Genomic DNA, 72,089 nt, shown 5'->3' on the forward strand with positions numbered 1-72,089 from the left:
GCTATTCAATTTACGCCTAGAGGCGCTGTTGGATGAAATAGAGGAGAAAACCAGTGGTACATATGTAAATGATATAATGAAAGTCCCAATCCTGGCATTCCCTGATCACATCGTTTTGCTTGGTGAAGACGAGAGAGAGGCACAATGACAGGTGGATACGCTGCATAAATACCTGAAGAGCCTGGATATGACTATCTCCGGGGAGAAGAGTCAGACGTTCCAGGTAGTCGCCAAGAGGGACACCTGACTCTTATTTCTTTATTAGTGTGACTACTTATTTCTTTATATTTATTTATTTATTGACTTGTCTTATTATTTATTTATTTATTTATTTATTGTCTTATTTATTTATTTTATTATTGACATAATATCAATTTTAAAATAAATTTTAATTATAAGCCCCTACGTGGGGGTACCTCGGAAGAATGGGGCTTCCTTAATCGGATGTCTCACAGGTTTTTAGCCAAATGCCTCATCATCTAATTAGTGACGCGCATGAATGGATTAACGATATTCCCTCTGTCCCTAACTAATATTATAAAATATTTGTCAAGATCCCAGGAGATTTTTAAATATGATTTTTAAATAAGATCTTTAAATAATGTTCTTGGGCTGTTGTAACAAATTTTGTATGCCTTCAAGTGGATACAGAACATAAGCTTAATTCAACGATAACAATGCGGAGTTATATTTCCTGAGTCAACGGGAAACAAATAAAATGAATGAAAATTCATTGCGACTGAAAAAAATATCAAATAGGATGTACAGATTAAGAAGCGTAGGTAATTGTGTTGTAAAGTATCACGATAGAATTATTTTCTACAATTTTCTAAAAGATACATAAGAGCTATATTTTACAAGAAAATAATATTAACATTTTTATACGATTTATGAAACGGAGAGCGGCTGCTGTAGCGTGAGAGGAGAAGAAAATAATATTCAATATTCTTTTCATACTTCCATACATGGTCTTTATATGGCTTCAATTGCGCTTGAAATTATAATCAAAAATTATGTGTGAGAAGCTGTGACGCCAGGAAAATGTTTGATCACATCTCTGTCATCCCGTCTCTATAAAACTACGTAGTTAGTTAATTAAAAAAAATTAAAGATTCCTCTTACAAACATTCGACAAAATCGGAAGATTCTTACGATAATACGTTTTTAGACTGATTTGTGCAAAGCTATAGTGATTGCAAATGTTCCATGGCGGTGTTTAGATATCGTAATATTAGTAAGTTTTTTGAAGAAAATATACGAATCAAAATATTCCCAACGAATCAATTCTGAGAAAAGATTACTTAGAAGATTCTTATAAAACAATTATTTAAAGTATACGAAATGATATTGGTGAAAAAAATGTGCACTTCGATTCATGAAACGAGAGATAAATTTGGCCGTTATACAGCAAACATGCCACATTATATGTGAGAACCGTCAATGCTTCAGTTACTTGCCTGTAAAGAATAGGGAAAAAATAGATCGCGCTATTGTTGCATGACTAGTGAATATTGTTCTGTCGCGCAACACATCTGCACGCCATCCCGCGCGGCTTGCCAACCAACGGTCTACCTGCCGTCCTTCGAACACTCCATAGGCCCAAGGACCCACCATAAAGTTGCAATTCTAGCTGCATTGTTCGCACACATGGTCTAAGCACATCTGTTTGCCAAAAAGACTTTCTAATTCTAGAAGTGTTTTCAGCTGGTTTTTTAGAAAGGTCCTTGGGTTTATCACGTGCTCTTAAGCATTACGGAGAAAGCGAACAGCTAGCCAATAAAACAATCAGGTTTTCCCATGAACAAGGTCATCTATCAACCACGATGGTAGGAGACCTTCTCCCCATCCCTTCAAGCATCCGCGTAGGGCAAAACCAATCGACATCGCGGATTGTTACTCTCACTTTCTTAACGAAAAGTATAAACAACGAATCCGCGTTCGTCATGCAAAAGGGCACACCCACATTGAACTTTCTTCCGTCTCAACGCTAGAGCGCCCAGTTAGTAAAAGATCTAACGCCTAACTTCTAACATTAAGTCTCATACCGTTCTAAGTTATTAAGTGTTTATATCTATTCAATTGTGTATACTAAGTGTTGGAAATATAAATTTTAACTCTGTGAGCCACAGTGTTATCATACCTGAATCACCCCTATTATCTTAATCGAAATACGGGGATCGAACTATTCGTGGTGTCGATCATTCTAATCGTAACGGGAATTTACGACTCCCGTTGGCGCGTATTCTAACGACCGCGTCTCCCCGCGATAGCTCGAAAATACAAATATATTATCGAAAACAATATTGCAGCGCAATCGCGACTCTGTGTCATTGCTCAGATAAATGTTTTAAAATAAATATTTCTGCCTCCGTTTCATAGTATTGAACAAGTGCAGGTGGAAGATGTTCTCCATTCATGACAGCTTGCTTAGTCTAAAAGCACCGTGAATCAAGACCAGAGTTGCTTTGAGTCTACGCAGCAAATAGTGATCGAAAATATTGAAACTTAAACGCACGATTAATCTTATTTAATTTTTCGCCATAGGTAATGACACTTGCATACAAAATATGTAAATTTTCGTCAATATTGTACCTCAATCCTTGAATATTGATCACATACGATCGATAGTATTACGTGGTGTTTAGCATCACGGTCAGTGAGGATGAAAAATGAAATAAGTATATCGGGTACATAATCAAGAATCTGTATCCGAATTATTTGTTTCTCATAGTCCGATGTAACGATGCCTGTCATCTATTGTGCATGGATAATCTTACAGATGAAAGATATATCAAATAATACACATACATACATCTATGTTTAAAAGGTATATCAGGTAGGGTGGGACAGCTGAGTAGGGGATGATTCTATAAGTAAATATAACTTAGTTCTATGAAGTGTTTTCGTATAACAATAACGAAGAAGTTTCGGTGATCCCACTTAGTTGTATTCATTGTCAGTATGTAAGAATTGACAAGAAATATTATCTAGGAACAAATTATGCGATAAAATTGTTCAGAAATGAACAAAATATAGAAATAATTGTTGAAAATGTCAACGTGGTGTTCGTGCTCGCCCTCCACATGCGGATGCGTGAGTTACAAAAGGCAGTAACTAGAAGATTGTTCTAGATGCAATCGATCATGTAAATTCGACCAATCGCGGGGAGACGCAATCGCGAGGAAACACGTCAACGGGAGTCGTGAATTCCCGTTACGATTATAGTAATCGACGCCGCGAGTAGATCGATCCCCTGATTTCCGTTAAGACAATAGGGGTGGTTGAAATAATATAACTCCGTTATTCAGGGTTATAATTGCATATTTTCTCCAACAACTTCCTTTAATCACACACAATAGTAACGTCGCTGAGTATGAGGATTGCCTTGATTTTGCTCAGATTCTGACTGCCAATCTGATAGAGGAAGGCTCTTGTGTCGTAGTAGATGTGGCGATTGATCAGATCCGACCTTGACTGAATCGAATCAACAGAATCAACCGAATAACCGAATGAATAGACGTCGACTGCTTGACTTCGACTGTGTAACTTGAGTGACTTGAATTGACTGACTGACTGACTCGAACGACTGAGTCGTACTGACTCGAACGACTGACTGTGAGAGCTATGGGAACTCTAGGCACCGTGAGAGCCGTAGGAACTGTCCGTCGGGGCTAGAGAAACTCTTCGTCGGAACCATAGAAAACTCTGATGTTCGTTCTGATGTGATTACGGAGAAAAGCTCGGTATGGGCGTCCCATTAGAACGAAGGAAGCTGATTCGTTGTTCATACTTTTCGTTAGGAACAGTGAGGACAAGGATCCGCGCTATCCATTGGCTAAGACGTTAACGGTTGAAGTTGGGATATGGACGCATCCTACCGGCATGACTCGTGGGAAAATCCAGACATTTCTAGTCTATAAATGCCTGGTTTTCCCTATCATATAATTAACAGTTTTTCCCGTTATAACTACCAGATTTCTCCGTAATCTTTAAGAGCGTTCAATAGACCTAAGGGCATTTTTAAGTACCAGCTATAAACCCACAATACCTGCAGGATTCAAGGTTCCTGCAAGCTAATGAGACTCGGTTTATGGTGGGCCTTAGGTTTATTGAGGGTTTCTCTAACGACGCTTGGGTCTTGACGGTCAGACATTAAGGTACGTCGCGCGAATCTTTTCACGCGACGTAACAGATAGACTCGATCGATATTTTTAGATGCTCTTTTTTTTCCCGAGTCTATGTAAGCTTGTGCAATAACGGTTTTTTCGGCTCAGAACGGTGTGATAGATTTATCCGTGCAATATTGTAATAACTAATGTGATCCTACCTTTGAACATAAAAATAACAACAGTAATTTTGTAAGATTGTTTGCATTTTGGAAATTTGTACGCATCACGAAAACAGTAATAAAGAGAAGTCGCAAATATACACCTCCGTTTCCCTTATATTAATTATTTTCCTTGTATGTCAGTTTGTTCTTTAGTGAACAAAAGCTTTTTGTTCCGCCGCGCAAGACATCTGCACTCCATCCCGCGCGGCTTGACAGCCAACGGTCTACGTGCCGTCCTTCGAACCCTCCATAGGCCCAAAGACCCACCATACATTTGAAATCATAACTGCATTGTTCGCACATATGATTTAAGTCAATGTGTTTGCCCGAAAAGACTTTCTAATTCTAGAAGTGTTTTCGGCCGGTTTTTAGAAAGGTCCTTGGGTTTATTACGCACTCTTAAGAATTACGGAGAAAGCGGGTAGTGGCCTAACGCAAAAAGCGGAGATCTACCTAACGGAAAATCCGAGTTTTCCCATAAACAATGTCGACCCACGTTAGGACCCACGTTGGTAGGGGGCTTCTTCCTCCCATTTTCCTTCCCAACATCGGTCATAACTAATCGGCATCGCGGATCGTTGCCCTCACTTTCCTAACTAAAAACGAATCCGCGTCCTTCGTTCAAAGGACACACCTATACCGAGATTTCCTCCGTAATCACATCAGGCCGAACTTCAGAGTTCCTTCGGCTCTCAAAGTGACTACAGTTCCGAGAGTACCTACAGCACTCACAGGACCTACAGGTCTGAGAGTTCCGACGACTCTCAAAGTACCCTGCTAATCGATCAAAGTCAACATAAACGAATTCTCTCATCTACGAATAATCCTTTTCTTCGTTACCTATATCTTAATCAACGGTGTTACCAATTTGTGTGATTGTATATATTGTTGGAAATATATATTTTTATAACTCTATAAATCCCAGCGTTATACCACAACAACCACCCCTATTATCCTAACCGAAATAAGGGGATCGAACTATTCGTGGTGTCGATTATAATCGTATTATAATCGTAACGGGAATTTACGACTCCCGTTGACCCGTATTCTCGTGACCGCATCTCCCCGCGATAGCTCGAAAATACACTTTTTTTACAATGAATATTTGCATTCACCATCATGTATTTTCGTAATTAGACATTTCCATGTCCTACATATTGCTGAACAATGCAATCAGGATATCTCCTAAGTCAAATCTTCCACGAAGTCATCTATTATCGTCTATATATGTTACTAAATATTAAATTGTTCGTCATTAAAATATCTTAAATGATAAACATAAATTTATTACACATTTGAATTCGGCAAACAAAAATACAACTAAAATCACATATCGAAACGTACATTACAAAGAATTCTTTTTCCAATTTTTTGTAAATCCTTTTCTTTTACTAACGTATTCCCTAAAAACATTTCAAAGATACGCGTAACGAAATTTCACTTTTGATATTCCATTTATTATCACTTCTTCACAAACAACATTTTTGAAAACTTCCATATCCCATACCTTAACATCAAAATCACTAAATTCTTTAGAATAAATAAATATCTTATCACTGGCATTATGTCACAACCAATTTCTATCGTTTTGAACTAATACTTCTAAAACACATTTATAGATAAAGATTTCAAAATATATATGTAGTAACTTAATGGGTCTTAGAGGAAGAACAAATAAAGATGCTTTATTCGTTAACAAGTTGGTATAGTTTGTGTATTTAATAACGATGAATATAATAATAAAGAGTGACAGATTATTCAGCGATAAGCAATGTTAACGTGTTCGTTCGGCTTAGCGGCTTTATACATTCGAACTCTCGACGTGTGCTCTTAGAATCTTCAACGAGAACTACCTATCTTAGATCATTTCTTGGTCTTCTCGGGGAGCCTCGAGTCTTCTCGACCCCCACTACGCACGGATCACGCCACCGTTCGCGCCTATGATCACATATGCCGCATTCCTTTGAAACAAGCGGCCGAAATCGACGTTTCTGGAAGTCGCTGCTTGGATGTGCTCGTCGATACATTGTATGTGCCTCGTCTTACGGACAAGGCGATCCGTCTGCGACATTGCAAGACAGCGAGCGACGGCCAGAAACGCGACCAATACTAAAACCTCGCAGCGTAACAAACCGTACACCTCCCACTTTTTTTTATTACATGTATAAGTCGGGTTCACATTATGATTAGGGTAGGGTCGTGTAACGAATCTTCATTTGGATTAGACATTGTCGTTATGCAATAGAGAAGATATTTACTAGTACAAATATGATTATTAGTACAAGTATGGATGTTGCAGAATTGTCAGATAACCGCGGTGATTAGACACAAATGACAATGGTCTTAGGTTCGATAACGAATCCGTGGTCAACGGGACGGCGATTGTATTATTTTCGCCAAAACCTAAGTTGGACTATATCTTAAAGCGTGAAATATTCACAGATCGTAGAGACGTTACTTAACTCGCTGATGCGATCGTACGCGAGAGAGTGTCTCTCTGTCACGGTGATGCTGCGGAGGAAAACTATGATTGGGCGTGTCTAAGGGCACAAAGTCATCGGATTCATGGAGAAAAGTCTTCGTTCGGAAAGTGAGGGAAATAGACGTTGCTGTTAATTGGTTAATTTCTATATTGGTGGTTGAAGAAGGATGCTAACCGCTCTTGAAGGAAAGTTGCTAGCGGGAAGCATCGTTCGTGAGAAAAATAGATTTCTCCTATTTTTGCGTCCCAGATGCGTCGACATCTGGTAATCATCTTTCTCGAAGAATAAGGTCTGCGTGTGGCGAGCCACGGGACAGAAACCATTGGAATGTTTACTGTCGAGTGCCGCAACAACTCTTTCTTTTTAAGGAGAGCTATACTATTACCCCATACCTTTGTTAGACAAAGCGTTCATCCCTTGACCGTGGCTACGTTCGGCGACTGGTTGTCGCCTCGAGTCTAAGCCCATTATCACAAATCTCAAATAAATACAATCGGATTGAATGACGGCAATTGCTTAAATACGGCTATGATTAGAATCTAGATTACAATGTTAAGGGATTTTCCCAAGGTTCCAAAGGGAAGGCTTCGGTGTCCTTTCATCTCCGACATATATATTATTTGTGGACTTGAATGCCACACTACGCGTAAAAATTGTGTATTTGGTTTCGCCATCTACTTTAATTATTTAATCCTGTGGTGGCACTCGACAACAAATACCGCTACACGACACTAACTAAGCAACGGACACGGTAGCGAAGTGGTTAGCGCTCTAGATTTCGAACGTTCGGGACCCGGGTTCGATTCCCGGCGCCCGTGATCCTATTTTTATACCACGCATCAAAAATAAAGAATAATCGGCAGCGTCCCAGCAGCGACATCTACAGCCGGCAACTACTACCATCACCGACGACAACATAACGCCATACTCGCCTCAATCCTATTTGGAAAATTCTTCTTCAAGGCTTATCTTTCCGACAAATGGCAAAACAAAATCAGAGAGAACGTTCACGTCAATGGAAGAAAGGAGTGTTATAAACCAAAGACTAGCTAAAGTATATAAATATATGTCTGATACTCATTATGATTAGAGTTAGGGGCGTGTAACGAATCTTCATTTGAATTAGACGTTTTTGTTATGCAATAGAGAAGATATTTACTAATACAAATATGATTACTATAGAATTTGGCAAGTAACCGTGTTAATTAGATATTTGAGATGCTACTGGCAATGATCTAGGTTCGATAAGGAATCCGCAGTCAACGGGATAGCAAATGTACTTTCCTCCAAATTCTGAAAAATATTTTTTCTCTCCATTTTTTGATCATTTGTTTATTGATATTTTGATATTACATGAAAAATTAATCGAAAGAACGAAACTCAAAATTCACAACGTTATGAGCTGGCAAAGTGGGGGATCCAAAAAAGCAGGGTGTCCTGGCGTGCATGATTTGAACCCTTCTGGTCATCTGCAGCAAAAAAGCTGGACGGATTCTTAATTAGTATAGATGCCGCTATAGCATGTACCTTGGAAAAGTAAAAAGAAATTTTTTTTTCACAAAATGGCGGCCGTTTGAAAAAAAATTTTTTTGGATAGTAAAAATATTTTTTGTTTCGTTTGTACACAGCTTAAAAAACCGCCCGAAATTCATGCCTCTAGACTAGAATAGCCCCTTAATGGTGATACGGAGAATAACCTTTAACGGCATGGTGTGGAGAAAATCGATTCTTAATGCTGTAATATTTATAGAAATCAGGCGATCGATTCGTGAAAACTCAAGAATCGACTTTTTAAGTCTTCTTCCGTAACTCCTAAAAATTCTCCGCTTCCAATCCCTCTTCTCTTTCTTTTTCTTTGTTCTCCATCTTCGCTTCTCGAAGTCCTGTTTTATTCTCCCCCCCAAGTACCCACCCTTCTCTATTTATATCGTTCGACCGACTCGTAGTAAACACAGGGAAAGTCAAACCGTCGGTTGGTGTTCTAACTTCTATAGAATTTGCATGTATAACATATTTATTTTTTATAGGAAATATCAAAACGAATCAACTAGCGCATTAAAAATTATATGATTCTATTTAAGAAAGCGCACGTTACCTTCATATGACCCCTATACGTCTATTTACAGAAAGACTAATTACACCTGCGAAACCATTAAATTCCTGCCTCAACATATTTCCTGCACGGCGGGCAGTTTACGTGCAATTCGCATTTATGGGTTAAATTCAGATGCTCTGTACATCAGGATCCTAAAATCGGTAGTCTGTTGAATAAGGAATAACGAATAAAATTTGCTTATTATATAGAAAACTGTTGGCAGCGTAGGTTTCGGTGATTTTTCATTATATCGTAGAAATTGACGTTTTAATCATGTTACCACTACTCGGCCTTTGCGAGATCTTTGCAAAGATCTGTCGGTATCATCGCTACGGTGAATGATACATATAACTGTGTGCCTGTGGCACCGTATATGTCCGTATTGTTTATCAACTACTTTGCGGTAGCCGTATATAGAAAACTAACGTAAACCTAACTCTCATCTTCCGTTTACATGCAATATATAAACGAAGACTGGGCGAACTTGGATATTTCAGGGATCCTTCGAATTATAGCCGCTTGCAGAACTTCGTAATAAAAATTATTATTATTAATAGTATGAGTTAGGTTAGAATAATCTAAATCTTTTAAGTTACAGTTTATATCGAGCTTTATAATTTGTTGTTATTATTTGAAGGTAAATACATTTTAGCCAACATCAGCAATGATTCTTAGTCTCGAATACGCAGTTGTAGATAATTAATTATTGTTATGTTCGAAAAGTAAAGTTCAAAGACAAAAACATCACTTTCTGGTAGATGTAAATAAACAAATCGCCAAGCAACACGACGAACAAAGCGGCGAACGTATCAGCTATGCTCGCGACTCAGTTAGAGATATACATGTAGTGTTACCGACAGTTTTTTGCGAATATCTCGGAAACTAATACCGAGATGCGGTAAAATGCCAACGAAGGAGTGGTTGAATATGTTGATTTCTACAGCATATCATGGAAAGTCAAGCTGCTGGCAACTTCTTAAATAATTTATTATTTAAAATTTTATTCTCGTTCTTATTCATTATTCATTAATTTTTTCTTTAAAAGGAACATTTATTCGTCCATTTTTTTCCTAAATAATTATGTTCGATACATTATAGAGAAACTTTTTATTCGTCATTATGCAATAAAAAATTTTTCTCACTTATGAATTGATTTCAATGTATCGTTCTACAACTGGTAAAAACGAATAATAGCAAAATAAACCATAAATAACTCGAAAATATGATCACATCGCGTATATGTATATTTATATAAACTTCTTTTCTTATTTGCTAAATTTATCCCTGCTATATTCGTTACGTACAACAAAAGATCCTGTAGAATTCTGTATTACCTCCTCTATCTGAAGTATCGAGATACAAAAATTGCTTTTAAAATATTATTGTGGAGATACGTAAAAGTACCTTTCTTGTATATTGTTGACAGTGAGCAAAATATGAACATATACATCGGACATGTATAATACGACTTTGTATACACTGTTCCCCAGGGCGATGGTTTGGTCATGTGGAGGTTAGAGAATTGTTACGTATAGAGTATCGTCTTCGATATAGCTATAAGCGCTGTAGCGGATTACGTCATGTATTATATTTACGTATGTGTGTAGCAGTACACATTTTTCATTGACAATTGCAGATATAGCCTCCAGTTTTTGCCAAATATCTCTAGCATTACTTATGCTTCACAGGAGAACAATCATTAAATTAACTATTTTCTGTGAAATATTGGACAATTATTACATTGTTTGAATATATTTTGCATTTACATATTTTATCCATTTTGATAGATAATATCTATATAAAAATCAGCAGCGTAATAGTGACAATTATCAAGATGTAAAGTCGTTATTACATCGTAGTAAAATTGAAATATTAGGTGGTCCGAAAAATTTGTTTCGTTTTATAAGGAAATAATGGATGCACAACATCTCTCGTTTTATATTATTTTATCAAATTACGTACGATCCATTTTGTTTTATCATGATAAAAATCACAACATTTGAGACATTAGGTTTCATGTTTGTATAAAGATGTGTTGTTGTAAAAGACGCGTCTGTGAAGGGAAGACACTTTTCGGACAACCCTATATAATCGGCGCAGAGCATTTGCGCAGCGTATAGGATTCGCTTATAGTCCAGGAGCGTAGACAATGAACAAGCAGTACGAATCTGCCTTTATGAGGGACAGTATCGTTCAACAGTTTTTCATATTCGAAACGCGATAGTGCGGACGTGCTACGGAATAGTTACCTATTTAAACGTTACAATTTTTGCGTTTAGCAAGAGTTTGTGCAATTGGTAAGAAGTGCTACTTGCTAGATAAAATATAAAATCTAGTTCTTCGAAAGTTGACTTGCAATTTTCTATAAAAAGAATTTATTCAGGACAAATACTTTATAGTTGTAAATTTTATGAATTAAAAACTTTCTGTGGATTATTTTAATCTAATAATTTTGTTCTGTCTCTAGGATGGGTTATGCGGCAACCAGATGGACTATTCCACATGTGGAAGTAAGTCGTAGTTTTAATTCGTTTTCTTATTTACTAATAAATAAGTTTTCTTATTTATTTTTCTTTTTTCTTATTTTTATTATATCCTTCGTCTCTAATGTACGCTACTTACATTTATACATTTATATTAACGTAAGAGTGACGATATAAATATTTATGTTTTAGTCTTAATTAAACATATTGATTATATTTTTTTTATATAAAACTTAGGTCGTTCTTCCTATTTCATTTTTTCCGGCTAAAATATGTTTTCATGAAAGATAATGCTTATTCAGAACCAAAAATGAAGTCGGTCATCGATGATGGTTACCAATAACAGAACTTGACGCATAATTATTTCTATAATTGAATATTATGTTCTTATAAAATAATTATGTTTTTGTTAATATTAATTATTCTTCGAATCTCGAATTGTATTTATCTGATAAATAGTAATTTTTTTTTAAATTTGTTTAAGAATTCTTCCCTGACGTACATCGTGATACACAAGGAAGTTTATTCCAGTGATACAGTTCTTCATAAATTCTTTTCCATGCTGTTACGGTAAGTTTTTTTTCCCTACTTCTTTTTGATTTTCTACTATTGCTGTATTATTTGCTATAATGTCTGCATTGTAATCGTAAAATGCATTGTTTCATTTAAGAAAAGTGGTACAGTATATTCATTCGTTATCTTTCCTATTTACTAACCAAAAATTAGGAATGAAAAAAACAAATCTCAGTTCTCAGATTCTGTTGCAAGTTATTACAATTAGATGTGGACACGATTTAAATAATGTACCGAGTCTGATATCTACAAAATCGTCTAAAACTTTCAACTTTTCTATGTATTTTATATGTAGATATTTTATTACACATAGAAATTTATTATACATAGAAACGTAATCTGAATATTTAACTAATGGCGAAACAATAAGCGGTAGAATATCTCACGTGATATTGATTTCATCAAAAAAAGTTTTAACAAAAATCGTTTAATTCGGAAGAAGACATCGCATATGGTGCAAATTACTTTTTTGAAGATCCAGCAGTAGGGTCCCGTTTCAATTTCATTTTTGCAATTTTTCATTTTTTAATACATTCATCGATCTATCTTCGTATTCCATTCGAAAAAATTAAAAGGAACTGTTAATATCTTAACTTGAATTTGTCGTGTGAAAACCAGGTAAGGACGCGAAATGGTACTCTTGTGTTTACGTTGTCCTTGTCTTTCGTTTGTTACAACATAAACACAATACCACTTCGTGTCCTATCTTATCTTTCATACGGCAAATTAAACGTACGATATAATCTAAACAAACAGTTTTTCGACATAAATAGGTTAATACCATTTTATATGATGTGAAATGTTAGCATATCGGCTACATCACTGTTGTTTACAAAGCACGAGTTTCGGCTGATTAGTAGGTTAGAAGAAAAGAACAATAACAAGAAAGAACCGATTCGGAAGGACGAACCTTCCGTTTATATCCGAATCTTTCATCAAACAGGTCATATTGTAGGATGTCAGCATACTTTCCGCGGTGAACATATGTATATATTGTTTATATATATTGTTTTGATATAGTTATTAACTATGTTTATCGTTATGTATATTTATATTGTAGTATAAGAATGTATCCGAAAAATCCGCCTGTTTAAAACCCCTTGCTTTCATGTATATAATTGGCTTTTATAGATATGAACGCACAAAAGATATATGGATGGTAACATTATTTCGTTTAACAGAATCAACGAGCAACACAAACAATTCTTTTTCACATTATTATTATTTCACATTATAAAATATGTTAATTATTTTTCGATATAATTGCCGTTTGCATCAATCCATATTTGGCAACGCGTGACAAGTTCCTTCATTCCGTCAGCGAAGAATTCTGCTGGATACTTCTAGTAAACTTGTGATAAACAACTTCACTGCTCTCTTAACTTCATTTTCACACTTGAAATGAGTTGCCCATCTCGTTATTTTCCATTTATAATTCGTATAAAATGAAACTAAATCGTCACAGCGATCTCTGTATTATCGTTTGCTTATACTCTAACTCACACCTCTTGCGGCCACATCTGCACGCTGCTTGAACGGAGACACATCAAAATCAGATACGCGTTTAATGTTTTAAATGTAAGTTTAACGGTTTATCACCGTTATCGATATGATTCACGTGTTTCGCTGAATTTTTTTGAAAACAAAAACATTTCAGTCACGACGTCTACCCTCAATTTTCCTGCATTTTTTTCTCGTGGTTGACAGAACATTCATAAGCATCTGTTTCCTTCCACTTTTCACGTTCTGAAGTTTCTTCCCTTTCTTTCCAATAATAAAGTGAGCGCTAGACAGCAGATTTTACTTTGTGAGGGGATGCCTTTTTCAGAGCAATATGTTATATTATAGAACTTATACTGGTCTTGTTCAGTTACAAAAATTACTTTATTAATTTGTGATACAGATGTCCACAGCTCATAATACTATCTGAAACACAGGGTGCGCCTAACTCACTTTCCTTTCTCCACGTCATTTCAAAGCTTACTGTCATACATAAAACAGCTCACAGGTTTGATAACTTCACTCGACGACTATGTCGGATTTCTTTTTGATAAACACGTTCCTGATTTCGTTCCTGCGTATCTTTGCCGGGGGATGATATAAGGCAAGAAACCGTTTCCTGTGCGTGAGAGTTGAGGAAGTAAGAGAGAAGGATTGCGAGTTTTGAATATGAAAATAGAAACAATGTGCATCAAAACTAATCTTCCCCAAAACTGAATTTTAGAATAATATACTTTAGTTGAATTACGATCTCAAATATTAGGAAATAACGTAGTATACTACTGGCGAAAAAATAAAGCGCTACTGAAACCTCTCGAAACGAATTTCTTTGTGTATGCTGTTACTTTTCTAGCGATATTTGTATTTCAAATTCCGATTGCCGCTCATAGGTTGGCGCACTTAATAACAGGAGTATAAGCCCCCTTGATACCATTCAATTTCTATATGAAACTTGTTTCCCTATTTTTTATATGTATAGAAATAATAGCGCGTATACACTTGAAATGGACATACTATATACTTTATGGCTTATGGCCTATCGCTGTTTAGTGTACTAATAACGGTATCTACGTGTAGACACTATCTTAGAAAACATAACACATCAAAAAGGATATTAAATTGAAGTTCTGTTTCGATTGCGACGAACCAAGAATCTAAGCCTTCTGGCTATATGTCTCACCGAGAGTCAAAAGGTAATGTGAAATAATGTTTAATAGCAACAGCAATTCGATGTACCGCATAGTTACTAAAAACGGTGATGCGTGTGATTTCGATACCCAATTTTGCAGAGATTTCTTGTAGCAAATCTGTTGACCAACTGAACCCGTCTGACCTTTCTTACTACCCACTTCACACCTCAGAAGTTGGGGAAAAGTAGCATTGCCGAATTCCTATTCGTGGAAATCGTGACGTTCGTGAGATATTCGTTTAAATGATTTCTGCTTCGCGTTAGTCCCAAGTTCTCCATAGTCTAAATCGAGCGAATGATCTCTCAATAAATATGAATGAAATTACGTTGCGTGAACATAACATCTCCTCTTTTAGATGGGATGTCGTTTATTGTTATGTTTTCACACTCGTGGATCGGACGCGTGGCAAAAAAATATTAATGCGAACTGTTGCCCTGTAGTATGCGCGTTTCTATGTGTATATGTAGGACTTATCGTTTACGCGCTTCTTTCGACTTCCTGGTTCTCTTGAGTGTGACATTTGGTATCAGTCACTGATGTTTTCGTCGGTCGGATTTGCGAGCAGCAGGCTATTCTTCCATTTGCACGATGGTTTCCTCTTGGTTGAATTGACTTCTGTGTTCTCGATCTTGAACTAAAATTCAGCACCCTTTGTCCTGAGAGCTTGTATCTGGCTGCCCCTCTTATTGTTTATGCCTGAATCACATACGAATTTCCACGTTGACCGTTTTACCAGTTCGCCTCGGCAATCGGTCACCTGTATCTCATACATATTACCTTTTCTTTTTTCTCGCAAGGAGAGGAAAATGCTATTACGCATATCCAGTGACTCGTGTCACTGGGTTGAGGAGGATGCTTGGTGGTGTGTTTTAAATGACGAGATATCTTGGTATTCAAAACCGTAAAATATATTTTAAAATAATAGATACAGAGAATGTTCGCTAAGACGCTCGGTACTAACTGATTCGCTAAGACTATGTATTGATCGCTATTAAAATCACCCCAGATTGAGACTGAAAAACTGGTGACGTCACGATCGCGTTCGTTTATTTATACTGGTCGGAAGTATACCGGAAAATTTAAATTCGCCTTTGTTTGACGGTTGCACTTAACGGTGATATTCTTTTGCTCAAAGATGATTGATTATTACATTATGTATGTCCTAACGATATTGATACTCCGCGGAAAAACAACAACGTGATTCAAATTGTTCTTTAGCTCATGTGTGCCGCTATATATTTATATATAATTGAGTATAGAAACTTAAAGCTTTTTGGAAATATAACTTTTTTTAATTTCAAAATGTGTGCAAAAATCAAGCCTCAAAAGGGTTTTCAGTTCTCTTAAAAGTTATGAGGTTGTATTTCTACAATTTTTGCATCTTGCACAGCAACTGATATCAACTCAGTTCTATTTGTTCTATTGGATCTCTACACAAGAATTTCATTCTTACTTGTAAGTCCAATAGATTTTCAATTTCAAACTATTGAAAAATAGCTCCATAAGCTAATAGTAGAGAAGGAACATCCGCTATTTTACTCCCTCTGAAGTCTCGCGTGGATCACACTAAAGTTTGTATTTTTCTGCGAATTTTACGCTTCTATATCTTGATCTTTATCCGAACTCCAGAATGAGTTAAATCGTATCACAAAATCAAGGCTCCATGAATTAAGAAATCATTTTTTGTGAACCATTCAGAACACTTTTAAATAGATGCAAGAAGTCAAAAAGAAAATGAACTTCCCCACCATTGACCATCAAAGAAGTCTTCTGACGCGTAAGATACCGTCTGGAGTCACCCAAACATCGAGCCTGCTTCCCATTAATGCAGTGGATCATCCATCACGGAAATTTTCAAATCTCCACTGCTGTACGTCTGTATCTGAAGTGGCTTTCTTTTTCGCGCACTTGCGTGTATTTTGCATTGAGTGGAAACTGTGACTGAAATTATTCCAATTAAGGGTCGGTGGTCGGTCACATTTGTCGTAGCACTTGCGAGGTGAAGTTGGTATCAACGGAGGATTTGCCGTAGTTATCCTTGCTCAGTTCCTGAATAATTGCGACCTGGTTTAAACTGCGAGTAGTAAATACCGTAAGGAGGTACCGCATAAAATGTGCTGTAGTTTAGGATATGTGGATCATCCATCACGGAAATTTTCAAATCTCCACTGCTCTTTGTCTGTATCTGAGGTAGTTTTGTTTTTCGTGCAACCGCGTGTGTTTTGCTTTGAGTGGAAACATTGACTAAAATTATTCAAACTAGTGGCGGGTGGTCGGTACGGTGGGTTTATCTCTTGCGCGGTAAAGTTGGTAAGAACGGGGCATATGCCGCAGATATGCTTGCTCGGTTCCTGATTAGTTTCGTCTTCGGCTATTAGTTATTGGAAGTAGTTAATGATACCTAATTAATTAATAATAGTCAATAAATTAATAACAATAATAATTTAACATTTGAAATATATAATTATAAATATATTAGTAGTATTTTGCCCATACATCTAAAGTTACACTGTACATATCTATAGAGCTTCTTAAAACATTCATAACAATTGTTTTCATTTTATTTTTCGTGGTGTTATGTTGAAATTTCAACATAACATTGAAATTTCAATGGCTTTTGTTGCTATAGCCCCTCTTCTGCCCAAGACCACGGGTGAAATCTCTTTATTGTCCACACTGTCTTTTGCTATTAGGTGGTTCAGGCATGGAATGTACTTGTCGACCTTCTCCTTCATCGCTTTATGGAAATAATCTCTGTTCTCGTAGCGGTCGGTGACGTCAACAACGAGAATCGCTCTGTCGTTTTTCACTCCTTTCACGAACTTCGGCTTATGCCTATTATCTCCAACATTCACTGTGGACTCGATAAACAAAGTACTGTTCTCTTAATTTATTCGAGAGGTGGGCTTTCACTTCATGGTGCCCTTAGTAAATTGACATAATACTCGAACATGTTCTAGGCTTTCCGGTTGGGCACGGCATCTTCTGCACGTCACATCTGTATTCTTATTTGCCCGTGATAATGTTCGACCCCTTGGCTCTGAATTCCTTATTCGCCCCATTCCTTGACTCTCTCTTTAATCTTTTGCTGGTCTTCTCGGTGTCCTCCAAAGTGGCCGGCTAATTAATCCTCAGTTGTTCGATATGTTTTTATGCTTCAGCTTTTTATTTTTAATGCACTCCTCGGGGTACCGAGCTTCACTATGTGTTCCAATCTCGGTAACCCTAATCTCGGTAACCCTGAGCTGGTCCATCTGGTTCGCTATGACATTGAACCAAATCGGACAGGCATAAGTCGGGATTGAATTATTGCGAGCAATTTGTACAACGGAAGACTACACTTCACCCAGAGATACTTTGAGAAGAACGAACCATTATTTGCTATAAAGTCTTTTCTGATTTATTTTACGTTTTCCTTTCAATATGCTGTGTAATCTGTAATTTGCAATACAAATATACACCGAGATATATGACCATTTTCTTATGCGGAACGGATAGGTGATAAGAAATCAGCGAGAATGTCGAGTGACATCACGGTTGAAATTAAAATGTCTGGACATGCACACGCCGAAAGGGACAGACTCGCATTTTCTAATACTTATACGAAACTTTCAGTTACCACAATAAACCCTAATTCGATCGAATACTCTTTGTACTTCGAATTAATTTTTGACAAATACATTGCCGCCGTGTAGATCAGGAAATCATCAGCAAATACCAACGAACATGGGTTAAGATCGCCATTGAGGTGGAGGAGGCTCAAAGCATGACTAAAATACAAATTGAACAGGATGGAGGTGCATAACGTTCCCTGCTGCAGTCTGTCATCCACCCCGAAGACGACATTATAGCTTGTGACTTCCAATAAGACAGCTTCCGAAGGTTATGGACCAAATCACCTGAACTAGATGTTTAAGGAAACCGTATCGTAGCAGCTTTTACACCAAACCGCTCGATCGAAACATGTCAGAAGGCCTTTCTAGGTATTTGACCCGGAAGCCGAAATGCTAAACGGAAAGAATGGGAGCCTCTTTACAATGAAGCAGTATGAGTTCCTGTATCACCCTGTCAAAGACCTTACTAATGCATACTCTGCAAACAGCAAACCTATTGACCACAAGGAAACCACTTTCCCCATCTTCCATACTTAGGAAAACATGTAGGTTCAAGAGATAATTGAAAATCAAGGAGAAGAAGAATGTATATCTTTGCGGGAACTATATTGGTGCTGCGTTGGAGATATCGAGGCCTGATAACTTTTTCCCATTCAGAAACTTAAATTGAATCGTTAATGAAACTACCGATATGAAATAATTCCCTGAGACATCGGACACGGAGCGGTTGCTAGCCGTTTCCACGTGTGAAGGTACAGGCCTTGTTCCAGCGATCCGAATTCAACGAAGATCTGAATTTTCAAGGTTATGAGATTTGGGAATCTAAGTAGATCATCACACACATTTTGACGCACACTGTCAAAATTTGTCCCCAGTCGTCTTGTGGGATTCACGCAGCTTATCGCGCGGTAGAAAAGAGACCGGGCAAAGTATGCTTTACCACATACAAATAACAAGTGCTTTTGTAACGAGTGATAAAAGTTTAACAAATTTAAAATGATGAAATAGCACGCGAGCACAATAGTAATTAAGGACCTATTCAAAGAACAGTTTATAATTTGAAAGGATGTCAAGGCACACAATCGTGAATAACAGAAGCACGTGTTACGTACACGTTTATTCCTGGCGTCTCATCGCTTTACTAATAAATTCTGGGGAACCGGCGTCAGCGGAAACGTCATGATCTCGACTTGTTTGTCGGCTTGGCATAAGTAACGATGCAGCTTTCGCTCTGTCACACTAGGTGAGGAGGACGTTCAACTGTGGAAGACGGTAAGAATCGTGTGAAGAAAAAGTGAGGGCGAAGATCACGAGGTTAGCCCTGTTGCCTATCACTCGTCTAACTTGCGGAAGCATGCTTTTGGAATCTTTAATTCTTTGGATCTAGAGAACTCGTGAATCTATCAGGGGCCTTCCTGATACGCCTTTTTATTGCTCTGTAGCACTTTCCGTGTTCTATGAACGATGGGATAGAGTAACATAGTGTACCGAAGCGCTTCTTCAATCGATTTAAGATGCGACATATTCTGCGTTTGTCTTGAAGCAAACCTCCGAAGCGGGATTCCAGATATCTCTCAACGCAATTGAAATGCCATGTGAGAGCTGGAATGGAGGCTTCTAGGGCCTCTGATAGCTGGGTGTAGAAATGTATCCAGCTTTTCCGCGAGTACCAAATCCAAGAACGACTGCGCCTTAACAAATCAAATGCCATCAAAATCAGTGTCATTGAACTGGAGGAACTGTTACTCGTTAAACCAGTGTCACAGGTTCTCGTCTCTGTTATTATTTAATGTGCTGCACCAGGGAACGTGTCTCGCGTTATAATCACCACCGGGGATAAAGAATTGTATCTCATAGCGTTTTTCGAAGAGCGTGTCTCATTCTTCGGCAAAGATGTTGTGACAAGACACAAGCTTAAGAGCTTGCAACGAAAATAGTATATATAAAAAGCCGCGTTGTTTGCTAGATTTATTGTGACAACTGAAAGCTCCATTTTCCCTTGTCTGTATGTGTTTAGTGATTATCGCTTCAAAGTTAAATGACATGCTAATCGAAATGAATTAAATGATAAAACCGTTCCTCTCCTGAACTTTGAGTTCAAGTGATCACACCCTTTCGAAACGAAGATCATTGAACAAAACCTTATGCTCCTCCGTGAGTTTCGTCTTTGCCAGCTGGACCACTCAAACGAGTGAGCTTGCAGAGGCTACAGCAGCAGTAACCTACGATTATTAGAGACAAGCGGATTGGTATTGGATTTCGCAATTTCGAAGTTTGTTAGATGTCCAAAGCCACTTGTGGTAAATCTGTTGGAGTTTATCCGTGCCATCATAGCGATATCTCCGTCAAATGAACATGGAACAATTTCTTGAAGAGGTCTATGCTGTCCATCAGGTTCACCATGTCGTCCATACTCATCGTGGGCTCTACTCAGATAAGGGATTTTGACCAGGAGGATTGTTCGTAAAGGAGTGAAAACGTGTGAAGCTCTTTGGTGGTCCTATGAAGTTGCCAAAGGATTTTATTTTACTGTTCTTCCGCTTCTCTGTCATTTCAGCACGCTTCTTGATTTCTAAATGAGTCGAGTATCTTCGGTATATGGGCTGACTTGCTGTTCTTTGTTTGCTGTATATCTGTTTATCGGGCATGAGTTCGGAGCGTGATTGCTCGTCACACTTTACGCACCGTATTCTACTCTCTTACTGTTGCAGTTCACTCCAACGTGTAATCGATTCTTCGAGTTCTTGTATTGTAGTCTATAGGATTTCCTGTATATGTCTCATGTCACTACCTTGCCGAGCATATAGTGTCTCTGGAACAGACTCACTATCACACTTCCAACCTATAGTTTCATGATAATCGTGTCGAGTTTTTTATTGTTTTCTTGAAGATGGTTTTGAATCTATCCATTTTAACAACTTTGACCCGAATGATGTTAAAGCTAGTTCCTCAAAGACGTTTTGCGGGAAGTGCTTCTCATACGTACTTATTACAATTTCATTTATATGGTTCTCCTGTGGTATGAATGTAAAGAACTGCACTCTTTCAGTTTTCAACGTGTTGTACGTGCTTTTGAATTAATTAATGGGCCTACTCTCTCATTATTCCTCTTATTCGTTGGTATAGCAACAGCGGAACCTGGAACTATTTCTCCCTTGTTTCGTGTCTGGGGAACTTAAATGTGTTATTTTTTCCCGTATCCGAAATCTGTTTGATAATTCAAGCTCTGGAGATTCTGATATATAGGCCACAATTGAGCAATAAAAATAAATTTGAAATACGCTTATTGTCAGAAGTTGAGATACATTGTGATCGCTTGCAGATTACTGTGTATTTTTTATTTTCTGAGATGCATTGGACGAAATTCATAATAGTGTAAAAAGATATCAGTGTATACATGAAATTGCAATCATATACGCAAACATATATTGTTCGCATCAAATAATTACTTGTAACAAAAACATTCAACAAAAAAGTAACCTAATAAGAATTTGGATAACTCTCATATCCCTTGGATTCGTACACGCAACGCAGTCGATATTTCACACCACACTTTGTAATTTTGGCGTTAAGATTGAATTTCCAATTCACATCTAACGTTAATCACAGAAGTGTACGATTGGGTTCAATTACTTACAGATCACTTAATTAATAATTACAGTAATTACAGTATTAAATCTTCCCGTGAAAAAAGAATTTCCTTTTACGGAGGGCTATAGAATATCTCCATAACTTGTTAGATAAATCGTTTATCTCTTGACCGCTACGTTCGACGACTGGTTGTCGCTTCGAGCCTAAGCTCACTATGATAAATCTCGAACAAATGCAATCGGATCGAATGATGACAATTGTTTAATTACGGCTATGGTAGAATCTAGATTACAGTATTAAGGAGTTTATCCAAAGTTCCAAAGAGAAGGCTCCGGTGTCCATCCATCTCCGACACGGCCATTCTGGCTATCACACGTCCTCGGATGGAACTAAAATATTGAGTTTTCTAACATTAGATTCGATACAACTCACGTTATTTACAATTTGACTAAATGTCCAAATAAGCCAAGGATCCAGTGTAACAAAATTCTGTTCGGAGGTTTGACAACAAAGAAATAAAAGAGAATAAAAATTAGTAACTTTATGATTAGTATTCAAGGTGATAGTTGCATCCTGTGGGTTATCAGTCGGATCGTAACGGCATGATGGACCATTCTCGATTTCGTACCCACATGAATCTCGGTTTTCTAAATCGTATGAGCACATAGAGCTTCGTTCCACGGTCTCACTGAGCTTTACCATATTGTCGCCCCGAGAAGCATGCAAACTACATCACATGTTCTCACTGAGCTTTATCATACTGTTACCACGAAAAGCCTGTGAACTACATCAAACGTTCTCACTAAGCTATATTACGTTATCGCCCCGAGACGCGTGCGAACTCGCACTGCAGCGTGTTATTGGCATAGTCCTGCTGATCTTCCGAGATCGGAGTACTCATATCGTCGTGGTCACTGTTATTGCCATCACTACAGACATCCAACTCAGCAGGAATACGACTATCTGACATTTTCCTCAATCTATCATGACCGTGCTTATACGATCGCTTACCGTCTAATGTCTTTAAGATATACCTGTCTCCTTCCAAAACTTTTGCTATTACAAATGGACCACTAAATTTTGGACTTAATTTGGTTTAGTTCCTTTCCTCATTTTTGGTAATACGAAATCGCCGAGATTAAACCTAACTACTTTAGCTTTAGCTTCGTCGGATCTATCTTCATCGTACTTAGTATTGGTTTCTATTTCTTTTATTGCCTGTCGTCTTACATTGGAGATATCTACTTCCCTTTCCTCAATGTCGTCGAGTAGCAATAGACCGTAGGGCTATGCTGTTTTCCTGATTAGTAATTCCAAAGGACTCGATTTAGTCACACGATTGGTGGTGCAATTGTCAAGGCCGCCTGGTCGTTTCTACTATTGTAAACATGTTTTTTAATGTGCCTATAACATGCTCTACTTGTCTATTGGCTCTACTAGCACCGGTCGCTATCGGGTGATCTTTAATTTGTTTGCTTTCACAGAACTCCTGGAATCCTTTACCCGTAAAACATCTTCCTTGATCCGCTATTATCCGGCAGGGACCGCCGAATAAAAATATAGCGGACTTAAGTGCTTTGATGGTATTAAGAGAAAATCTATCTTACGAATATGATGCAAGTATACAAATTTCCTGAGAGCACCAAAACAATGACGTATCCCTTGGAGTCATTTTTGCCGCTTAGCTTGCCCGTTATGTCCACGTGCACTATATGCCACGGTATGTTGGTCTTGGGTATAGAATGTAGTTCAGCTTGTACCTTACCCGAACTTGCCTTCGAAACTCGACAAGCATGGCAGTTCTCTACGAATTTGCGAACGTACTTCGCCATTCCTTCGAACAAGCAATACTCGAACAGTTTCTCAAGCGTTTCATCCCAACCTAAGTGCATAGTTGACTGGTGCACATGGTTGATAAACAGAGAGTCGTTGATAAACAGAGGTTGGCAAACAGAGAGTCTTGCCTTTTCTTTGTATTCTACGGTAAAGAGTACCGGACCGTTATTCGTACGTATTCGCGATGTCTTCCACGAGCTCATCGTTTTGTAATTTACGGGTGATTTCTACAATTTGAGGATCGCGACGTTGTTCGGCTAGGAGCCAGTCTTCGGACATTTCGGCCAGATTGATTTCTTTCTCCGCGATTTTATCAATCTTACGGTGATCTAAGCCTACGGGGTTTCGAGAAAAGAAATCTACGTGAACCATCTGTTTACCTTCCCGATATATAGTGTTAAAGGTAAAAGTTTGTAAGTAAGCCCACCACCTGTGGACCTTGTCATTTAAATGTACTTTATTACTCTTTATTACTCGCTTTCAACGAGTTGCAATCCGTAACGATAAGAAATTCCCGTCCATGTAGATAGTGACAGAATTGTTTGATGGCGTTTACGACTGCCAACGTCTCCAGTTCGTAGGAATGATACCTAGGTTCCGCAGGTGTAGTTCTTTTACTGCAATACTCTATTACTCTATTTTTACCTTCAACTTTAGGCATCACATTCGCCCCGTAATCCTCCAAGCTAGCGTCAGTATGTAGTTCTATCGGGTAATTAGGGTCGAATATCATTAGCACCGGTGCGTCGGTCAGGACGGAAACTACCTGTTGTCTTATTTTCTCGTGCCTATCTGTCCAAGTTATATTTCTGTTACCTGAGGTGAGCGCATTCAGGGGTTTCATCATCTGTGAGAATTTAGGGACGAACCAACGGAAGTACGAAGCTAACCCGATGAACTGCCTGAGCTGAGTGACGGTCGTTGGCGCAGGTAAGGAACTTAAGGCGTGTATTTTACCCGGGTTGGGACGAACTTTTCCGTTATGCATTACATACCCCAAATAGAGTACCGATGTCTTTAGAAAAGAGCATTTCACGAAATTGAACAAGAATCCGGCTTTAATTTTCAGTATTACAATTACAATTACAATCGGATTGAATGACGGCGATTGCTTAATTACGGCTATGGTAAAATCCAACTTACGGTATTATGGGTTTTTCCTCAGATTCCAAAGGAAAGGCTCCGGTGTCTTTCCATCTCCGACATATATATATATATATATATATATATATATGGATTTTTAATCTTTATAAACAGTCGTCGTATTTAGTATAATTTGATTCTACAAATAATTACAATGAATATGTGTATATTCTGTAATTGCCAATCATATGTACATATACTGCTTAGCTGCATTATCTTATTCGTACAAATTTCTTTGAATGTAATGTACAGGTAGGAGCAACTACCGAGTGAGAACCGGCCGGGCTTTATCTTTATCTTTTTTACCGTGGATCCTAACTTTATTGGTCCTGTACAGGTTACGTTCACTCTGGATTACCTGAAAAGTGTGCAACGGGGTTAGCGGTAGAGAGAGAGAGAGAGAGAGAGAGAGAGAGATACACTTTTATTTACAGTATCAACGAAAAGGAAAAACTCATCACGAGAGTGCGACTTACTCTTAGTGCTTATTGGTTCGTCGTTCATTCATACACACGCACTTTCTTTAGATTTGTCATATCGGCGATCACGTTTACACTCGTAAGTGCGCGACCTAGGCCAATAATAATCACTACGAAGCAATCGAAAATGTATACTCGAGTTACGCGCATTAGTGTAATAAATAGCAGCAGTGATTCTGTTCAAAAATTCTGCGAAATGTCATCAGTTACTCATGTCGATTCAGATCTATTAGTTTATGACATGATTGAATGACTCCAAGGAACCAACATGCATTCTACTCGCAATTCGATGCGATTTACCACTAGGACGGTTTCATCGATATTGTGATTCGAGAAAGCCATCGTTTAATCTCTTTTAGATCAAAACCTGAAATATCATAATTTGTCCTTCATGACAGTGTTAATTATTTTGAAAGCTTGAAATAATAAAAGACTGATTTCCATTAAATGCACAATTTTAACGATAGTATTCATTTCAAGAGTGACGAATATACGTTTCACAAATTTTCAGTCAGATTTTTCTTCTTCTATTACTACTAATGGTAATTACCGTAAAATGTAAAGAAGAGGATGAAATGAGATACAAAATATATAGTTACTTACTTCCTTGGCTTTTAAAGCGTCCGCCCCCTTCTCCTTTAGAGATTTCAGGAATCATCTATAATATAGCTTTCACGCTGTACAGTTCGGATGCTGAAGATCGGCTTCTAATAGAAAACGATACGGATACACGTGTTACAATTTTATTGCACGAATTGCGCTAAATGTTTTTGTATTGTTGTTACAGTTTCTTCAACGATACCTTCGTTTGGATTAAGCAGTTTGTGCTTCATAATGTCATACCATATGTTCATGGTGATTCGATCATTTCTGTAAATAGTAATGTTTTGTTTTAAATATTTTTAATTAGGATGTGCGTCATGGTAGCCACCAGATTTTGCCAAGTATAGCTTGAGCTTTCATTCCAAACAAGCGTATATGTGATTTCTAGGTAATTTTTTTGTTCCATGTTATTCCCGAATATATCATTTTATTCTTGAGTGGAAAAGAATCTTCAGCGGTAAACTACACGTGTCAGTTCTTAATTGCATTAATTTTTTAATCATTGTTTTGTATGCTTGTATTAGAAGATTATAATTCCCACGAAAGGTAGTTGCATTCTCCCTTAGTTGTATATATTTCAGACAAGCTGGCATACCTTTATTCTTAATGCTTAACACAAACCTTTTTTTCTCGAAATAATTCCTCTGCAATTTGTGTACACTGTTATAATAATTGTCCATGTTATCTATGTGCTCCAAATTTATAAATGGTTGCAACAATGAATATACGGTAGTATTATCCTTGTTGAGATATGCATAATTTTGTGTGCTAGACTAGATTAGCCGCGTAGTAGTGACACACGTATGTGAATGTTAGTGTGTAGAAGTACGTGTGCGCGGCGTCTCGAAAAACAGCTGAATGTAACTGTTCCGTTAGCAGTATGGTATGAAAGATTGTGAGAAAAAAAGTGCTGAGACGCGTGCAAGTGTGTATCGATAAATATTCTAGAAATCGTTTATAAAATAAATATGTGTCTACGTTAATATCAATGCCCAGTGTATATTTAATGTTTCCATAACAATATTTCAGCCATCATGATCCACGATTCTCAACATCGTTTATCAAATAAATATATAGCTATTTTAATATAAATTCCAAGTGCAAACTTAGTGTTCCTATACCATTACGTCGGCAATTGAGATCCAAAATTCTCAACATGATAGCAAAAATCGTGGTTGCCGAGATTCAAAGTTATGGAACCACGTGTAATCGGGAGTGAATATATAAAAGTCAATTTTAAAAAATTGGAAATAAGTTTTGAAGAGGTAAAAAGACTCTCGTTACGATTAAACAATCGACGTCACGAACTGATTGATCCCCTATTTCTATTACGAGAATAGAGGTGGTTAGGTTTGAGTGTATATGAACAACTATACTGGGTTGGTCGATAAAAGTTTAATAAAAATGACGAAACAACAAGTTCAGTCAAAGATCAACAATTAAAAACGAAAAAGATAACAGTCAAGGTTTCTTTAGCGGTTTGCTTATAACGAGACATATCGCACTTCGCAGCTTGAGACAGACGTTATGTGTTAGATTCGATTCAATGTGTAACGTTCGACGTGTCACAAGGAACTAACCGACCTTAGATGATTCCTTTGTCTCATGTTTAAGACGACCCCCACTCTACTTAGGTCACGCCACCGTTCGCGCCTATGATCACGTATGTCTGTTCTTGCGTGAAAAACGTAACGGACAAAATTCGACGTTTCCAGAACTCGCTGCTTGGCGACAGCTATGCGCTCGTCGATACATTGTATATGATCCGGCGGTCAGATAAAACAATCTGCCTGCGACATTGTAGGGCCGCGAGCGACGGTTAGAAAATACAGCCTGTGGTATGCCTCGTGGCGTAACAAAGACTATTGACATTGACAGAACAAAAGGAATCTGGGTAATAAAGAGAACTATTTTGGAAAAGAAGAAAAAATGGTAAAAATACAAAACGAATCAAAATGCCAAAGGACGATGAAATTAAACATAGAATATTCGATGGACGTGATTACAAAATATGGAAGAAAAGAGTATTACTGTATTTAAGGTGTAAAAAATGTGAGGAACCGGCTACACGAGAGAAAATGAACACGGACGCGCGAGATAATTGGGATGAAAAGAATCCAAAGGCGATCTTAGGACATGTAATCTGTAGTTATTTAGATACTTTGTGTAAGAAAAAATGAGTCGAGGGAATGCTAGAAAAATTTGAGCAAGTACAATTAAAGAGTGGAACATGTATCCAAAATAAAATGCACAATTTAACTTTCCAAAATAACCGTAGTAGTGCACACGAGATTTTACTACATACCTGTGGAGGATTGGTCGAGGATACATAATGTGAAATAACGAGAGCGAGAGATTGTTGTCGCAACCCGTCAGATATATTTCGAATAAATAAATAAATTAATGTACAGCCGAATACGTGAGTCGTTAGTACAAATTATAAATTGCGGAATAAATACTCGTTAATATTGCTTAATGTGATCGAAAACGGTCGCGATTGCATCCGTTTATTTAGACTTGTAGGAAAAAGGTCGGAAAATTCAAATTCGTCTTCAGTCGACGGTTGCATGTAGCGGTGACATTGTTTTGCCCGGAGCTTACTTGTCGTTATGTTTCATGCGTCAAGGCTAAGTCGATGTCCTGAGGCAAAACAACACGAGTCGCTCTCTACTCGCGTCGTCCTTTGATTCCTATGCCGCTACAAAGACTTCAAAAAAAGTATACTCGAAACATTAAGTGAACAACAAATGCAAGTAAAATAAATTAAAAAATCATTAAAAACGCATGAAGAAAGGATCGACTCCATCTTCAGCATTATCGATAGTATAAATGACGAATAACCAAAACCCACTCAACTAACAATTACAGAAAAAAACAAATCAGTTAAAAGTAAAACATTTGAAAATAATTTCAATAAATGCCAACCCAATAATTTCAAACCAAAAAAGATACAGTATGCTAACCATAATAAATAAAGAAACCCCTGACATCGTACTTATCTCAGAAACAAAATTGAACAAAAAACACAAAGTACATGTGAATGATTGGTTGTGTATAGTATTGATTAATAAAGAAAGCCGATATAAACTCGTAACCATTAGTCTATTATATTTAAAATGAATAAATATACGCGTACAGAGTTCCTGACACAATACAAGTCTCGTTAGCGTTCATCGCGGAGATACTCGTCAATATAAACAATTCGCAATTAATTGCCATAAACTCTTATAATCTTATGTCGTCGCTCGCGATCGCGTCCGTGTATTTAAACTAGTTGGAGCAGAGCCGGAACATTTGAATTCGCCGTTGTTCAGCGGTTGCGCGTAGCGGCGACATTCTTTTACCCGGAGTTTATTTGTTTTTACATAACACATAATTTAACGGTCGTAACAAACCGATGCAAAACCACAACCTAATTCAAAATGTCCGTTGACTCATGTGCCGCTACATATGTATAGAAATAATAGCGCGTATACACTTAAAATGGACATACTATATACGTTATGACTTATACCTTATCACTGTTTAGTGTAATAATAGCGGTGTCTACGTGTAGACTCTATCTTAGAAAACATGACATTTCAAAAAGGATATTAAATTGATGTTATGTTTCGATTGCGACGAACCAAGAGTCTAATCCTTCTGGCCATATGTCTCACCGAGGGTCAAAAGGTAATGTGAAATAATGTTTAATAGCAACAGCAATTCGATGTACCGCATGGTTACTAAAGACGCTGATGCGTGTGATTTCGATACCCAATTTTGCAGAGATTTCTCGTAGCAAATCTGTTGACCACCTGAACCCGTCTAACCTTTCTTACTACCCACTTCACACCTCAGAAGTTGGGGAAAAGTAGCATTGCCGAATTCCTATTCGTGGAAATCGTGGCGTTCGTGAGACTTTCGTTTAAAGGATTTCTGCTTCGCGTTGGTCCCAAGTTCTCCATAGTCTAAATCGAGCGTACGATCTCTTAATAAATATGATGGAAAATACGTTGCGCGAACATGACATCTCCTCTTTTTGATGGGATATCGTTTGTTGGTATGTTTCCACACTCGTAGATCGGACGCGTGGCAAAAAAATATTGATGCGAACTGTTGACCTGTAGTATGCGCGTTTCTATGTGTATATGCGGGACTTATCGTTTACGCGCTTCTTTCGACTTCCTGGTTCTCTTGAGTGTGACATTTGGCATCAGTCACTGATGTTTTCATCGGTAGGATTTGCGAGCAGCAGGCTATTCTTCCATTTGCACGATGGTTTCCTCTTTAGTGAATTAATTCCTCTGTTCTCGACCTTGAACTAAAATTCAGCACCCTTTGTCCTGAGAGCGTGTATCTGGCTGTCCCTTTTATTGTTTATGCCTGAATCACATACGAATTTCCACGTTGACCATTACACCAGCCCGATTCGGCACTCGGTCATCTGTATCTCATACAGGTCCCCATTTGGTTCCGTTTGCTTTGAAATGCTCTACATTTTGTAATTTCTGCTTAATTTCTGCTCTCTGAAGGCGTAGAGATAATGGAGATCCTTTTTCATGTTTTGTACCATGAGGAGCGGGGGATGTAGCTGCTCGGTGGTGTTTATCTCTACATCATATGTATCTTTCTGCATCCTATTTTTCGAGTATGTACAGGACATTGCTAGAAAGAAGACCGTCGTAAGCAATACAAATTTAATTGACTTGATATAAACTCAGCATAAAGATAAGCACGGGTATTTACTGAGAATGACAGGTATTCAAATAATTTAGCAATTTTTTAGCTTTTATTCCCGTAGCGATGAAGACTATACTACTACAATGTTGTCCAAATAACACGATATATTTATAATTCGAAAACTGTGGTCTAGCACGATTTGAAAATTGGCGAAACCCCAATTTCGATGATTGGAAAAATTGAACAAGAAAGGAAGGAAAGGCAGACCAATGAATTATAAAACAGTCGGCAGTCATTACAGTTTGTCCTTTTAGACATGTGTACGGCAACGTATTCGTACTCCAGGAGCTTCATCTTTCGCTTAACCAGTTTTGAAATGTGAAGAGAAAGCACTAGTTTAAGGGCACAGAGAATAAGTTGGCGTGAAATCCTCGGCAACAAGTGAACGCATAGAACGGTACTGTTGGAGTCCAGATAATAGCTGCTTACAGCGATCGGCAGACATTTTTGTCATACCGGCGGCCGTTAAAGTCTTACAACCTCTTAACGATTTGCTACAAGGGGGAAAAAGGGCAACATGCCCATTATTTGGTCAAAAGAATCCGAAACTAGCTTTCGCGAGTCAAAACGCGCTCTTGCTAACGCCACGATGTTAGCCCATCCTATACCTGGCGCGCCCATTAGCCTCGCAGTAGACGCGTCCAACTATGCAATAGGAGCGGTGTTGCAGCAACGAGCAAACGACACTTGGCAACCATTGGGTTTCCTAACTAAACCCTTAAATTCCGCGCAGCGAAAATATAGCGCGAACGATCGCGAATTACTCGCTATGTATACCGTGGTCAAGCGATTACGACACGCCTTAGAGGGGAGAAATTGCAGCATTTTCACGGATCATAAACCTCTCACATATGCGTTCAGTCAGAATCCTGACAAGTGTTCGCAGCGACAATTCTGTCAACTAGACTATATCGGGCAATTCATGATCAATATAAGATATATAAAGGGGCTTAATAATAATGTAGCCAACGCCCTATCTCGCATCGCATCACCAAACTTTCGCCGCCGCGCAAGAAAACGACAAGGAGCTACGCGATATCACCAACTCTGATACATCCGCGTTGCAGCTAAAGAAATTCGTTTTCTTGATTAGGACGCGGAAATATACTGCGACGTATCAGGCGACATAGTACGACCGTACGTGTCAGAATTCTTGCGGCGCGACGTATTCAATTCGTTCCACGGATTTTCTCGTCCAGGGATACGCGCGACCCAAAAATTAATAAAATCGCGTTTCCTTTGGCGGGCAGTAAATGAAGATTGCCAAACATGGACACGGCAATGTATCCCGTGTCAACAATACAAAGTGACTAGACACGCATCAGCGCCTACCGGAATATTCGGAGAGCTCGCAGGAGCATATACATTTAGACATTATCGTTATGCAATATTCACAAGGCTACCGATATTGTCTAACATGTGTAGCAGCACTCGATAATAAATACCGCTACACGACACTAACTAAGTAACGGACACGGTAGCGAAGTGGTTAGCGCTCTAGGTTTCGAACGTTCGGGACCCGGGTTCGATTCCTGGCGCCCGTGATCCTATTTTTCTGCCACGACTCAAAATAAAAGAATAATTAGCAGTGCCCCAGCAGCGATATCTACAGCCGGCAACTACTACTATCGCCGACGACAACATAACGCCACACACATCTCTACACATGTATCGACCGTTTTTCACGTTGGCCCGATGCTATTCCCATTGTAGATACAGAAGCAACCGTTACCCTCGGCCCTTCTCTCCACATGGATAGCGTGTTTTAACGTCCAAGCAAAAATAACAACCGATCAAGGACGCCAATTCGAATCCAACCTTCTCAACGAACTATGCCGGATGTTCGGCATTAAGCATTTGCGTACTACAGCGTATCACCTCGCGTCCAACGGGATGGTAGTGCGCTTTCACAGGCAGCTTAAGGCAGCAATCAAATGCCACAATTCGAGCAACTGGGTTGAAAGCCTTCCCATAGTTCTTCTAGGCATTAGAACCGCTATCAAGGCGGACCTGAGTACAACGACAGCCGAAATGATTTATGGTACGGGCATACGATTGCCGGCAGAATTTTTTGTACCGGCAAAACAATCGGCCAACGCGGAATTCGCAAATCGTCTGCGAGGGCGAATGAAAGATATTAGACCTCTGCCGACTTCACGACACGGCGAAACGACAACGTTTATGTTCCGCGATTTAGAAACGTCGCCGTACGTTTTCGTACGCCACGATGCAATCGGAGGTCCACTACAACCACTGTACGACGGCCCCTATCAGGTTATACAGCGTGGGGAGAAAACTTTTACCATACGAATGAAGGACAAAAGCGTGAAAGTCTCCGTAGATTGCCTAAAACCCGCCTTCATCGTTTCGGAAGATATCGAACAACTCGAAAACAGCGCACGTTTTTACCTGGGAATATCTTACGGCCGTAAAGCAGCGAGCAAGCGGAACAAAGCGAGAGAGACGCAAGAAGTCATTACAGCACGCGTTCGGGCAGGAGAGTTCGCTTTCCTGACCGCTTTCAAGCGGGTTTGAATTAAGCGGTTAGCAAGTGTATTCATGCTAAAGTAAACAAAAAAAAATATATAAAAAGAAGCAGTAACGTTATCACTGGCAGGGGAGTACTGTAACGGCACTCGACGGTAAAATGCATAACGGTTTCCGTGCAGTGAACCCGCTACACAGAAACCGTGTTTACCGATAGATTAGTCTATCATAGATCCGACAACCTTAGGCGATTACCGAAGGTTAATCAAAATTCGTCGTTTTGGTCGTGATCACCAAGGATGTGCAGACATCTGGGTGCCATCCTGCCCGCAGTGTGTGACCTGGTCTCTGATGTGTATTGACGTTACAATAGCAAGGTTGTCCGTAAATGTAATAGCTTTCAAATTTACACGGCTGTCAAATCTGGCAAACAGGCCATCGTAAACTAGATTGCACAGAAGCGGGCCTACCACAGAGGCCTGTCCAACATCCGCAAAAATTTGTTTCACGCAAAGATCACTCGGGTTGTCTAGAACTACGAATTGGTCCTTGAGGTAGTTCGCGAAAACCCTCGTCAAAATGGAACGGAGACTCCTGCGCTTCGGCTCTTTCAGGATGAAGTGGTATGTCGTGATAGGTGTAGAAGGAATGCTCAGATGTTTCAACAAAAAAATGTTTATTAATTTTGTAACAACTAACGTCCAATAACAACTAACAACAAACAACAATTAACAACAATTAACAGTTAACAACGCTTGGTAACGATCAATGCTCGACGCAGGTTATAGGAAGTCGACTACTCGTCTATCAGCGCTCGTTTCGCGTAATCCTTCGCACTTCGCAGCTCGGGGCAAACAGACTGAATCTCTTTGATTCAAAAGCCACGCCGATTCTTTTTTTTTTGTTGGCCATCGATATCGCGCGCGTTTATTAGAAGTCCGCGACGACTGCCGCGTGTGCGGTCTCCCGAAAATTCGGCGAAGGAGCCGTAGAGATATCGATGACACCTAAAGCTTGTCGGCATAGCGCTTTTAAGATAAAGCGCTTTGTGCCGCGAAACCGTTGGAAATTTCCGAGGTCGAGTGTCGCCACAAGGATTACCTCCCACCGTAGGAAATTGAACGCGTTTTTAACATCGATGCACATCATGACCCAGACAATGCCCTTCTTCCTGCAAGGATTGGCGAACTTGCAGACCTGCGAGGTAGCATCGATGGTACTCTTCCTCTTGCGGAACCTAAATTGATTTCGTTGGAACGGCACCATTCCCAGTTCCTTCTCAATGGCCGACTTGAACGTGATCTCCCATATTTTGCTCATCGCTGGTAGGATCATATTGGTTGATACGATGCCAACCTGGAATCCTTACCCGGTTTGTTTAGCAAGATCAACCGGGCCACTTTCCACTTAGTTGGAACTCTTCCCGTCTCGTAAATAGAGTTCACCATGGCGAGCAGATCCTCCGCTCTATGCTCAAATATCAGCTCAATGACCGTTCCCAGCACCCCATCAATCCCAACGGCCTTGTTAACATTCACCCGGCCAACCGCTGCTCTTAGCTCGCCCATTTGGGCCACATCAACTCCGGGGTCCTTCCGCCATTTTCCTCTGTTACGTTCTCGTTCGCACCACCATACCTTCGATTAGGAAGAGTTACCGATAATGTTCTCCGCCTGCTTCCTCCCCAGGCGGGGAATAACTTCAATTATCTCTTGCTCGTTGATGATCGCTGACTCGGGTAAGGCAGGTTTTTTGATGATGTTGACTTCTGATCCGGAGTCTAGCAGTAGATTCGTCTTCGTTTTCAAATCCGGGGAGACTATTCTCACGGTAGAAGTATTTGGAGTTTCTTTTATTTTTATTGAAACCATCCGGAAAGGTCGACGTCCGAATCTGAGTCCGACACCCGGTGATTCTTGTTTGCTTTTTTGTAATCCTCTTTCTTCGTTGATCGTTGGTTCTCCAGATTTCTTAACTGTTCTTGAGCACGACTGGATGATGGTTTTACCGGAATGTTCGTCGGTTTTACGGGAGTCGTTTGTCGCGTTCGGTTGACTACCGTGAGATCCGGTCTTCTCGTCGTAGCTTGTTCCCTTGAGCGATTTATGGCGTTGCTCCTTCGAGGTTCGCTCCCTCCCCTCGAAGGATTCGTCTGGTTTCCCGACTGCCCTGACGCGTAAGGCACAATTATTCCAGCATCTACCCTTGCTTTAAATTTGTAGCAGTCTCTTACTAGATGCCCAGGCTTCTTACAATAACTACACATAACAGAGTTTTGTCTAGGGACGTTCGGACGATTCTGCGTCGGCGGCACGAATCTTCGATCCTGGCGGTTATTTCCGTTGATATTGCGGTTGTTGTTATAATTGTTGTTGATGTTAGGGCGAGCGCCGTTCCAGTTATAATTGTTTGGGTTTCCTAGTCGTTGACATCGCGATCTATTATTTACTTGTTACAATTCTTTTGTAGCTCTCACGGCTTGGCAAAACGCGTCGTCTAGGGATTGATATCCGGCTAATTTTATCCGCACAAATACCTCGTTCGGGAGTCCTTTAACGAAGGCTTCTATCGTATCCCAATCTATAGTGTCTTGGACATCCGCGGACACGGTATCAAATCCGCATCTTTCCCCATCCATTATTGCTAGCCTGGGATTTTTGACGCGATCTATATAATCTAGTATCTCTTTCCCCGGTCGTTGAAACACCGTCGCTAGTATACCTTTGTATTCGTTAATTGTTTTTCCCGGACCGAACATATTTTTTAACCTATTTCCGAAATCGTTCAAGGTTAACACTACACCGTCCTCTACGGCGAGAAACGCGTGTCCGCGTAGTTTGTTCATCATTAATTTAACTAAGTAAGGTTCTTGATTTCTTGGCACCATACTTCGAGCTCGTTCGCATGCCCTTAAAAATTGAAATACCGATGGTCGGTGGCCGTCGAACACTGGCACTGACTCGATCGCGTCTTTTAATTTAATTGGCTTGAAATTACCATCAACGGGTCTTATTTCTCGCGGAATTAACGGCGTTGATGTCGGAATTTTGGTTTCTCTCGATTCCCTACTTGCACGCAGGTCTTCTTCCACTCTGCTTAGACTTGCATCAATGTCGGTTAGTACGCGAAAATTCTTGTCCCACGCTTTAAATTTTTCCGACAACAACGTGATCGTGTCCTTGTTCAGTAGGTCTCGTGCGACCGCCATGTTTTCCCCCCCTTTTTTTGGTATATGTTTATATGTATGTTTCTGTTAATAAACTGAAAAACTTTAAACCTACGAGCGTATATTATTGTTTATACCAATTGTAATCCTCCGTGGAGCGTATCCCACCGTTGCCACCAAAATTATATATCTATATATATATTCTTGTTACGTTTCGCTATTTAAATTTTGAAATTGTTTTACTTGAACGAGAAAACTTCAAACAATATAGTAGTCGCTGCCAACAGTCTAAGGACTGTTTCAATTAGATATTTGTCGTTAAATTAAGTAGCGTTAATTAGAGTTTAGGCCACTGGTCAACAATCTCCACGTTTCGGCTAACCTGCTATGCGCAGGAATACTAGCACGGGAGAGGATTGTTTGGAATAAACAATTATATTCTAAATAATTATTACTGGCGGAATTAATGACGAATTATACTAATTATTAATATTATTTATTATTTAATTCTTAATTATTAATATTAATCAAAAGTTGACTCACCTGACGTTGGCCTCCGCTGATGAATGGGCAGGCCGCTGGGGTGATTCCGGTTTTACAAAGATTGACACTTTTATAATTTTTTTGAGTTTTAAATCTTTATTTAACTTGAACAGCGTAAACAACAGTGTGTCCGGACGTGTTTAACAATTCGAAATTCTAACAAAAAAACTTGAGCCAGCTATTGTTTTAATTCTAACTGACAAACGGAGCCAATTAATAATAGTTATTCAATAATTCACATGAATTCGAACTGACTAATAACAATTATTTTATGACAATTATTCTCTGATTCTGTTAAATTCGAACTGGTTAATAACAATTATTCTCTGATTCTGTTAAATTCGAACTGGTTAATAACAATTATTCTCAAATTCGAACTGACTAATAACAATTATATCTTGTAACTCTTAAATTCGAACTGGAACGAACAATTATTCTCTAATTCTAACTTAAATTCTAATTGAATCAGCTGAAACGAATTGGTATCAGACTCACTCAAATTCAATTGAACGACTAATAACAATTATCTGCTTATTCTACCGAAACGAACCGATTCAACTAATATCAATTATTCCGATTATTATAACTAAACCACTAACAATTACTCTCTTTTGATTATTCTCTTTATTCTCTTATTCAACTGAACCGCTAACAATTCCTTTATTCTAACTGATAACGATTACTCTTCTTTATTTTCGCTAAATTCTCCCGAACCGCTAACAATTCTTTATTCTAACTGAACCAACTAATGGCAGTTACTCTCTTTTGATTATGCTAACTGAACCAACTAATGACAATTACTCTCTTTTTACAATTACTCTCCTTTATTCTAACTGAACCACTAACAATTATTCTTCTTTATTTTCGCTAAATTCTCCCGAACGCTAACAATTGCTCTCTTTGAATTGTGTCGCTACGCTTATTTATAATGACATCCCCAATGGGATGACAGTCACGTGACAGTTCATTCCTGTGGGAATCGCAATGCTGCAGGTTTTTAGAGTTTGCATGAGAGAACGTAGATTTTGATGATTGCTGATGTCTTGTTTGCTTCATCCCACGCCGTGTCTTGATTTCTCGTATACCTTTTCGATGCTGATGGAAACATTCAAAATACGTGACAAAATGTGGATATTGCAGTGGTTTGTCTTTCACCGAGGTTGCGTCTGCAATCCTTCCGAATCCTTTCCTGCTGATGCCAATGGGAACGATCAAGGCACGTGCAATCCGTTTTGCCAAAGCATCAAGGACTTTCCATACGCGTGTAGCAACGTGTCTTTGCCGAAATTGCGTCTGCGATGCTCCTGTAACTCTTCATAGCGGTGGACATCTCGCCGTTCCGCCGTGGCTTTTGTATGTGTAGCACGCGTTATTTCTTGTTTCTTTCAATAAAGTATTTTTACATAATAGTAAGTTTTAATATATCATTTCGTGGGAAATGAACTTGAAGTCGTTGTAGTGTGATTTAATTATAAAGGTGTATAGTTTTATATTTTGAGGTTCCGCAACCCTGCGGCCTGCAGGGTTGGCAGCCTGGGTACGGCAGCCTGACAGGATCCTGTCTCTTCTCTCTATCCCGCTCCGCTCGCACCTTCACGCGCATAACTTGCTCGCAGTAGGAGCGAACGGCGATGAACTCCTGGTGCCCCCTCAGCATCGCCTCGACGACAGCCTCGGGGGCCAATCTCTCGCCGATGGCGAGTCGCAAGATACGGCGCGGTTCTTCCCACGCTGGACAGAATTTCAGAGTGTGCTGCGCCGTGTCTTCCTCTTTCTTGCAGTGGTGACAGATGGATGTCGCCTCCCTCCGAATCCTTAGCAGGAACTCGCCGAATACTCCGGGGCCGGTGAGCATTTGCGTCGTCCAGTAGGTGAGCGGAACTCCGCCTCGGTAAATACAAGCCTCCCAGTTGAGAAGGACAGCTCGAACGCCTCGGTGTGGCCGCACAGCATCATCCTCGAGCAGCCGAGAGCGCTATCGCTCCCAGGTCTCTAGATTCGCCTCCGTCCGGACGTCTTGGGCCGACCGGCTGGCGATGGACGGCGTAAGACCGTCCGAGTCCAGGTCCCTTAGGTATTCGTACACCCGTCGGAGCGCAAGGGCCTGTAACTCGTACGGAGGGGACGCCGCCAGCACGGACGCTGACGCGTAGGATATGGTCCGATGTCCTCTCACTATGTAGATGGCCTGGGCAAGTACTTGCCGCAGTTCCTCCTTGTTTATCGAGATATCTATCCCGACAACTCTCAGCTCCGCCGTCGAACCAGGTTCGAACATGCAATACCTGAGGATGTAAAACTATTATGATAAAGTCTCTTTCAGAGGTAGTAGTAGTATGATTTAGGCAATGAAAGCGAAAAGAACTACTCAACTTAACATTTTACGTTAATTAAAACATGTGCATGAAGATTTTCTTCCGAAGATTTCCTTTCGAAGTCGGTCGCAAAACTGATCGCCAGAAGCTTTGTCTCCAGGTCGCTTTCCTCAGCCGAGGACAGGTACAATTTCCTTACAACACGCCTCATCTTATTGACTCTGCGAACTTTTTCATTCTTCGGAACAACGCACACCGTTAATTCTTAGAATGAATCTAAAGTATTTATAAACGATAAACGACTCAATGAAGACTGCTCTAGTGTGGTATAATTGCGAAACTCTGAGTTCGATAACATCATTAGACGCGAAACTGGCAAATTAGTAGATAAGCAAAAAAGTAGATAATTATGTTTTATGTATCACAGGAGACGCGATGAGTACGATAACTATAATACCATATCCCCATTTCATTCGTAGCTTATATTCCATAAATCACGATATACACGGAGAGAATGTGGTTGCTCGCTCAGAAATATGTCGGAAACGTAAATAATGTCTTCACGTTTAAGTTTTCGTTTCGTAGAAAAAAGTAAAGTTTAAACATCCTTATATTAATAATATAATAGTAGTTATTTTTTGTATGTATAGGATAAACTCTTATTTTCAGATAATGCAAATGACTTGAGATCATAAGAAATAGAATAATATACAACATGACGAAAGAAGAACAGAAACAGAAAAGACTGGTTGTACGAGATCACGCAATTGATTTTAGTAGATACATACGGCGATGTGAGCGGAGCGCTTAAGAGTAGATAGAGTGGTAGAAAAAGTGGTTTATTGTCGAAATTGTTGGCTTTTACAACTAGATGATCCAAGCTGTTATTTTAGCCATAAAGTGCGCAAGATACGTCCTTCCGATTCTCTGCAACAAAAACAACCAGTCAACATCTATTTTCCACTACTGGGAAGCTTGTAATTAATACACGAGCAAAATTGTTACCAGAGAATGTAGCACAATGTAACAATTTAAGATAACAAAACATTTGTCCCTTTTTTATAGGAATTCGGGCTGGCAGTCTATTTTTAGCTTTTTCTGTCTTTTCTGCTTGAATTTGTTATTTATTCGTTATCGGGTTGAAGAATCAAAAAACGAGTCTCGAGAAAATGTTGTATTGCCTACAAAATGTTATAAGAAGCACTGTACATTGAATATTGTTCTTTTTTCATATTATGTGCGTTTTGTGCAATTTTGCAAGACTTCTTATAAATGGCTAAAAGCCCGCAGTCTAGCTGTACCAAAGCAGCATCCCGATCTTCGGAAACCGACTGCATTCGATTTTTGTTCAATAGGTATGGTGCATAAATTACCTGTAGTATAATATCGAAGTCTTTAATTATTTTCTCGATTTTCTAGAGGTCCGCAATCACCCTCATTTTTACTCAATTGATCGACTTCCGTGATAGCTCAGCCAAATTATTTTAGGGTATTCTCATTGCTAAAGGATGTTTGCTTCTCGATACATACTATCCTTGTGAAAATTCATTTTTCTTGTATTCATTAACTCTTGTAAATAAAAATTACTCACTAAAGACCATATTTTACGTACACTTTCACAATTTCAACGCTTGGAAATCAATTCTTACCCTTAAATTACCCTTACGTAAATTGTTACACTGGATATTCGCCGTGATTCAATTACGAAACTTGTTGACGGAGTTTCTGCTGATATCGTGCATGTTGGATACAAGAAATTGCTTTCCAACTATTCATTATTATATATTAGAAATTTAGTTTTTGTGTGCGAGGCTTGATTTTGATGGCGTAACGTCACAGTGTTCCGATTGCAGATGTTAGCCGGACTAAACTATTTTTTTATATCTATAAGGTTCAATTCTCGTATAATTCAGGGATCGATTCTGAATTCTGAAAATCGAGTTCATTGTAACAATGCTTAGCTAAAATACAGAGTTAAACAACAATTAATGATAATTAATAACAATAAATAAGAATAAATAACGAAGCTTTGTACAAGGTCTACCTGAAATTCGAGAATCGATTTTCCACGTCCTAAACTACCACTCTTCTTCTGTCAATCTTCGATACTCTAAATAATCATTTCTTTCTTATGATCGTGTCTGTTTCTAACGCTCGAAATCCTTCTTGTTCTCTAACTGTCCGTCTGTGAAATGACTGTTTGGCAAATCGGTTGTCCGTAACGACAAATAAGGTCACATTATTTATTAAAACTAAATATAGTCGAGGAGAGTAAAAGCGGGTTTCAATCGATCTAGGGAGACTATTACATTTTTGTTATTTATTTTGATGGTAAAGGTCTTTTCTCCGCGTTGTATAATCTTGTAAGGTCCTGGTAAGGTGCTCGAACCGTCCTGCTGAAGTTTCGAACGTTCCGACGGGTGAGGATACGTGCCTGGTGAGCTTGCATCGTTGACACGGCATACATTGTCGTGCCCAAGTCCGGCAATCTTTATTTACGGACGGCCAAATGAAACGCTACGTCACCAATTTTTGCGTGGCACGTATCCCTGGATGGGAAAGTTCGTGGAGCGAATTAAATACGTAGCGCCGCAAAGATTTCGGTACGTACGGTCTTACAATGTCGGCTGATACGTCGCAGTATATTTCTGCGTCGTGGCCAGGAAAGCGTATCTTCTTTAACCGTAACGCGGTTGTGCCGGAGTTGACAATGTCGCTTAGTTCGTTGTCGTTTTCTTGCGCGGCGGCGAGAGTTTGATGATCCACGGCCTTCCCTATTGCTTCGATGCGTGACAGGACGTCGGCTACGTAGTTATATAGCCCCTTTATGTCGGTGGCGAATTGACCGATGTAGTCTAGATATCGAAATTGTCGCGGCGAATATTTTTCTAGTTTTTGTCTGAACGCGTAGGTAAGAGGTGTGTGGTCGATATATATTACAAAGTTTCTGCCTTCTAAAGCGTGTCGAAAATGTTTGACCGCGGTATATATTGCGAGTAGTTCGCGATCGTACGCGCTATATTTTTGCTGAGCGGGAGTCAAAAGAGAAAACCCTAACGGTTGCAGTTCGTTATTCGCGCGTTGTTGTAATACCGCACCCATTGCGTAGTCGGATGCGTCTACCGTGAGGCTGATAAGCGCACCTGGTATCGGATACGCCAGCATCATCGCGTCCACGAGAGAACGTTGCGACTTCGCTAAAGCTGTTTTCCGACTGTTAAGAGCACTCGATGGGCGCGTTGACTTTTTTCGCGCCTTTTAACAGGTCATTGAGCGGTTTAAGTGTTTTCGCGGCCCCCGGTATGAAACATCGGTAGAAGTTTATCATACCGAGGTACCTACGTAGTTGCTTAGCGTTCGCGGGTTTCGACAATTTTATAATCGCTTCGACATGTTCGGGCGACGGCTTAATTCCGTCGGAGTTTACCGAGTATCCGAGGAAAGTGATTTCGTGCACGCCGAATTCGCATTTTGTGGGGTTTATCACAACGCCGTAATTGTTGAGGCGGTTGAACAGGATTTTCAGATGTTCGCGATGTTGGTTTTCGTCGTCCGAAGCTATGAGGAAATCATCGATGTACGGGTAGACGAAATCGAGCCCACGTGTGATTTCGTCGACGAATCGCTGACATGTTTGCGTGACGTTCCAAAGTCCGAACATCATGTTTGTTGCTTCGAAAAGTCCGAAAGGTGTTGTTACCGCGGTATTTTCGATGTCTTCGGGCGCAATCGGAATTTGGTGGTACGCGCGGACGAGATCGATCTTTGAGAAGATTCGCTTACCATGCAGATGTTGCGCGAAGCCTTCGATATGTGGCGGTGAGTACCGTACCGGGTACGGTGCGGGCGTTCAATGCTCGGTAGTCGCCACATGGTCGCAGGTTTCCGTTCTTTTTCGGCACTACGTGCAGGGGCGATGCCCATGGGCTTTTTGATGGTCGCATCACGCCCTGTTCAATCATGAGCTCAAATTCCTACTTTACCTGTTTAAGTCGATCAGGTGCGAGACGGCGGGGTTTGCTGTATACTGGTGAGCCAGGTGTGGTTTCGATGTGGTGTACCACACCGTGCCGAGTTCTCTCTTTTCCAAAAATCGGTGGGCGTGTGAGGTCCGCAAATTCTGCCAAGAGTTGGTGGTATGGTGATACACCGATAATGGTCTTAACAGACACTTCGTCTGTCGTGGCGGTGTATTCCCTCGATGACTTTTGGGCTGTCGTGTCGATGAGCTTTTTGTTGCACGAGCAACCCGTAATGGCTTAAGAAATCCATACTAATGCTGGGCGTTTTGGCGTCGCCTACTGTAAAGTTCCACTTGAATGCTCTGCGTGGGGACAGGTTTAGACTGATCGCAACGGTGCCATATGTTGTGATACGTGTCCCGTTGGCCGCGAACAGCTCATACTCGCTTCTGTTCACGGGCCTGTGTAACTTGCTGCGCGGGAATACGCAAAATGTCGGTGCCGGTGTCGATAAGATAGGAGAGTCGCGAGTTCCTATCCGTTACGAATATGCGGCGAGATGCTAAATCGTCGTCGTTTGCCGCTTTTACGGACGGCTGGTTCCGTTTCCCGATTTCCAAGAGATTGTGCACTTCCTCGCGCGTTCTCGATGCTATGCGTGGTAGTAACATAGTCCATCTTGCCGCGGCTGCTTGCGGGAGCGCGGACGGCGGCGCAATTGCGTACGCGAAGTCTATTGTGATCGTGATCGGCGATGTCCGTCGATTCTCAGCTCAGCTATTTGCGCTTGCATCTAATCCATTCGGGAATCCATTTGCGTTAACCGATCGTTCAACGCGTTGAGGCGGCCGCCACGGAATCGCCTATTCCGCTGTTCTGTCCAAGTGGATGGGATACCGCAGGTAGCTGTACTGCGCTGGCCGCGACGATCTGCTCTGTTTCCGTGGTGGCTTCGAAGATGCTATCGGCGATTTGAATGCGGGTTTCCGGGTCTTTGTTCCGTTCATGAGCCTTAAGAGCTCCTGATGTATTCCTCCCCACGCCCGTTGGATTGTTTCGACCTCAATCAGGTCGGGGCCTGGGCATTTCCCCTTCCTCAGCCGTTTCACGACGCCACTGAGTTCCTCAAAGCGGAATTGTCTTCGTGTCTTCGACGTTCGGAGGGTTTGTCGAGCTCTGCCTTATCTCGTTGTGCTCTTCCGTTTCCGTGTCTTCCTGGTCGTCGGGTAGAAGAGCGGACAACATCGCTGCCGCGGTCGTTCGCCAGTTAGAGGTATTTCCTTGCGGCGTTTCCAGCTCTGGATCTTTGCTCTTGTCAGCATCCTCTTGTACTCCTTTCGGATTTCCCTATACCGCAGCTTCTCCTACTCCCTCGTTGCAGGGTCCTTGGCCCCCTGATTTCTTCTTCTCGCCTGATAGGTGTTCCTCTTTGCTCTGGTGAGCTCGGGCGTCCACCAGGGTACTGACCTGTAGTGCCATTTCTTCTTTGGAATGGCGGCGTCACAGGCTCCTATCAGGGTTGCCTGGAGTTGCCCGGCCATTCTTTCGACGTCCTGAGCCTGTTGGAGGGTTATTTCTTTTAGTGTCTGTATTCCCTCCGTGACAACTCTCCGAAATGCCTCCCAGTTGGCTTTTCACATGTTGTATCGTCTTTCCTGAACTGCGGTATGGTGCTTCTCTTCCCGAAGTCCAGGAGCGTCTCCAATATCCTGTGGTCACTGGAGGTTCCATCTTCGTGTATCCTCCAGTCCTTTACGAGGGGTATTGCCTCTGGGCTTGCCATCGTCACGTCTATGTTTGATCACCCTCGAGTCGTCTCGAACGTGTAGGTATTAGGTAGTCGTCTCGAACGCTATTACTGCCTCTAGGGCTTCACCTCTGTCGTCGGTGCTCCTGCTGCATCACAGCGGTGATTTCGCATTCGCGTCCAGGCAGATGATGGTCTTCTTGCCCCTGAGACACCGTAGTACCTTGTCCAATTGTTGCGCGCCGACTTCGATGTTTTCTGTCGGCGGAAAGTACAGGCTTGCCGCGTACACCTCTGTTTCCCCGTCGCTTATCTGCACGCAGGCGCAGTGTGTTGTGCAGAGTTCGGCGACTTCGAGAGGCGTTAGGGTCTCCGATTTTGTCCCTACGGCCGCCATTGGCGGGTCGTACTTCGACCCTCTACAGGCGATCGCAACTCCTGTGCCGAATCCGGGTATTTTCCCCTCGATTGTGTATGGTTCTTGCATTAGTATTATGTTGTCACCACGAGCGTCCATTTGCGTCCTGATCTCATAGGGAACTGTTTTGGATCGCTGCATGTTGTGCTGCAGGATCCTTATTTTCCTTTTCCTCCCATGTCCTCTTCTGTCACTGTGTCGCTCTTTATCCATAATGCGTCCTTGCTATTAGTGCTTCCAAGACTTTCGTATACATCGGGCATTTCGCGCTGGAAGCTGCGTGGTCGCCCTTCTTCCCTGCCTTCCTGCAGTTTACGCAGGTGACGTGCCCATCTTTGTTTTTGCACTCTTTAGTGCTGTGCCCACTCTCTGCGCAGTGCGCGCAGATTTCATAGTTAACGCGGCAATATTTTGCCACGTGCCCGTATCCTTGACACTTGTAGCAGCGACTGACTGCTATAAAGTCCTTCACCTTGCATGAATTCCATGAGAGGAAGATCTTTCCTCTTAACAGTTTCTCCCTTACCTGGGGGGCACTTCGATGACCCAGTACGTCTCCTCTTGATCCTTTCTGCCAGTCCTGAAGCAGAACTTGATGGCTGCGACGTCGTCCTCATTTAGCCTTTCTTGGTTCTGCTTCCTCATGCAGGCCAGGATCTCCTTCTCTGGGATGTCTCTCGGGACGTCATAAATGATCATCCTGGGGGTCTCCGCTGCGGAGTGCTGGCTTTTAGTCCAGCCTCCTTTAGTTTCGAGTTCTCGGTGAACTCTTTTAAGCTCTCCAGCTTCGTCGTTTCGACGACTAGGCCGTTACCGCCGATCTTTCTTACTGCACTGATTTATATTCTCTTGTTGCGCTGGTTTACCGGCGTGAAGACCGCTTCCTTCGCTTCTTCGCTGGTTTTGATTTCCCCCTCTTTGTCCTCAGGGCGGATTATGACGACGTTCCTCGGCGGCTTTACCGCCGTCTGCTCGACATTGTTACTTGTGATTCTCTTCTCTGCGTAGGTGGGCTCCCTCTGCTCATGCTGCGTCGTTCTCAGGACTGCTGTATCTATCTGTGTATCTATCTGCTGTATCAGGACTGCCGCCTGGTTGCTTTGTTAACGTCGCGCGGTATCACCGATTCCTTGCTCTTCTCATCTCCGGCACTCTGCTCCAGCCTACCTGTCAGGTAGCTGTTATGGAGCAGTAGCTCGTCAACAATGCCCCTCATTTCCTTGAAATACCGCATGATTACTGCGGTGTGTTCCTTATTTATTTTCCTAGCCGGGTCTAAGCAGAACGCCGTGACTTTCTTCTCTATGTCACTGGCCTGTGCCTTTATATCCGGCACTTGCCGTTTATCCTCCCCGGCTGTTTTCCCCTCATCACTAGGGGGGTTGTTCTTCCCCAGGCTTGCTCTCGTCGCCTTCTCTGGTTTCATCGGGCTTGGAGTGGCCTCGTACTTTTCCTTCTGTTTTCTCAGAGGCTGGAGGACCACTCTGGTCACTGCGCCTGGCGACGAGTACCCTAACGTCGGCATCGCCGGCTCCTTGCCGCGTTTTGCGGCTGCTGCTGCGGCTGTTCGCTTCCCGGTGACTATGTCCGGCGACGTATTGATTCCCCGACGCGGACCTTAAATTGGCGGTTTGTTCCCGCGAGCACTCCCGCGCTGAGTCCGGCGGCGTGCACTTCACAGTTCAAAATCTCTTTAAATTTAAATTTAAATTTGCCGCCTAGCAGCGTGCTCTTGGTTCCCAAGATGCCCGGGCGGCGGCGCTTCGGTCGCCCGACCCAAGATGGCTGCCGCTCGTCCGCTAACCTCACTTCTCGCACGTGGCACTTTTCTTTGGCTTTTTTCGCGCTTATTTCAGCAATCTCCACTGTTCTTTTTGTGTACACTTTTTCTTTAGCGCTCGCACTTTACATTAAATTAGTTTTCACGCCCGAGATCTTTGGTTTTCCCGTTTTTATCTGTCACTTCCGGTAACCTCACTTCGCGCACGTGGCACTTTTCTTTAGCTTCTTTCGCGGTTATTTCAGCGATCTTCACTATTCTTTTTGTGTACACTTTTTCTTTAGCACTCACACTTCACATTAAATTAGTTTTCACGCCCGAGATCTTTGATTTTCCCGTTTTTATCTGTCACTTCCGGTAACCTCACTTCTCGCACGTGGCACTTTCTTTACTTTTTTTCGCTCTTATTTTAGCGATCTCCACTATTCTTTTTATATACACTTTTACCGGAGCAGGTGGGACGCTGCTCACACGCCGAAGGCCATTCGTTGTATGCAGACACCTTAATTCGGCCCTCTTGCCAGCATCTTGGCCATCAACCACTGCCACCACGAGTCCATACCCATTATTTGGCCGAGCAGAGGGGTCGCTACTCCCTCCAGGCTGTAACTCGACCCGCCCGTGGTACCAACCTAAGTCGTTGGTGGGACTATCGTGTGGATGTACGGCCACGTCACTACCAGCCCGGCGTCCTGCTAACCGAGCTCGGCAGTTCCAGATGGGACTCAAGTAAGCGGGGATCACAGGGCACCTCCAAACCCTGAACTGTCCCCGACGGTCCCATCCTTGGCATCAGGATCGTGGGTGCGCTACTACCCAAGGCCCCGTGGAGAGAGTGTGGCCACCTCACTCCTCCAGCGACCTTTCCCTAAACAGATGTTTAGGGAAACCGTATCGTATCAACATTTATAGCAAACCGCACGATCGAAACATGTCAAAAGCCATTTCTAGGTCGATGAAGAGATTCTTTCTAGCAGCAGACGTCTGACACAAATTTTATTGTTGCGTGATCCATACTGTATTTGACCTGGTAGTCAAATTGCTGATCAGGAAGAATGGAAGTCTCTTTACAATGAATCAGCATGAGTCTCTGTATCGTCTTCACCAAGATCCTACTAATGGATATTCTGCAAACAGCAAACTCATTGATCCGTACCGGGATAGATTTCATTTGTTCTTATCCTTTCCTATCGAGGGAATCACTTTCCCCATCTTCCATATCTTCGGAAAATGTACAGGTTCAAGAAATCATTGATGATCGAGGAGAAGAGGAATGTGTATCTTTTCGGGAGCGATATTGGTACTGCGTTGAAGATATTAAGGCTAGATAACATTTTTCCATTCAGAAAAGTAATTTGAATCGTTAATGAATCTACCGATGTGAAATAATTCTCTGAGATATCGGAGTCGGATCGGTTACTAGCCCTGTTTCCTCGGGTGAAGTTACAGACCTTGTTACAGCGGCCTCGACTCAACGAATATCTGATTTTTCAAAGTTATTAAATTTGGAAATCTGAGAAGATCAGCACACATATTTCGGCGTACACATTCAAAATTTGTACCCAATAGTCTTGTAGAATTCACGAAGCTTACCGCGCGGTAGAAAGGAGACCGGACATGTAGCTTCGCTACATACAAATAACAAGTGCTATCGTAACGAGTGATATAAGTTTAACAAATTTAAAGTGATGAAATAGCATGCGAGCACAATAGTAATTAAGGACCTGCACAAAGAACAATTTATAATTTGAAAGGAAATCACGGCGCACAATCGTGAATAGCAGAAGCACGTGTTGCCTACACGTTTATTCTTGGCGTCTTATCGCGTTACTATTAAGATATTGGGAGCCGGCGGCAGCGAAGACATCATGATCTCGACTTGTTTATCGGTTTGGCACCAGTAACGATGCAGCTTTCACTCTGTCACATTAGGCGAGGAGGACGTTCAACTGTGAAATATGGTGAGAATCGTCTGAAGGAAATTTTAGGGCGCCGATCACGAAGACAGCCCTGTTGCCTAGCACTCGTCTAACTTGCGGAAAAATGCTTTTGGAATCTTTACTGCTTTGGATAAGAACTGGTAAATCTATCAGGGGCTTTTCTGATTTTATGGCTCTATAGCACTTGCCGTGTTTGATGAACGATGGCATAGAGTAACATAGTGTACCGAAGCGCTTCTTCAATCGATTTAAGATGCGGCATATCTGCGTTTGTCTTGAAGCAAACCTCCGAAGCGGGATACCAGATATCTCTCAACACAATTGAAATCCCGTGTGAGAACTGGAATGGAGGCATCTAGGGCTGAAAGAATATTATCTATGGTCTGCAGGACAATTTCTCCTTCTGCTGACTATGTAGTACTGACTGTTATGTCAGTGTTTTAATCCTCGTGGACAGAAATATCAAATTCTGACAGCTCGGTGCAGAAAAATATCCTGCTTTTCCGCGAGTACCAAATCCGAGAACGACTGCTCCGTGACAAATCAAATGCCATCCAAACGAGTGTCACTGAACTGGAGGACCAGATCCACCTGTTTCTCGTTAAATCATTGTCACAGGTTCTTGTCTCTGTTATTATTTAACGCGCTGCTCCAGGGAACGTATCTCGCGTTATAATCACCACCGGGGATAAAGAATTGTATCTCATAGCGTTTTTCGAAGAGTGCGTCTCATTCTTCGGCAAAGACGTTGTGACAAGACGCAAGCTTAAGAGCCTCCAACGAAAATAAAATATATGAAAAGCTGCGTTGTTTCCTAGGTTTATTGTGACAACTGAAAGCTCCATTTTCCCCTCGTCTGTACGTATTTAGTGATCATCGCTTTAAAGTTAAATCACATGCTAATCGAAATGAATTAAATGATAAAGCCGTTCCGCCCTCGAACTTCGAGTTCAAGTGGTTACACCATTTCGAGACGAAGACTATTGAACAGGAACTTATGCCTCTCCGTGAATTTCGTATTTGCCAGCAGGACCACTTCAAACGAGAGAGCTTGCAAGAGCTGCAGCAGTAATAACCTACGATTATTAGAAACAAGCGGATTGGTAATGAATTTCGCAATTTCGAATTTAGACGTCCAAAGCCACTTTTGGTAAATCTGTCGGAGTTTATCCGTGCCATCTTAGCGATATCTTCGTCAAATGAACATGGAACAATTTCTTGAAGAGGTCTATGCTGTCCATCAGGTTCACCATGTCGTCCATACTCATCGTGGGCTCTACTCAGATAAGGGATTTTGACCAGGAGGATTGTTCGTAAAGGAGTGAAAACGTGTGAAGCTCTTTGGTGGTCCTATGAAGTTGTCAAAGGATTTTATTTTACTGTTCTTCCGCTTCTCTGTCATTTCAGCACGCTTCTTGATTTCTAAATGAGTCGAGTATCTTCGGTATATGGGCTGACTTGCTGTTCTTTGTTTGCTGTATATCTGTTTATCGGGCACGATTTCGGAGCGTGATTGCCCAACACCATTTACGCACCGTATTCTACTCTCTTACTGTTGCAGTTCACTCCAACGTGTAATCGATTCTTCGAGTTCTTGCATTGTAGTCTGTAGGATTTCCTGTATATATCTCATGTCACTATATTGCCGAGCAAATAGTGCCTCTGGAACAGATTCATTATCACACTTCCAAGTGATAGTTTCATGATAAATTTGTCGAGTTTTTATTTGTCTTTTTGAAGATGGTTAGTTTCGAATCTGTCCACTTTAAGAACTTTGACCTGAATGATGATAAAACTAGTTCTTCAAAGACGTTTTGCGGAAAATGGTCCTCACACGTACCTTTTACAATCCCATTTATATTGTTCTCCTGTGGTATGAATTTAAAGTACTGCACTCTTTCAGTTTTGAACCTGTTGCACGTGCTTTTAAATTAATTAGTGGGCCTGCCCTCTCATTATTTCTCTTATTCGTTGGTATAGCATCAGCGGAACCTGAAACTATATTTCCCTTGTTTCCGAAAATCCGAAATCTGTTTGATAATTCAAGCTCTTGAGAGACTGATATTTAGGCTAGAATTGAGCAATAAAAATAAATTTGAAATACACTTATATGTACTGTATATATGAAATTGCTATCATATACGTTTTTTTCGGTTAGACTCGTGTAAGATTATTACTGAATCAGGAATTTTGCGACAAAAGTTAAAAAACATACATTGTTCGTATTATATAATTATTTGCAACAGAAACTTTCAACAAAAAATAATCTAATAAGATTTTGTATATCCAAATGCATTGGAATCAATAATTTTATCAGAATATTCTTTACAATAGAACGGAACTTCTCGCACGATGTGTTTGGTAGATTATCCGTCTCAATATTGTCTCTCTTAATGTCTTCGAAATTGAGAGAAGTGATTAATTTTGTCTATCTCCATCTTAGTGCTCTTAATAAATCATAAAAATTATTTATAATTTTGTCATATTCCGTATTAATGGAGTTAATATTATGAGTTATTTGTTAATGATTTATATGGAGTTAATAAACATGACTAATTATCCACTCGAAAGAAGAAAGAAACCTATAAACATATTTGTTTTCATTAAAGTAAATAAAATGTCATCACATTTGTATTGCATCGATCATCAATCATCGATGCCACCACAATTTCCTCGAATAATAATCTGTACAAAAGAAAACCAAAAGATTAAAATGTGTAAATGGACCAAATTATATCAAACTGAACCAATGATTAATGTTAAATTGCTTTCGAAAGATTGAGCTACTGCCAAATGTGATAAGCGAACAGCTGATCGAAAAGAAACGATAATTTTATATCAGATGGTAATATAAGATGGTAATTATCGAATAAGGACGTACGTTAATTGAACGAAAATAGGAGACTTGTATGTTGTAGCGGTGGAAAATATCTGTAGTAATTGTAATAATTAAAGTAGTAGTTCTTTAAAATAATTGTCATATTTAGTATAGCTTGATTTTACAAATAATTAAAATGAATATGTGCATGTTCTGTAATTGCCAATCATATGTACATACACTGTTTATCTGTATTATTTTATTCGTATAAATTTTTCTGAATCTAACGTACAGGCAAGAGCAACTGCCGAGAGAGAAACGCCCAGGCTTTATCTTTATCATTTTTACTGTAGATCTTAACTTTATTGGTCCTGTACAGGTTACGTTCACTCTGGATTACCTTAAAAATGTGTAAAGAGGATAGCGATACAGAGAGAGAGAGAGAGAAAGAGAGAGTGAGGGAGGGAGAGAGAGATTCGGCTACTATGGATAGGAGTACACTTTTATTTGCAGTACCAGAGAAAAAGAAAAACTCATCAAGAGAGTGCGACTTACTCTTTGTGCTTATTGGTTCGTCGTTCATTCATACACGCACAATTTCTTTAGATTTGTCATATCCGCAATCGCGTTTACACTTGTAAGTGCGCGATCTAGACCAATAATAATCACTACCGAACCAATCGAAAAAGTACACTCAAGTTACACGCATGAGTGTAATAAATGGCGGCAATGGCTCTGTTAAAAAATTCTGCGTAATGCCATCAGTTACACATGGCGATTCAGATCTATTAGTTTATGCCATGATTGAATGACTCCAAGGAACCAACATATATTCTACTCGCAATTCGATGTGATTTACCATCAGGACGGTTTTATCGATATTGCGACTCGAGGAAACCTTCGTTTAGTCCCTTTTGGGACAAAAATGAATATCATATTTTGCTCTTAATGACAATGTTAATTATTTTAAAAGCTCGAACTAACAAAAGATTGATTTCTATTAAATGCACAATTTTAATGATAGTATTCAATTCAAGAATGGAGAGTTGAATGGAGAGTCACATTTGACAAATTTTCAATCAGATTTTTCTTCTTTTTTACTAATAATTATAATTGCCATAAAATGTAAAGAATATCCCTGAGATTCACTTGTGAAAAATGTATACAAAATATATTTACATCTGTAACAAAATATGTTACATATATGTGAACAGGCTGTAATTTGTTCATAAAAATATACCTTTCAGTGTTAAAATGTTTAAGATCATGAAAAGTATATTCCTATTTAAACGTGGAATTTTAATAGCGAAAGAAATTAAAATTTTAATAAAGATTAGTTTCCTATAAAAATTAGATCCCTAATATAAAAATGAAAAATCCAGGAATTGAGATCCTAGTGATTTCTGGGCCACGTTAAACATTTTTATCGTTTTTAATATTTCAACATTAAAACTTCAATAACTGTTCCAATAGAAATTTACAGTTATTCCTACTAAATACGAATAACAAAATTTCTGAAAGAATAAATAAATCGGAATACATATATTTTTCGTGTATCCAATATTCCAGGAGATTTCAGTTTCTTTCTATTCTCGGAATTCTGGAAAAAGTATTTAGCTCATGTGTAATAAAAACTGAATAAATTCTGTCCTCTTGCGCTATTTCAATTTTTCAAGTAATAGTTTAGTTTCAAGTAATAGTCATTGATATTTTCATTTTTGAGAGAAACATTGACATCAGACGTTGATGATGTAGAAGTGTTTGGTATTTTTCATCAATCGTTAATGCTACCAAGTTTTCTTGGCACTCGAGCAATAATCTGCACAAAAGAAAACATCGGAATGATATCCAAGTGAAGCGATGATATAGTTGCTTCTGAAGCAACCACGACCGACTACTGGCAAATGTGATAACCAAAAAGATAATGAAAGGAGGAAAGATAATATGTTATAATAAATTATCAAGTAAAAACGCACGTTAACTGAACGAAGGTGACAGAATTGAAAATTAAAGTGGTGAAAACATGTTTATTCGGATTTACTTGAAATTTATTTCGATGTCCGTCTATGTACACGGAAATACGATAAATCACTATGTATTATGTTAACATAATCCGGACTATTTTTTTATTACTAAATATTCCCATGACATACTTAAATCGTTTCTCTCTAATTGACAACTGTGAAAATCGAAGAATTTTCGTGATCGACACGCAACATGTTAATAACTGTGAGTACAGAAAGGTTCATATTAAGATTCTCATTATTTTGAAGCATTGACAAGCCAATATGTATTAAATTGTTCACATTTATGACAAAGTCTTGACAGCTGCTTTCAGCTGTAGTGGATTGTGTGAAGATCGATGACTTAGAATACGAGAAATTGCTGCTGTAATCCGTCAACTATATTTAAAATAAATAAGACAAATAAGAATAAATATGAATACCGTCGACAGATGCTCGTACAAGTGTACCAACGTGAACCTAACTCTTAAAGACGGTAAAAAGGTAAAAAGAGACGTCCGCTTAAACTCGCTGACTAAGCTCCTTTGTCTTTACGCAGACATTTGCTGCAAACATACACACACACACACACATACATATAATGTTCAATTCTCGGATAATTCAGGGATCGATTCTTAAGTCTGAAAATCGAGTTTATTGTAACAATGCTTAGATAAAATACAGAGTTAAACAACAATTAATGACAATTAATAACAATAAATAAGAATAAATAACAAAGCTTTGTACAAGGGCTACCTGAAAATCGAGAATCGATTTTCCACGTCCTAAACTACCACTCTTCCTCTGTCAATCTTCAATACTCTGAATAATAATTTCTTTCTTATGATCGTGTCTATTTCTAACGCTCGAAATCCTTCTTCTCTAATTGTCCGTCTGTGAAATGACTGTTTGGCAAATCGGTTGTTCGTAACGACAAATAAGGTCACATTGTCCGTTAAACAGAGAAAGTCCCTTTGTTTATCCGCGTTTGAACTCTTGGGAAGTTTACATACATACACATTCCCTTTGGTCTAAAACTACATATCTCGCAAAAACTGCGCGTGACGACTAGCTGGTCAACGCGTGCTGATTTTAAAAATAAACAGAATGTTACGCCACGAGGCTTACCATAGGCCGTGTCCATAACCGTCACTCGTGGTACTATAATGGCGCAGACAGATTGTCTTATAATTGTATGCAATTGTACGCAATAATAATAGTACAAAGCTTTTCGCTCAGTCGCTATCTCACCTCACTTGTATTTCGAAACAAACTGCAGAACAGACGAACAAACGCACGAGCGAATGTCAAATGGACGATTCTGAGAGTACTGTGTGATAAAAAGCTTTCAAGCTGCTCTGAAATTCTTTTAAATATTTAATTTGTACTTTACAATTTGTCCAACTGGACATTTGGTTAATTTTTCTAACTTAAACTGTCAAATGGATGCACAATTTCAGAGCACTTTCGAGAGCAAATATCACAAGAAGCCCTCAAACTGACTTAAAAGAGCTCTAGAAAAACCAGCCACGGAGCAGAAGAGACGATGAACCTTCTGGTAAAAGGACTATGATCCTCGATACTTACCTCAGAACTGTCAGAAAACTACGAGTGTCATGACAAATTATTACTTACCATTTCAAAGCGTCGGAGAGATTCGAATGCAGAGCTCGAAAAAGGGAATTTTTAAATAAATGAGACAGAAGAGTTTGAAAATAAACTTCGAAAATTGACGGAATATTTTTCAGTAAATATTTGTCAATCGATAAGGCAGAATTAGAAAGATATTCAAACCGTATATCGCTGCTTGGCATTGATAGCGGTGCAGTTCGTAAAAAGGTAAATTCTAGAGGAGAGACTTTTTAAAATTTACAAAGAGATTTTCAACGAGTCATTTCAATAACATTATAAGGCTGACTAAACACAAAATATACCATTATTCGCGAAAGCAGTATGACCTTCCACTTATAGCGTCGCAAACAACTGAAGGTATGAAAATATTGTTATAAAACTAAGGTCAAGGCGATACGTAAAAATTTTGTCTTGTGGCGCAAAACCGACGAAATTGTAAATTTACCGTTTTATATGATCGGAAGATAAGCATAATGTAGATTTGCTATTCAATAAAAGCAAATTTGAAATTCTTTTTAGTCGTGCCACTATCAATGCCGAGCAGCGATATAAGAAATCTAAAAATCTTGATAATGCTAATACTTTCGATGGAAGTAAAATTGCGTGCATTTAGCCATTCCGTTCTACCGAATGGCGGACGAAACATCGCGAGTTATGCTTCTACATTGCAAATGAAATTCGGTAGATGATGTTTGCCTTGACAGATGTTTGTTGCATCGCGTATTGTAGTTAAATTTCCTCCTAGACTTTCAATTTTATAATAAACTGAGAAATGTAAGAAGAAATGTTGCGTTTGAGATGCCTCTCCGCTCTAATCATTATTTAGACACGTTTAAATGTTCATAATGCAATAGCAATATATATCATATTATTCGGGGAGTCAACAGAATTTTTTCGTCCCCGCCGCAAATCAATAGCTGCTATTATAAGAACACAAGATATTTCCAAAATTGAAAATTTGCAATTCTCTTCAAAATTGATTTTTTCGAAAACTGTGAGTTATAGGAAAAAACGGTTTGCAAATTCGAGTGGAACTTGCAAAAATCTATAAGAATCACCTATTGAGGGTTGCAGAATTAGATACGTGTGGAACAGTGTTATCAACTGAGCACGAAGAAATACGTTTTTTTTTTGGAAATGAAGCTCTATACGGAAATATTTTGTTCCATCTAACTAACTAATCAAATTTACATGTTTCAAACAGGGTTTCAAGATCAATTTTCTCGAAAACAAAGTCTGTTATTCTTTATATCTTTCTTGTTTTTCTTCGTACAAAACTATTTTACGTTTGTTGATGTTATTTGACCGGACCTTCTGTTTCACATATTCTAACATACTGTATTCCTATGAAAATTCGCAGTACAATAATCCTTATTTTCGATATTAAAATCATTATTGAATATTCGTTTAATTAATCTTAAATTTATGATACAACGATGAAAAGCTAACAAAAGCTTTTACAAGCATGTCACGAATTATATATATATATATATGTCGGGTTGATGTTAGGATTAGGGTTATGGGCGTGAAACGAATCTTCATTTGGATTAGACGTTGTCGTTATGCAATAAAGGAGATGTTTACTAGTGAAAATATGATTATTGCAGAATTTGACAAGTAATCGTGATAATTAGATACTCGAGAAGCTAATGACAATGATCCTAGGTTCAATAACGCATCCGCGGTCAACGGAATAGCGAACTTCACTTTTCGTCAACGTCTAAGTTGTACTCAATGTTAAAACGTGGAGTAATCACTGCATGTAAGAACGATACTTTAATCGTTGGTGATATCGTACGAAAAAGTGTCTCTCCGTCGCGGCGATGCTGTAGAGAAAAAATATGATGGATGTGTTTAAGGACAAGAAATCATCGGATTCGTGGAAAAGAGCCTTCGTTCGGAAAGTGAGGGAAATTGACGTTGTTGTTAATTGGTCAGTTTCCATGTTCGTGGTTAGAGAAAAAATAGATTTCTCTTATTTTCCCGTAGTTGGGACAAAGACTGTTTGTCTGTTTGAGTATTCCCAAAGTTCCAAACGGAAGGCTCCTGTGTCCTTCCATCTCCCACATATATATGTAATGTTGTAATATTTTTGGAAATCAGGCGATCGATTTGTGAAAACTCAAGAATCGATTTTCCAAGTCTTCTTCCGTATCTCCTCAAAACTCCTCGCTTCTAATCCCTCTTCTCTTTCTCCTTCTAGCTCTCAACTTATTTCTTTTTTTTTTTTTTGTTCAATCCTCGCTTCTCGAAGTCCTGTTTTATTTTCTATCCTATGTCCCCGACCTTCTCTATTTATATCGTTCGACAGACTCCCAGTAAACACAGGGAAAGTCAAACCGTCAGTTGGTGTTCTAAATTCTATAGAATTTACATATATGTAATGTTTATTGCCAAAGAAAAATATAAATTACATATGTGTATTCACAATAAACAATGAATTTCTGTTTGAAAGCGGTTTTGGTAAAAGTACCATTTCGCGATGATACGACGTAGCTATATCATATTTTGTGTTGCGTTTACATTTTTAACATTACAGTTTGTAATTTAATTTAAGTCGTTCAAAAGCGGTACTTTTGTACGATATTGTCTTTTCTTTCCTTTTCTGTCCTGAAAATTTGGTCACAAAACAGGACAGATCGGTGGCATACTTTTAGTTCCTGTGGGACTGAGTGAACGGTGGGCGAAGTAGAGGGGAGCATGCCACGAAATGATTTTTGCGCAGTGATTGCGTACAGGTGACGCCTATAGGCTCGAAGCCTAGCCAATCATTGAGCAATATTAATCCGTTGTCGTCACTATATAAGTGGTCGCCGTAGAGTTCGGTAACGTTCACTCGTCATTCGTATCCGAGACGTAGTAAAGTGCACGTAGTACAGAAATTTACTGAGAGTTTTATTTTTTCTATCTAGAAAATTCACTTAATATGTTTCTATAAAAAGATATTGATTAACGTGGATAGATATCTTATACATAAACGTTTATAAAATGGAAAGATATTCGTACGCGGATTGGCTTTGTGTAAACAATTGCAACCTAAAAATTTGTTCAATAATAGATAGGGTGATGCAGTAACCGAACAGGAAATTATTCTACATAAAAAGGTAAGTCATAAACAAAAATATATTTAATCTTCTTATTTTACGTCGCTTCTTATTTTTATTACATGTTTGGTTTCTGTATACATAACATGAAGGAAACCTGTAGAAATCTTGTCGTCTTGAACTACATAACTTTTGTATTTTCTGCGGTAACAATTTCGTCCTAATGTCCATAACTATATTCCGAGCTATTGAAAATAATGAGAGCAAATTATTGCTGTCATAGCTCCTTATATGTATTTCAAATAATCAAATAGATTTACATACAACTCGATATAATTATTGCAGAGATACCCGTTAGCGCTGTTGATTTCTGTGAATACTCGCTCGATATTGTACTATATTCTTCTCGTCCGCGAACGTGCCTGTTTATCTATACTAGTCATGGGAGAGTCGGAAAATTCGAATTTGTCCTAACCCGACGGTTGCATGTAGCGGCGACATTGTTTTGCCCGGAGTTTACATTACTTCTATTCTAACGGTGTTGGTACTCCGGGACAAAACAACAACATGATTTGATTTGCCCTCTAAATCATGTGTCGCTACAGTACCCCAGTGATAGCGTTTTTATTAAGTTAGACCGAGTATCTCCCTGTCGTCGTTATTTTTAAAAGCTGCGAATACATCCTGTATCTGACAATTTACGGCTATTTATCCGAAATCTGCCTGATACCAGTCAGGAAAACGGACTCATCGTCCGGATCTCGTAACGTACCTGTTCCTGATGTTTTCTTCCGCGGTTTGATCGTTGTTGTTTGTGCCGGTTTCATCGCGGGCGTTCGTTTGACCTATGCCAATCAGTATGTTACCAGAATCGGTGCTTTTTTCTTCTAAATCGTCCGATATAACAAACGCAGCTTTTAGTCGGTCGATGGAGACCGTTACGTCGCGAATATTTATTTTGATGGTGTAATTTTTGTTATGTCTTTTTATGACTTTAAAGGGTCCGTCGAACTGAGGCTGTAAAAGGTCACCTATCGCGTCATCGCGCAAGAAAACGTAAGGCGAGGATTCTAATTCTTTGAAAATGAATATTTTCTTTTCGCCATGACGCGTGCCCGGTTGTGGCCTGACCTTCTCCATCCGTTCTTTAAGCCGGTTCGCGTATTCCCCATTGGCCTGCTGCTTTGTTGGCAAGAAGAATTCCGCCGATAGTCGTATGTTTGTTCCGTAAACCGTTTCGGCCGCCGTTGCGCTAAGATTCCCCATTATCGCGGTTCGTATTCCTAATAAAACGATTGGGAGAATTTCGACCCAGTTGCTCGTGTCGTGACGCTTAATCGCTGCCTTTAGTTCTCTGTGTAGGCGCTCTACCATCTCATTAGACGCGGGATGATAGGCCGCCGTGCGTATATGCTTGACGCCGAGCAACCGGCATAACTCCTCAAACAATTGCGATTCAGATTGGCGTCCGTGATCGGTCGTTATTGTTAAAGGTACGCCGAAACGAGCTATCTATGCATTGAGGAGGGTCGCGGTAACGGTTACCGCTTCCATATCGGCGATGGGTATGGCTTCAGGCCAACGCGAAAAACGGTCATTACACATTAGACAGTATTGGGGCCTTATGAGTATTGTATCACGATGATCTCTACGTGTGTGTGTTTGAATTGACCTGCTAGTGGTCCGAACGTTCCGAGGAGTGAGGATACGTGCCTGGTGACCTTGCATCGTTGACATGGGATGCATTGTCGTGTCCATGCTCGGCAGTCTTTGTTCACGGACGGCCAGACGAAACGCGTTGTTATTAGTTTTCGAGTGGCGCGTATTCCCGGATGGGAAAGTCCGTGGAACGAATTAAATACGTCACACCGCAAGGTTTTCGGCACGTACGGTCGTATAACGCCTCCTGATACATCGCAATATATTTTATAAATATGATATATTTCTAGAAAGGTACTTTCTTTAATCGTAATGCACATGTGCCGGTGTTGATGATATAGCGTAGTTCATCATCGTTTTCTTGCGCGGCGGCGAGAGTTTGGTGGTCCACCGACCTTCCTATCGCTTCGATGGATGACAAAGCGTCGGCCACGTTATTGTCGAGCCCCTTTACGTACCGAATGTCGGTGGTGAATTGTCCGATATAATCGAAGCGTCGGAATTGTCGCGACAAACACTTGTCGAGGTTTTGGTCAAACGCGTATATGAGGGGTTTGTGATCAGTGAAAATGGTAAAATTTCTCCCATCGACGGCGTATCCGAATTTTTTGACCGCGGTGTACATCGCGAGTAGTTCTCGGTCGTACGCGCTGTATTTTTGTTGTGTAGGAGTTAGCGACTTTGTTATGAATCCTAGCAGTTGCCAAGTATAGTTAACGCGTTGTTGAAGGATCGCTCCTATAGCATAATCGGATGCATCGACCGTGAGGCTGACGGGCGCCCCAGGAATCGGATGCGCTAACATTGTCGCGTTAGCTAGGGCGCGTTTCGACTCGCGGAAGCTATTTTTGGCTTGTTCGGACCACTCGATAGAAGCGTTGCACTTCGTTGTGCCTTTTAACAAGTCGTTGAGTGGTTGTAGAATTTTCGCTTCCCCCGGTATGAAACGTCTGTAAAAGTTGATCATGCCGAGGTACCTTCGTAGGACTTTAACGGTCGCGGGTAACGGTACTTTAACTATAACGTCAACGCGTTCAGCTAGTGGCTTTATCCCCTCGGCGGTAACCGTGTAACCGAGAAATTTAATTTCGCTAACGCCGAATTCACTTTTCGCGAGATTGATCACGACCCTATATTCGTCGAGACGTTGAAACAGAACTCGTAAGTTTTCGCAGTGTTGTTTTTCATTTTGAGACGATATTAGGGAGCTGTTTATGTACGCGTAGACGAAATCGAGACCTCGTGTGATTTCGTCCACGAATCGCTGGGCGTTTCAAAGCCCAAACATCATGTTGGCGGCTTCGAAAAGACCGAAAGGTGTCGTGATCGCGGTTTTCTGTACGTCTTCGGGCGCGATCGGTATTTGGTGGTAAGCGCGGACGAGGTCAATTTTTGGAAAGATTCGCTTACCGAGCATGAGATGTTGCGTAAAATCCTTAATATGGGGTGGGGAATACCTGTCGGGTGTGGTGCGGGCGTTTAACGCGCGGTAGTCGCCACATGGTCGCAGGCTTCCGTCCTTTTCTGGTACAACGTGCAGGGGTGACGCCCATGGACTTTTCAATGACCGCATCTCTCCTTACTCGATCATTGCTTGAAACTCCGCCTTGACTTCTTTGAGTCGATCGGGGGCCAGACTACGGGGTTTGCTGTAGACTGGTGGGGCCGGTGTGATTTCGATGTGGTGTACTACCCCGTGTCGTATATTCTCTCGTCCGAAAACGTGTGGACGAGTTAGGTCCGGGAATTCCATCACGAGTCGATGGTAGACTGATTCACCGGCTATAGTTCTTATGGACGCTCTATCCTCGTCTCGGTATATCCCCTTGCTGTCAATTGGGTCCTCGTGTCGATGAGTCTCTTGTTTCGCGGGTCCACGAACAACTCATAGTGACTCAAAAAATCCACGCCGATGATAGGTGATTGGACGTCGGCTATCACGAATCGCCATGTGAATTCTAAGGGACAGGTTGAGGGTGACGGCGATGATACGTTGAGATCCGCGTCCTGTTGGATGCGAACAATTCGTACTCGCATTTGTTCGTGGGTTGGCGTATTTTGGTTGGCGACATAAGCGTTTTCTGTTGTCGATCTCTTCCTTTTCCACCAACCTTCTAAATTTCTCATGGTCCGATTCCCCGAGGACGCGCGTTAGCTTGGCCTTAAGCTTGTCCTACCGCCCAACGGCTGGTAGGGTCAAATACACATCCTCGATCTGTTCTAGGTATTGCGGTTCGAGGCATCCGACGAGAGCTCTACACCTTGACCGATGGTCCGTTATACCCACTGCCTGCATTTGCTCTTCCAATATGCTGAACCATAGTCTCATACTCTTGGGCATTACTGGCGGCACGCGGACCAAAAAAATGATTGTGCTCTCGACGGCACTATCACAGTCATCTCTTTTTTTTTATGTCACGTCGATCACGTCTATCACGACTATCACGTCGGGGTCACCAATGTGGAGGTTTAGCCGCTTATGGATAGTGTGAAATAATGAGAGCAAATTATTGCTGTCACAGCTCGTTATATGTATTTCAAATAGTCAAATAGATTTACATGCAACTCGATATAATTATTGCAGAGATACCCGTTAGCGCTGTTGATTTCTGTGAATACTCGCTCAATACTGTACCATATTCTTGCCGTCCGCGAACGTGTCTGTTTTTTTTATACTGGTCGAGGGAGAGTCGGAAAATTCGTATTTGTCCTAACCCGACGGTTTCATACAGCGACATTGTTTTGCCCGGAGTTTACATTACTTTTATTCTAACGATCTTGATACTCCGGGACAAAACAACAACATGGTCTGATTTGGCCTCTAAATCATGTGCCGGTACACGAGAAAAAAATTCAACGACTGACGACGAAGCAGTAAGGATAACCGGTTCGGACTCGCGCCGGCAGCACCGCCCCACGGGTACGCCTCGAGGCACGTGTGGGCAGACCCGAGGTAGGGGCTACCTCGGAATCTACCCGGAAGCACGTGAGCGCAAGGCTCCTCTACGTTGAAGGCCACCAGACGGGCCCCCGCGTCCGGCGAGGAGAATAATAATAGTAGTCGAAAGGAAGATATGACGGAAAAAATGAAGCCTGCATCAAAGATAGCCAGGAAATCCATGAGGATCACATATAAGATGGATAAGCCAGAGGATTCAGGCATGGATTTGATCATGGCTCCAAGCGCCGAATCAAATGCAAGAAACACCACGGCAGGAAACTCGCAGGAAAGTGCGAGTTCGGACGTCGAGGAGTTGATGGCCTATAGTGTCCATCCTCATCAGAGACGTCCAGGAGAAGAGAAAGAAAGCTGACACCTACAGCTACCAACATATCTATGGAACTGACTTTGGAAATGAGAACATCCTCCACAGCGGACATAGGAGCCGAATTAATTCAGCGAGTAGAGCGAGTAGAATTAATAGCCGTATTAATTCACCTTAATAAAGGTGCAACATCATCGAATTTAACAAATACCTACATTAAGACCTTAAAGGAGCAAGCACCATTGCCGCGGGCACGGTGGAGCTGACAAGGAGGACGGGGCCCGCGTACGGCACTGGAGCTGCCAGGATGGCGGAATTGCGGGTGGACGTACTAGAGAAGAATATCGAGGTCCTCCGGGAAGGAGGACCATGCGCCCATCAGGAGGATGGGGAGAGGGAAGAAGTAACGTCTCTTTGCCCTCGAGAGGAAATTCGAAAAGCTCGGACTTTCACTAATGAGAGCCCTGGAAGAACGCCTACAGGATTGGCGTCATAGTCCGGAAGCAAGGCACAAAAAGACAACCACAGTTGAGGTCAATGCCACTCAAATATCATCAGCCTCGAAGGGGTAAGGGGGTGGTGAATGGAAGGTTATCGAGCATAAGAAAGAGAAGAAGGATGCGAAGAGACCGAATGCTGGCGAGGCGCTTGGGACCTCGTTACGAACCTCAACAGGAGAGCCGCTGCAGTTATAGACGGTAAAGTTATAGGAGGAATCTTATTATATTTTTTATTACTTACTGTTGAGGTATTTTGAAAGCAAACTAATAGAGTACAGGTCTACCCAGAATTTCATTCTTTTATTTCTCACTAAATTTTGGAACTAAATAAGTATCCCTTCAAGGAAAAATTTTAAATAGTGAAGAAATTGACAGAATTCTGCTATTACAGTAAAAGTTACAAAATTTGTTGGTAGAAATGGAAAGATAGCAACGTAATTGCTTAGAAGCGCTACAAAATATAAAACAAGAAAGAACAAAGAGCAGTCGCATTGCCAAAAAAAGATTTATTCAAATAGTAGGTCTTGCGATAAGCCGTACAATGTATTTTGCAGCGATATAAGCATTTGCAACATGCAACGCAATAACTTCAGATGTCATTCACGTCTCAACGTAAAGAAAAACGTATATAGTTCATAAAGATACGTGCACAGCATACAATGTAGACAACATTGAAAAAAAGTTGTATTTGGCGATGAAAAGGAATCCGACTCCAACGCAATCCGTCTAGTTGAACGGAATTGTAGAATATCCAGGAAATTCCTAGCCTACAATATATTATCTACTATATTGTAATTTTTCGTATGTCGACATATGTTGGAGATATCTATAACAAGTTGAAAGATATAGATATTGGTCGTCATATGGTCGAGAACTCCATGCAGAATGGACAATGACACAGCAACGTATTGAACTTGTGATACCTATTTAGGTAATGGAGAATTTGAATAATTTGGCAGACTCGTAAATAATTATTAGCAAAAAATAAAAGAAAAAAATTTGCGTTTTGAAATTTGACGCAGTAACGACAAAAAGATGTAGAACGTGATTCTTTTGCAATTTTTTTTTCTCTTCTTCTGATTTCGGCAAACGTTTAAATCAACGTTCTGCGCGTTTCCTGCCGTTATAGCCAGTTCCTCTAAGAAGGAAGAAGAAAGAAAAGATAAGGAACATAGAAACATTGTTCATTAATTGGATACAGGACTATAATATGAAGAATTTGAGGTGGCACTCGACAGCAAATACCACGGGACGACACCAACTAGTATCGGACGACGACAGCGCAGTGGTTAGTGCCTTAGGTTACGAACGTTTGGGACCCGGGTTCAAAACTCGGCGACCGGAGTCTGATTTTTCTTCCGCGATACAAAAAAATGAGAAGAAAATCAGCAGTACCCCAGCAGCGATATCTACACCCGCAGCAGAACATATCCAGATCTCTACACGCCAGCAGAGTTACACGCAAACAGCATTAGCGCCATCACCACAACGAACTACTACTACGAGCTCAAATCTCTATTTTGCGTTTCCAAGAGAGTCAGAAAGGAGAAAGAAATGAAACGCAATGAGTGATTATAGTAATAAATGGATTCGCGTAATGTCACAAGAATTGAGCAGGTTGCTAAAATATTACAATCGTGTACAACAGGTATCCTATTCTTCCACCTAACTCTGAGTTCTCTTCCGTCTATCGTATGAATTTAAATGTATTATAATCTAGATTTACATTTTGGACAGTTTATCAAATTGAAAATAATTCGAAGCCTTCTTATCAGAATTCGATCAAAGCGATCTGCCAGCTCTTTCGACATTGTATACGTACTATATATTTTCTATTTCTCCCTAACTTTTTCGAAGATATCGTTTCTCTTATAGCAATGCCATGAATATGCGATTAAACAGATTATAGAAATTCACAATTTAACGTAAAATAACTAGAATCAGGTTTAAACCATAACCATCGTCGTTTATTGCTCATTCGTACCTTTAGTTCATATAGTTGAAACTAAAAAGGGCCAACTGTTTTGCTGAAAAATTTGCATATTCATGACTTTGATACGAGAACGATTTAATTTTCAAGTTCATTGGCTTGAGGTGATGAGCGTGATGGGTGTAGAAGAATCACTCGATATTGTTCAACAATAATTATATATTAATTTAGGTTCGCGATATACATTCGCGCGCAGTACGCGTGATACAATTATCGCTTCGCGGTTACAAGTTCGAGCTCGGTGTGTTACGTTTCGGGGTGCGATTCAAGTCGGGACGATTGTACCAGAAGTCGAGAAATTTGGATTCGCTATTACGACCAACTACCAACGGTCAGTTTGGACCAGCGACTCTTGCTCGTCTCGCGGCTCACAACCGAATCCTCTTGTGTCGAGATGACGCTACTTAGGAAAACTGTGTTGGGTGTGTCGAAGGATACGGAATCATCGGATTCGTTAAGGAAAGTGTTGGTTCGCTAAGTGAGGGAAATGGACGTCGCTGTGAATTGACTAAATTCTGAGTTGGTGGTTGGAAAGGGATGTTAACTGCCCTTGAGAGAAAGTTGCTAGCAAGGAGCGTCGTACGTGAGGAAAAGCAGATTTCCTGTGTTTTCTCGTAGCGGGTGGTATGTATAGGAACTGTTACAGGAACAAATACTATTTGTCCCTTTAGAGAACCTTAGCTACATACATCCTAAGATTTATAGCGGGTCCTTAGGATAGCTGAAAATATTCGGAGAAAACGTATCGACATCTGGCAATCATCTTGTTCGAAGGGTAGAGTCTTTGTGTAGCGAGCCACGGGATAGAAATCGTTGGGAAGTTTGCTGTCGAGTGCCGCTACAGGCTCAATTAACCCTGCTGCGTTCTTTCGATCATTTTTTATCCAGTGGCATTTTTTGACGCTGGAAAATATTTCAAATTCAGGTAAGATATGAGAAGGCTGTTAATGGTATGCGTGACTGCTCATCTCAATTTTAAGATAAATCCTTTTTTTAAAATACCAAAAAAATTAAAACAATTGAAATATCAAAATTCCAGGATCGCAGCAGGGTTAAATTTCCCTTCCGAACGCCAAAAGTTTATCTACCAATTCTACGATACCCCGTATAGAGATTAGTCACCAATTCTTGATGTCCTGAAGTAAAGTTTTAAGCCTGACGCGATGGAGTTTTTTATTATAAACTAACCTCGCGTTCACGAGAGCACAGAGTAAAAAATGCGAGAAAAAGACGGTAAACTGGACGCAGGAGGGAAGAAATAGAGAGTGAGAGTGAGAGTGAGAGAGAGAGAGAAAGAATGAAAGGGGGCGGTCGGAGGAGTGATAAAGATAAAGCGAAAGGACGACAAGATGAAAAGGAAAGACAATGAAAGATGCGTTGACTTGGACACAGAGCCTTTGGCATTTCTCACGTTCCAAAGTTAATAGGCCCGTATATATATGTGCAGGGGCACAGGAGTCAAAAGACGCGAGTCGAGAACAACCCATGCTGTTGTTTTGCCTCAGGACACATTGACTTAGTCTTAACTCAGAAATATAACGGCAATCAAACTCCTGGCAGAAACAATGTCGCCGTCACGTGGGACTGCCTAGCAACGGCGGTTGGAATTATGTCCGTATCCCCTGACCAATATATATACAACAAATGAACGCGATCGTAAGAAGAGGAAAGTTTTTATCAGTCTTTTATTCGTGCGATTTATTTGGAGAGTTTCACATTATCTTTACGAGCAGTATATACGAGCCATTCATTATAAAATGGAAAATACTCACGGGCTCTATGCCTCTTACACAACCAGATAGGGGTTTCCACTTGATTAATTCGTCCAAAGTAAATGTGTACATGATTTTACTAGAAAAAATCAGAGTTATGTATACGAACAGGCTCGCGTTCCTTTTATCATGTTGTCATGTATACTTGTGACTTAGATTATAAAAAAAGGAGGTTAAGCCGTAGCCCAACTCTTAACTTCCTTTTATAAATTCTTTATTATAAATTCAATGATTACAATAGTCCTACAGAAGTAGTATAATATACTGAATCAGGGAAAGGTTGAACAACAACTGCCTGAACTAGCTCAAGTCTCGACATATATATGTTTTGGTTTGGGGATGTTGAGGGGCTCGATGTAGGTTATGACTATAAGGTGGTGACGTGTGCAAAAGAACCCGAAGGTGAGGGAGGAAGTCTTATCTCTGATGTAGATTAAGATGTGGTCGATGTCACAACGACTACGACTACGAAAAACGATTTTTCGAGCAGAACTCGCGGGATGGTGAACGAAAGATACAGCAGGTTCGTTCTTTCGGACTTTCTTCCTTCTATCTAAACGATCATTGTGTTTTTCATGTTTTACAAAGTGTAGCGTGGCATCTGCAATTTATTAAAGTCGACGTGGAAAGTTGTCAGCTTGGTTTTCGATAAGTTACGGTTAGTTCGAAAATTAGTTCTTTGTCAGAGCAGAATATAAAATGTGAGACTGACGATGGATCTCAGATTAAAGTTAAAAATACGATCGAAGTACGAGTGTTTTGTAATTACTTGCAACGCGAGTTTATTATAGAGAGAAACGCAGAGAAGAAAAGTGTTCACGGTTAGTTTTTAGCGTGTTCGAGTTGTGATAGCATATAACCTTGGGCGATAGAAAGTAACGGAGTGGAAATTGGAAACACCGAGATATTACTACGCTTTGTAGTATCTCCATTCGCTTCATTCAGTGGCATACAAAATTAATTGAAACTTTCTCTCCACTGATCCTTTTTCAAAAATGTCTGATCATTCTAAATATTTACAAATGGTAGTGGGAAGTCGGCAATATAGCTTTGTTATACCTAAATATCTGCAAATTCGTAATATCGAATCGAGAGGACGATATCAATGAATCAGTCCTGCAATAATCTATAGCAATAATCACTTGCTATAGATACATTCTCCGACGCAGCGAAGCAACGTTTTTGTGAATCGCGTAGTAAACTACCACCGAGATTCCAGAGAATGACCGGATGTTTTAGGAACGTTTTAGAAGGCGCTCGTATAGAGATGACTCAAATCGTTGGTTCGCTTTCCTCGGTGTAATTGTAAACCGCGTACGGTCGATTATTTGACGGACGGAATAATTCGTAGGCCGCACAGACACGAAAAGATGAATCATACGAAGGTGCAACCTGCACGCCGAGTACCTGCATTTATGTCACGCCGGGTTTCGTGATTCTGCTTTCACTGCGATCCGTTCGACCTTCGTTGCGAGCAAAGCTGTTATCGCGGTTCCTCAATGGTCAGACGTTCCTCGCTACTCACTGATTTCCTCGTGCCCCTATTTTGTGCGCGCAACTCGAATCGCTTTTATTTCTTCTTGGACCAGTCTTCGAGACTGTTACTCGGTTTTTTTGTCGTTTCCTTTTGATCGACCGTGTAACTTGCCGATACGTTTGACATATATCAACGTATCATGCTTTTAGAATATTACGCAATCGCACGATATTACTCGTACGGGACGAGTTTCAGACGTTTCAAGAGTTTAGATTGCATTGGTGTACAGGTGAAAAAGTTATTTTTACAAGTACGAAATTTAAATTGCGCTCCTGACATCTATAGTTGTTTCGGGAAAACCTAAACGATCAATTCTGTAAATATACGGATTAATTTAAAAGGAAGATTTTTAAAAAATTTGAACGACTAATATAGGCGAAGAAGTCTAGTGGAGTGAATGAAAATGACGTTTTATCTCAGACCAAAGGATTACGATATTGCGATAAGCTTCATTGTATAGGAACTAATGGAATTAAATCGCATCGAAACGAACTTATTTTTGAGTTTATAATTACCGTTCGATGCCTAGACGGAATGACCTGGTATGGTATAGTTAACAAATATCATTGGCATCTTTTAAAAAAGAAAGTGTGATCGTGTTTAATGTTCCGTAAGAGAACGGGTTCGTAGGACACTTTTCCACAAGATGCATGTGACTGCAGCGCGAGGAATCAATGAATACTGGAATGGAAGCAGCGACTGCTGCAATCGCCGGTAACCCGGAAGCCATCGGCCTCGGTAAACAGAGGACGGGCGCAGAACTAACTGTCGAACTATTACAAGCAGCAGGCGCTGCTCGAGATCGCTGCTCACGAGGCTTCTGTCGCAGAAAGTCGTCACTCAACGCGAAGAGAGGACGTTCATCGGCCACATGTCCGCAGCAAGAGCACCGATGGCCGCCGGACTGTCGCCAACGTTTCGCGTTACAACAGCTACTCCAGCGACGACGAAGGTAGGGACACCTCACCTAAACTTATTATTTGAGTAGTGGTTTCTCCGACACGGGCCGTTCCTGAGACCATTTTCCTTTCAGTACACGTATAAACTTCTTTAGAATGTTCGATTCTCCTTTGTACGTTGACTTTGTATAATTCCGTAAATTACTTTGGGACCAAATTTTACGATTAACCAGAAAAATTGTTCAGCCTGTTTCATTACCAAATTTAAGTCGTATACCTGTTGAAAGATCGTTTTAACGCTTAGTCTGCTAGTTGTGTCGTAAAAAATATCGTAAAAAGAATTTTTGGACGATTTATACAAAATTTTGCCTAAATATGCCCACGAACGTGCTGCGTCTACTGATTAAAAGAATTTAAAGTCGATAATACTGCTTTAGAGATACGTTAGCAAAGAACGAGCGGAGACGCTGATTGCGCACGAAACCAACGATTTATACTTATTCTACGTACCAGTTTTCGAATAAGGCGCCTCGAATCAATTTGAGAGAATTAATCTGTGTGTATCGCGAATCCTCTTACACTTTCATTAAAATTACTTGAATCGTCTTCTTAAATCTAACATAAGTACGAACGCACGAACGAATCGAAATAAAACGAGAAAAAGAGGCGCATACGGTTTAGCGACATTTCGCGATCGAGATGGAGCGGATATCGCTACTACACATTCAGAATTTCCTCGTCTGTGTTCTCTTACCTTTCTCTAGCTGTTCTTCTCTCTATCGCCAAGTTGTCAGGGTGTAGATCAAATTTGTAGATAGCAAGAAACTTTAAGAAAGGTAAAAGGAAACCGAAAAAAGACACAAAGAAGAGGCGTAAGAAAAGAGCGGCATCTGCAAATATTTTCTGCGTGGAGCACCTTCTCTTTGCTGCTGTTGGGTCTGGGCTGACCGGTGAATGGGAACGATTAACACTTTTGGAATTTAATTAGCGAAACCGTACATTACGACTTAACGCTCGTACTACTTTCCAAATTGTGGGTCAGCATGCAACGTCGAAGATTATATCGCTAACACTATCGTAGAGTTATTCGATTGTGGTCGCCGTCTAACTTCTCGCTTGTAATACGTATTTCTGTCGTCAAGCGATCGAGAACACGTCGAATCGGCTCATGGATCGTTGCGAGATTGGTTTATTTTCTTCTAACACGTAAAATTAATGAGGCGATTACTCTTGCCTACAATTATAGTACCTAATATTACTTTTCTCGATATTTAACATAAGGATCCTGGATTCTCGTAACGATCAACATCGATTCCAGCTTGCTACTTTAGTTTGAACTCTATCGACCAGGTTGGATTGTCATTAATCACACACGTGAGTAACGAACGTCCTCGTTTGTTTGTTTGAAGGAACCCCCGCCAGCACGGAAACAATCGTTCGTCGGGAAATCCACTTCATGATGCCATCCCCGGAAGTGGCCGCCAGAGTCAAAACGTTATTCGTGTTACAAACGACCGACAACCGAGCTCCACCGCTACCGTTCTACCTAGTCTGGGCAGAATACCTCCGGGTACGAGGAGGTCAGCTTTCCTCCAATACCGTGAACCGAACGTTCTCCGGAGTATCTTTCCTCCGGGCAGACGTCTACTACGAGAACAGATCGGCAAGATCACGATACCTCTTTCAACAACGAAGAAACCGTCCGGGATTCCCAAGACTTCTACTGTTCACGGTGTTCAGCAAGCCGGCAAGAGTTCGAATTGCTCAACTGGATACGCGAGGAAAACCTGGTCTGCCCAGAAGATGGTTCAGTGGACCACCAAGAAGGAACCCGACGATTGGGATTCCAATATCAATGAGAACAAAGTCATCAAACAATTTTCTTATTAGTACATCAGGGAAGAGCTGGAGTCGAAGAAGGAGGACCGGTCTGCGGCTAAACCGGATACCATGAACTTGGTGCAGTGTA

The 72,089-nt window shown here is 40.4% G+C and overlaps 1 protein-coding gene across 1 annotated transcript; it reads left to right on the forward strand.

The window, feature by feature from the left end:
• The first annotated feature begins 10,938 nt into the window (after nucleotides 1–10,938).
• Nucleotides 10,939–41,263, forward strand: LOC105666913. The gene is made up of 5 exons (XM_048414189.1): nucleotides 10,939–10,959; nucleotides 11,042–11,205; nucleotides 11,376–11,418; nucleotides 11,876–11,961; nucleotides 39,823–41,263. Exons 1-5 carry the CDS (start codon nucleotides 10,939–10,941, stop codon nucleotides 39,824–39,826), a joined length of 318 nt encoding a protein of 105 aa, XP_048270146.1. The 3' UTR covers nucleotides 39,827–41,263.
• Nucleotides 41,264–72,089: the final 30,826 nt, after the last annotated feature.

The sequence above is a fragment of the Bombus terrestris genome, unplaced genomic scaffold (genome assembly GCF_910591885.1).
Source record: "Bombus terrestris unplaced genomic scaffold, iyBomTerr1.2, whole genome shotgun sequence".
NCBI classification, from domain to species: Eukaryota; Metazoa; Arthropoda; class Insecta; order Hymenoptera; family Apidae; genus Bombus; species Bombus terrestris.

Excerpts from the sequence above, each read along its gene's own strand:
- LOC105666913 (XM_048414189.1), top strand. The coding sequence starts at position 10,939 with ATGTGTTGTTGTAAAAGACGC. Across the intron at positions 11,206-11,375 it reads AGCAAGAGTTTGTGCAATTG|GATGGGTTATGCGGCAACCA; the intron begins GTAAGAAGTGCT and ends TTCTGTCTCTAG. Across the intron at positions 11,419-11,875 it reads GGACTATTCCACATGTGGAA|AATTCTTCCCTGACGTACAT; the intron begins GTAAGTCGTAGT and ends AATTTGTTTAAG.